The sequence below is a fragment of the Herpailurus yagouaroundi genome, unplaced genomic scaffold (assembly GCF_014898765.1).
Source record: "Herpailurus yagouaroundi ecotype Mexico unplaced genomic scaffold, PumYag 29, whole genome shotgun sequence".
Classification (NCBI taxonomy): Eukaryota; Metazoa; Chordata; class Mammalia; order Carnivora; family Felidae; genus Herpailurus; species Herpailurus yagouaroundi.
This window is the reverse complement of record NW_024412377.1, coordinates 80,579,604-80,651,692: the sequence shown is the minus strand read 5'-3', so window position 1 is coordinate 80,651,692 and position 72,089 is coordinate 80,579,604.

Genomic DNA, 72,089 nt, shown 5'->3' with positions numbered 1-72,089 from the left:
AAACAAGTAATGCATTGTTTTTAGTAGTTATTCTTATAGTAATGTATAAATGAAGGTATTATTTAGATTTCACAAATTTGGATTAAATATAAGTTTCTTTTTAAAAGTAGGCACAGATGGAGCCTGCTTCAGATTCTGTCTCCATGTCTCTCTGCCCCTACCCCCTCTCAAAAGTAAATAAACATTATAAAAAAAGAGTCTCTTAAAAGTAGGCACAGAAATAATAAAACATGTCCATTTTAATCAACATTTTGACTCTAAAAATAAATCTAAATAGACATACTAATGCTGGAAAAGCCAGTTTAGTTCTTCTAAGATCTTTTTATTAAGTATTTGAATTTTCTTGAAAAACACCTCCATTTAAATGCCTGTTCTGGACCTCCTTAACTGTATGGCCCAAATTCTCTGATTTAAATTCTATGAATTAAATCTCTGAGCATGCTTTTTCTGTAAAATGATTCTTAAAATAGCTTCCTTTTAGTGCTATGAAGATTAAATAAAGTGGAAATTTTATAGTGATTAATGTGTTGGTGGCCTTCAGGCAATGTTAGCGTAGCTAGCCATTAAGGAACAACTTGGTAATAATGAAAGGAACATAAACTCTCATTCTGTGTTTATTGCATACCATGCCACAGAGACAATAGGATTGTAGATTTCGGCTTTCTGAGCATTTGGCAAGGACCTCAACTTCTAACTACTAGTGTCTGTGTTTCTTTGGCTGAGAATTTTTTTTTTTCCAAAAGGGAAAGCCACTATACTACTAAAGCTGGCCAAAAGCACAGAGGAATTAACACTTCCAGGCACACCCTTTAGGCATTGCCTTTGGGTGCTAGGGAAACTTAGCTGCCCCATGGTTTGGGACAATGCAGTCTAAATTCTAGTTCCTCCAGCGTTATCTGGCTCCATAATGTAAACTTTCTTTGCTGTTTTCTTTTTCTTTCCTTGTTTCACTTCTCCACTATGTATTGATTATTTCTGCATTTTTCAAATGAGCTATTTGCACACAAACTCTCCTCTCAGGAATGCTTCTGAGGAAATCCAAACTAAGAGCAAATTAATGTAAATTGAACAATCACTTCTGCCATTCAGCTAAGCTCAATATGTATTATACTAATTTGATAAATGCTGTAAGAAAGTTAGACATAAAATTTAATCAGGACACAGATGAGAGTAAAATTAATTATTAAATGTGCCTGAGGCTCAAAGAGGTCTTTAATATCTGTGCGGACATTTGAACGGTGTTGGGAGGATGAGAAAGAGCTCATAAGCATGAGAAGTGGAGAAAGACATCCCAGGTAAGAAGAAATAGCCAGAGAAAAGTGTAAGAAGGGAAAAGGCATGCATATTCTGAGAATGATGAGGAGCCCAGTGTGATCAAAAAGAAAGGCAAGATGGGACCAGGAAGGAATGGCTGCTGATAAGGCTGAGGCCATATTGAAAAACAAAAAAACAAAAAACAAAAAACCCCAAAACTGAAAAATGCTAACTAAATTCATGTGTTAGCTTTATTCTTTCAGCATTGTGCAGGCATGAAAGCTTTTAAAGATAACAATGATGACTATAATTGTGTTTTAAAAAGAGCAGGAAGGGGCATCTGGGTGGCTCAGTTGATTAAGCATCCAGCTTTGGCTCAGGTCATGATCTCAAGGTTCATGGGTTCAAGCCCTATGTTGGTCTCTGTGCTGACAGCTTAGAGCCTGGAGCCTGCTTGGGATTCTGTGTCTCCCTCTCTCTCTGCTCATGCTTTGTCTCTCGGACTCTGTATCTGTTTCTGTCTCAAAACTAAATAAAACATTAAAAAAAAAAAAAGAAAGAGCAAGGGATGAATTGGGCTAAGACATGATATAGGCAGGAAAACCATTTAAGAGGCTATTGCTATAATGCAGAAAAACAATGAAGTTTTAAATCTGGTACAATGGCAATTTAAATGGAAAAGAGCTTATTGATGCTAAAGGTGTTTTAGCTAGAAAACAGACGATTGGAACAGGGTGGTTAAAGAAGAGTTTAAGATGACCCTAAAGTTTCTAGTTTAAACAAATATTTATATTGTAATACTTTTATTGTCATGTTAGGGAATTCAGAGGAAAGTGAATATGTAGTCATGATTTAATAATGAATGCAATTTTGCATATGACACTTAAAAGTAGAGTGAATTAAATGTGGCAATGGGCAGGAAAATCCAATATCACTGATAGACCAGGGCAAAGAGGTTCTCTACCCTGGGTCCTGTGCTTGTGGGGTGCCCCCCTTGGATTGTCCTCCACCTGTGATCCATCCATTGGACAAAGGGTAGGGTCCACCTACAGCCTATATAACCTTGCCCCTGGGTGCCTGGAATCCCAAATTCTCTGTTCAGATGGCCCTGAGCACATTTTAAGGTCTGTAAAGGCCTTTAAGTCATGTCTTTCTTTACAAGCGTGGACCATATTGCTTTGTTCACATACTTATGCCTAAGGGGTGACCAATAGATAGCTATTGCTGTAGACATGAGGGGCCCGAACTAGGACATATAGACTGAACTGTCTACACAGGGCACCTTATGTTGCAGGTTGGAGCTGCTGGTGGGAGGAAAAGGAGGGTAGGCTGCAGGGTGAGGCTGTGTGCCAGAGACCAGGGGTTAAGAACAGGCTCTTACTGTGCTATCAAGTTCTGGTGCAGAACTTTGAGGAATCCAAGAATTCTAAATTCAAACTTGGCTTATCTGATCATAATGAAATATATTTTTCAAGGTAGCAGGAAAGTACACATCTTATTTAATAGTCTGTTTAGATTGATGTATGACTATTAAATATTTAGACTAATGGTATATGGGTTTCTATTTGTATTCTTGGTTCAGGCTTCACAAATGTTAGCAACAAACCTAATAAAATCAACAGATTTGTGTGATGATATAAGCCCAAGTTGGATTGTAGCATTAAAATGGAAAAGAAAAGAACCTAAAAGGTACTTTTTTAGGATGCCTTTAACTATCAGTCTCAGATTTATTTAAAGATGACCTTGGGCTTCAAAAGTATTCTTTGTTCATGGCCAGCAACAACATCAACAGAAAAACCAATGGTCATGAAGTTTAAAGCAATTCATTAAATTCAATTTACTTTTCTGGCTTAAATCACATATTGTATGTTTTCTGTTTTAAGTTTTCTTTTTACTAATCAATATGAAACAGGAATGAGCACTCTGGTTAATATGATAAAGGTACTATGTTATTCACTTTGGGCTTATTTCTCTGGATACCAAGTAATCTTTCAAAGCTTCTATTATAGAATTGATGGGAAGAGCCTTTCTCAAGCTGGATTCATAAATTTTATCTAGGAATATAGGATAAAATTATTACCTTTTACTTTTAGAGGATAGTGCAAAAAAACTGGAAAATTAGATGTTTTCACATTTGGTTAAGTACAAGTGAGAACCTACTTTGCTACTCAATAACAGTATGTTTCATCTCTGGTATACATTTAGCTCATGGAAGAAAATGTCCAGCAACAGCATAAGAGTATCTGTAAACAGTGAAGTTTTTCTCTTTAAAGATTAAAAGTCATTTATCAACATTAGGATCTATATTGCTTGGAAAAAAAATTTTTGGTATCCCATGGAATTCATTTTCATCATAGTGTACATCTAGTTTTTCCAGATTTACACATTTACACATTAAGTTTGTTTTCTTGGATTTGACTTCATAAAAAGTACCACCAGATCTTCACAATAATCTCTCATTCTGAGTAAATTAAAGCAGGCTGCCCAGCATAGTGTGTGTCCAGCTGGCTAAAGGTTTAAACAGGAAAGAGACTTGAGGAGATTCTGTGGTAGGTATAAGATAAACATGCTCTTGTTTATGTTTTGCTGATACTCTGGTTGTTTAGATGTTGGGGAATTTTTTTCCTTGCTTTGGGCTGTTCTTTTAAAAAACCAAACAGTCATCCAGTGCGCCTTGTGGCTTTGATCTTTGTTTTTATATTTTGTTATACAAGGCTCAAAGTCTTACAGTTTGTTGTGTTTCATACTTTGCCAGATCATCCCCTTTCTCTGTATATATATTGCCCGCAGATGGCTGGAAGTAAAAAATAAAGGAAAGGTAGAGTGTCTTAAAAACTGACATCTCCCATAAATCCTAGGAGAATGTTGTATAAATATTGGCATACTTTTGCAGGTGCTAAAATAGAATTCTGTGGCCTTTCACCTGGCATAATTAACTTCCTTTTATTACCCGGTGTTTACCATATCTTTTCCTAACCTTTGTTTTTCACAGGAGTGCCCTTAGGACCAAACCTAGTAAGTTGTAGAGACACCTGCATGCCACAAGGCAAACACCAAACCTCATTCTAGCCCCAGAACAAAGGTCCTACAAGCCGACTCCACAGATTCCCTCATATACTAGCAAGATGAATTATGTGAGGATATGTAATTAGTCTCAAAAGGAACGTTACAGTAATTTGATAATTTTGACATTCACAGAAACATTAGTACCTTCGGTGACTTAATGCAAGCTTCTGCTTTTAAATTCAGGTAGGAAACACTGTGTGTATGTGTTTGTCTATAGCACATATTTTAGTTGTCTCTGGAATCTGGTAGCTCTTTAACAGAATATGAGATGACATGAATTATGACAAATCTTTTGAAGTTTTCTATCAGGAAGACAAATAATGTTTATAGTCAAAGTATGGAAAACCAGTGATACTGGTTTATTCCTTGAACACACACTTATGCACAGCATAACAGCATAAAATATCTGGGTTTAGAATATTTAATATTACATTTTAATTTACTATCTTCTCATTATGAAATATTATAAATTGTTTTCTGGTTTATAATATTTTATTATAGTATGCTCTTGGGGCCATTGATGAAGGAGTAACATTGAATCCAAACTTTGAATTAAAATTTCACTCAAAAGTATTTTTCCATCCTAAATGACATTATATAAATGTATGAACTTAAGACTCAGTATTTTCCTCCTACAGCCTCCTATTGAGATAACTTAATAGGAAACCTGCTGACAAAGAAATCTGGGAAACATAGTTTGCAGAGTCATAGCTCAAGTATCACACAGTTGGAATAAGAGAGGGTCAGATTCTTTTCCTGTCTTCAGAAAGGGAGCTACATGGCACAAAAACAGACGCATAGACCAATGGAATAGAATAGAAACCCCAGAACTAGACCCACAAACGTATGGCCAACTCATCTTTGACAAAGCAGGAAAGAACATCCAATGGAAAAAGGACAGTCTCTTTAACAAATGGTGCTGGGAGAACTGGACAGCAACATGCAGAAGGTTGAAACTAGACCACTTTCTCACACCATTCACAAAAATAAACTCAAAATGGATAAAGGACCTGAATGTGAGACAGGAAACCATCCAAACCTTAGAGGAGAAAGCAGGAAAAGACCTCTCTGACCTCAGCCGTAGCAATCTCTTACTCGACACATCCCCAAAGGCAAGGGAATTAAAAGCAAAAGTGAATTACTGGGACCTTATGAAGATAAAAAGCTTCTGCACAGCAAAGGAAACAACCAACAAAACTAAAAGGCAACCAACAGAATGGGAAAAGATATTTGCAAATGACATATCGGACAAAGGGCTAGTATCCAAAATCTATAAAGAGCTCACCAAACTCCACACCCGAAAAGCAAATAACCCAGTGAAGAAATGGGCAGAAAACATGAATAGACACTTCTCTAAAGAAGACATCCGGATGGCCAACAGGCACATGAAAAGATGTTCAGCGTCGCTCCTTATCAGGGAAATACAAATCACAACCACACTCAGATATCACCTCACGCCAGTCAGAGTGGCCAAAATGAACAAATCAGGAGACTATAGATGCTGGAGAGGATGTGGAGAAATGGGAACCCTCTTGCACTGTTGGTGGGAATGCAAATTGGTGCAGCCGCTCTGGAAAGCAGTGTGGAGGTTCCTCAGAAAATTAAAAATAGACCTACCCTATGACCCAGCAATAGCACTGCTAGGAATTTATCCAGGGGACACAGGAGTGCTGATGCATAGGGGCACGTGTACCCCAATGTTCATAGCAGCACTCTCAACAATAGCCAAATTATGGAAAGAGCCTAAATGTCCATCAACTGATGAATGGATAAAGAAATTGTGGTTTATATACACTATGGAATACTATGTGGCAATGAGAAAAAATGAAATATGGCCTTTTGTAGCAACGTGGATGGAACTGGAGAGTGTGATGCTAAGTGAAATAAGCCATACAGAGAAAGACAGATACCATATGGTTTCACTCTTATGTGGATCCTGAGAAACTTAACAGGAACCCATGGGGGAGGGGAAGGAAAAAAAAAAAAAAAAAGAGGTTAGAGTGGGAGAGAGCCAAAGCATAAGAGACTGTTGAGAACTGAGAGCAAACTGAGGGTTGATGGGGGGTGGGAGGGAGGAGAGGGTGGGTGATGGGTATTGAGGAGGGCACCTTTTGGGATGAGCACTGGGTGTTGTATGGAAACCAATTTGACAATAAATTTCATATATAAAAAATATGTAAAAAGATATCTAGGAAAAAAAAAAGAAAGTGAGCTACAGATTCCTACTGATTACATGATCTATCTCAGGAAAACAGTCATAAAATTCATCTCAAACGAGGAGGAGTCATGTACAGAAAAGGATATAGGTTTGCTCTAAAAATCTTGGTTCTTTTCAGGCTTGTCAGAATCTCTATACAGTATCTTTATTTGCCACTCCCAAGTACATTAAATCTTCTGAGTCGTAGGGCCCAAGTGGCAGAGCATCTTGTACAGGGGCCTAGATCTTCTATAGAATCTTCCCTTTCTCTGAACCTCATTTCAGTTTGACAGCCTTATGGGTTATGTGGCATGTGGATTGGAGCAGCATACTCTGTTACTTGATTCTAAAATCAAATGAGTACTGTAGATAGTGGTTGACTCTGTTGTAGCAATAATCAGCACAAGGTGCAACAATTGGTCTTTTACTTGACTTCTAGGTATGCTTCAGACCAGTAGACCCAACTTTATGGGCTTATTTTACATCTTATGCCATATACTTGTCTTACAACAATACTTGCTGCTTTTTGCTTATCTGTTCCAATTAGCATGATATCTTCAATATAATGGACCAAATTTTCGGTGAGATGTCAATATGATTAAGATCTCCGAAGACTAAATTAGTTCAGAGAGAATGAGAATTGAGATAGCCCTGAGATGAGACAACGCAGGTGTATTTATTATTTTTTAACTCTTTTTTTTTAACATTTATTCATTTTTGAGAGACAGAGAGAGACAGAGTGAGCAGGGGAGTGGCAGAGAGAGAGAGGGAGACACAGAATCCGAAGCAGGCTCCAGGCTCTGAGCTGTTCGCACAGAGCCTGATGCAGCGCTCAAACTCATGAACTGTGAGATCATAACCTGAGCTGAAATTGGATGCTCAACCAACTGAGCCACCCAGGCATCTCAATGCAGGTGTATTTAAAACAATTTTTTTTAATTGAAGTATAGTTGACAGATAGTGTTAACATTAGTCTCAGGTGTACAACATAGGGATTCAACAAGTCTATACCTTAAGCTATGCTCACCACAGTGTGGCTACCATCAATTACCGTGCAATGCTATTATAATACCATTGGCTGTATTCCCTCTGGTATGCCTCATGACTTAACTTATTCCATAACTGGAAGCCCGAACCTCCCACTCCCTTTCATCCATTTTGCCTGTGTCCCCACCCCCACCTCTCTGGCAGCCATGAGTTTGTTCTCTGTTTTCATGGGTCTGTTTCAGTGAAATTGTATTTTTGCCCATTTTGGAAGAATGAACTGTGTCTAATCATGCTTTAAAATTAGTATGGGAAGAAAATCGTCAAATCAATAGCTGTGTACCAGGTCCCAGGATTTGTTTTGATTTGCTGCAGTAAGAAATCCCACTAGTATCTTACAGCTGCAACTGGAGTCACCACCTGATCAGGTTTTATTCTACAAGATCTGTTCACCATCTGCACAGACAAAATAGCAAGTTAAGTGTGGATGTAATAAAAATAACCACTGTCCATTTTTCAAGTCTTTTATGGTGGCACTAATATAATCAGCTTACTCAGGTATGGGGTGTTGTGTTTAGTTCTCACACCTGATGGAGAGAAGAAGTTCCAGGAACTTCCATTTCACTTTTTCTACCATAAATAACTCTCTTTCCAATATGTATGATTATGGTGATTTTAGCCAGAGTATGTATATTTCAATGATATATTCAGGAACAGAAAAAAGCTATATTATGCTAGGAATATCTGGCATCTTGACTTAATTAGGCCATGATTAATTTTTAATTATCTTCATCAGCTAACCAAGAAAATTGTTAAAGCCATTTCTCAGCTATTTGAGCTAACACATTAAAATCCAGAATCTCTGGTAAGTGGATCCATATCAATAAATTGAACCCATTCCAATTTTTTAAAAATAACTTTATTGAGTTATAATTTACAAAAAAAAATTCACTTGTTTTAACCTACAGATGAATGACCTTTGACAAAAAATCTATGGTTGTGCAACTGGCCTAGTCAGGAGATTTCCCTTGTTCCCTTTGTTGTTAATCTCCCCAACTCCCTGCCCTAGGCAGCTACTGCAATTACTATTACTACAGGTGAGATTTCCTGTTCTAGGATTTGATTTAAATGGGATTACATAGTATGGTGGTGGTTTTGGTTTTGGCTTTATTGTTGTTGGTTTTTTTTTTGTTTTTTTTTTTTTTTTTTTTTTTTTTTTTTTTGGTTAGGCTTCTCTTACAGCATAATTTTATGTTTTTAATTTGTTCTTTCTTATGGTTGAGTAGTATTCCACTGCATGATACCACTCAACCATAAGAAGGAACAAATTAAAAACATAAAATTATCCTAAGTGAGAGAAGCCTAACCAAATCAAAACAAAACAAAACAAAAAAACAAAAACAAAATCAACAGCAAAACAACCAGAGCTAGTGTAGCCGTTCACTATTTGGTGGACATTTAGGTTATTTCCAGCTTTTGGATTTTCTAAATAATGTTGTAAACATTCATTTATAAGTGTTCCAAGACATATGCTTTTATTTCTTTTGACTAAATACCTAGATGTGGAACTGCTAGGTTATGTTCATGCTATGTTCATTGCGTGTTTAAAAATATAAGACACTAAATTTAATCCAGTGTTCTATTCTATTCACCTTAGTCTAAAACATTTAGAATGCATATTCAAACATATTCTTTGGGTTTTCACCCAAATATACTAGCAAAATCTTGCAAGTCGTTTGGAATATATGCAACCTTCTCCTGGATCAGACTTTTTCTGAAGTTTGCTGGAACCCACTCTAATTATAAGTATAAATAGTAAGAGATTATAATAATTAATAAGAGAATGGATATCTTCGTAGAAGGCAACTTCCCAATGTGAGGGAATTTATTGTGGAGTATTTAACAACCAAAAACTGGTCTCCTCAGATTCAGGAGGTGCTGGTAAGAGAGATTTAGGGAGACTAAGCTCAATCCATGCCCATAGCTGGGCCACTATGACACCCTTCAGTAGGTAATCAACCCTGTAGACTCTCTCATGACAAATTCTACTACATAACTTGAATTGTTTCTTTTATGATTTTCATTTTATTTTTAAAGTTTATTTACATAATTCAACATTAGACAATAAAACAAAGTCAGTGAATTCCTTTTAATGCTTGTGTCAAGTGGTGTCCCAGGGGATAAAGCAGTGAATAGATCTAGTCCTTGACCCTCCCTAAAGAATTTATAATCTAGTGAGGAAGTTGGTCATAAAACACATGAACATCCAAATAAATGCACAGATATGAATCATGGTAAGTCCCATAAAGGAAAATTAAAACATATCAGGAGAGATTATTACTGGGGAAATTTACATTGAAGAGTAAATTGGGGCAGAGCCAGTTCTTTTGAAGAAGTGGTGATTAATCCTGAGTGGTAAATTAAGGTTAGATGAAGAATGGAGAGGAACATCCAGGCAAGATAAAGGGCAAGTGAGAAGGTGCTGAGGCAGAAGAGACCTTGTCTTTTCAAAGGAACTGAGAGAAGTCCTGTTTTGCTAGAATAAAGGAAAAAAGTAAAGGGAATATACCTGAAGAGGTAGGCGGGGGGTCAAATCATGCATGGCTCATAGGCTTTGTTAAAGCATTTGGATTTTATCCCAAGTGCAGTGAAGAGTTATTAAAGGGTTTGATGCAAAGGAATTATTTTATTTTTATTTTTTATTAAAAAATTTTTTTACGTTTATTTATTTATTTTGAGAGAGACAAGAGAGTGTGAACAGGGAAGGGGCAGAGATAAATGGAAAGAGAGAGAATCCCAAGCAGTCTCCACACCATCAGTGCAGAGCCTGACATGGGACTCAAACCCATGAAACTTTGAGATCATGACCTGAGCTGAAACTGAGAGACAGTGGCTTAACCGACTGAGCAAACCAGGTGCCCCCAGAGGAATAATTTTAAATTCAATACTTTAAAATATCATCTGACTGTGGTGTAGAAAAAGGACTGAAGAGAGCCCAGGAGGGAAGTGGATAATGTGGTAAGTAGTTCAGGGTAAGTTAGAGAGTGACAGAGATGGGATGGAGATGGGTGGATTTGAGTTACACCTTGGAGGTAGAATTCATTGGAATTGATAATCGATTGGGTGGGGGGGGTGATGGAAGGGCAGTTTTGAGTATCACTCTGGGTTTCTGGTGTGAAAAGTTAGAAGGATGGGGATACCAGTTACTGCCATGGAGAGGGCTGGAAAGAAAGCAGTTCTGAAAGGAAGGTCAAAATTTAGTTTATGAGTTTTCTTCTAGAACAGATGTATAGGTTGGAAATGGAAATTTGTGAGTGGATGAAAATCACCTAGGTCACAAAGAAAAGCACAGAGGGAATAGATGACCAAGGACTGAGTATATGAACCATGAAATGCTGCTATAGATGCATCAACAATAGACCCCATCTAGTTTGCACCTATCAACTCAACTCTCAAAGATGACTTAGTCTTCTACTTCCCCAAGGAATGATCTTATATCACATCTTCTCAGTCTTCACCCTAATCCATTTAGACTCAAAAGACTCTCGATGTTTTCCCCCCAAATCTCTCTCCACTCTTTTTTTTTTAATTTTTTAACTTTTTTCTTTTGTCATTTATTTTTGAGAGACAGAGAGACAGAGCATGAGTGGGAGAGGGACAGAGAGAGAGGGAAACACAAAATCCAAAGCAGGCTCCAGCTCCAAGCTGTCAGTACAGAGCCTGATGTGGGGCTTGAAACCACGAAACCGTGAGATCATGACCTGAGCCAAAGTTGGGCGCTTAACTGACTGAGCCACCCAGGTGCCCCAATCTCTCTCCCTTCTTCATTTTCATGGAATGAATCCCTCCTGTTCCTTTTACCTTTGACTACTTTCTTTTGCCATTTGATCCTGAAATGTTGATTTCCTGCAGAGTTGCATCCTGTAACTTCTTATTTCTTACTTTTTGTGCATTTATGCCCAGCCTTCATAAGCATGTAAACAGGATACAGGTTATTAAAATAAAATTTCTCCTGTCTCATTTTTTACTGAGGTTACAGATTTCAAGAGAAAAACAAGCTGCCAAATTTTTAAATAATTCAAATGAAGTGCTAGACTGCCTATTCTGGATATATTAAAAAATATGAATTTTTTTCCTGTTTTTAGTGATCACATTTTTTCCAGCCTCCAAGAGAGTAAAGTTTGAGGCATTCAAAGAGAATTTTCTGAAAGATGGTTGAAGAATCACCATTGTGGTGCTAAGAAGTGGTATTTTCTCTTCTTTACACCTCAAACCGAATGAGGTGTCTTGCCATGTGCCCAATAGACTGGAATCTTACAATATAATATATTTAAAAACAATAGATAGAATATTTTTTACAGTAATATAACATTAAAAGTAGGAAAGTATTGTAAATGCAGGAAGTTGCTGTGTCAGGGAGTGAGTGAAATGGTTTTTCTGTGTCATAAACACCCTTTTTGTTTACAGGTTAGAGGCTAAAATAGCTTGCCCCCCCCCCCCCACGCTTTTTTTTAGAGCAAGGCCTTTTCTCTGGTGATATGTGAAATGGTTGGTATAATTCAATAGATTGGTATCTAAAATTGACAGACACATGTGCCATTTTCAGTAACTCATAGGTTACAGATTTTCTCTTGACTCTTATTTAGTATGTGAAATAACATTAAAGTTAAGGGATGGTTTTTGTATTTTCCTATTTGTCACTCCCTTTGAATGAAGATCTGTAGCTTCATTTCACCACTGTAAATGGCGCTATTAACATTTCCTCTCTGGAAATAGTTTTTTGTTTTTTTTTAAATGTTTGTGTGTGTGTGTTTGCTTGTTTATTAATTTATTTAAGATAACTGTGCTGTCAGCACAGAGGCTGATGTGGGGCTTGATCTCACAAACCGCATGATCATGACCTGAGCTGAAATCAGGAGCTGGACACTTAACTGACTGAGCCACCCAGGTGCCCCTCTCTGGAAATACTTTCTACAACAATTAAGATTTTTAGAAAAGTATAGTTGTTTAAACACAGAGACATGTGTGGTAAGCCCCAAAGTCTCCTTTCCTCTAAGAATCTATGAACATTTTTTTGAGGTGCCACATTTTCAAAATAGTGACATAAAGTTTCTTCTCTTTTTTTGTGACTTGGAAATCATTTTAGTGTTTTATATCACTCAGTATTTTAGATTGATTGATATGGGATCACATTAACCTACAATCACATAGTGATTATAGTGAAGGTAACATTTGTTGTTTAGGGATCAAACTTAATGTTCAGGAAAGCATTAGAAGCCAAGGTTTGTCTTGAACACTACTCAATTAGAAAAATTAAATGTTCAACGAAATCGATGGAACTAGAGTGTGTTATGGCAAGTGAAATAAGTCAGTCAGAGAAAAACAAAGGTCATGTGATTTCACTCATATGTAGAATTTAAGCAAAAAAAAGATTGACATAAAGGAAGATAAGGAAAAATATATAGAAACAGAGAGGGAGACAAACCTTAGGAGACTCTTAAATACAGAGAACAAACTGAAGGTTGCTGGATGGGTTGTTGAATGGGGGGGGATGAGCTAAATGGGTGATGGGAATTAAGGAGGGCACTTGTCACGGTTAGCACTAGGTGTTATATGTAAGTGATCAATTACTAGATTCTACTGAAACCATTAATACACTATATGTTAACTAACTTGGATTTAAAATAAAAAAAAAGCAAAAGGAACACCATATAACACTTCCTATAAGACTAAAAACAAAAAAGAAAAATTAACTGCCAACTTTTAATAATCAGGTGATTTCACAGACCATTAAATTTTTTCTCTTTCTTAATGTGGCAGATCCTACAACACTGAGTCTGCTTTATCATATATAGGCAAGTTGGTAGAAGCTGCTTGTTTTGTTCAAAGTCTGCTCTCTTTGGGTTGCTATAGTCCTCACATGGTGCAGCCTTTTCTTTAGCATCTGCCTAGAACCTGTAGGCATTTGATATTTTGGTGCCTATAATGCCTAACCCTGAATATGACATATATGTGTCTTAAACAAAAGACCTAGTGGTAGTAGGAGTTTTTTAGAGCCATTTTTCCCCTTAGCAATTTGCATATCTGTTTGCTTCTAATGGAAAGTTCATTTAGACTTTAATTGAAAGTTTAGTGTAATTCATTTATGGATTCAAAGTGTTTAGTTCTGAAAAATAATATATGAAATTCCAGAGATGGTTAATTTTTCTCAGTTAAAGTATTTTAATTATAATGAGTGAGAAAGGCATGCATTTTTAATTAGTGCAAAACGAATGCAAAGAAAAATGGCAAGAACCATGGAGGGCATATATTCAAGATACATGCTATTTGCAATGATACCTGTTTGGGGTTGATCTTACAATTCTAAGTCTTTTGAAGAATATTATTTGGATAAACCTGATTCTTATTCAAAATATTTGTATATATAATTTAAATGTTATGAATATATATTGGATTTGTAATGTCATAGCAGGATTGAATTGTGTTAGCATGTGTTATATGCATAGTAATTGTTTCAAATATTTAAATCTAAAATTGGATAGATTGATTTTTAAAATCTTACTGAAAATGCAGATGGTTTTCTACTCATACTCAAGCCTCAGTGAATTTTTCCCTGATTTAAAAAAAATACCATTTTGTTCCTTTAATATTTATGATGCTTAAACTACTCCTTTCCTTTCTGGAAGCAATGATGATTTGTTTAAGTATGACATCTATGCCAGTTTTTAAACAAGTACACTATATCATAAAATTATTTTTAAGCATATGCATTTTCTGGGAGAGGAAATCATATCTCTCTAAATCATACAAATTGATTCATTGAATAGTGTCAGACAGAAAGCATTAAATCATGTTTGGTTTCTTTCTTTCAGAGTATAATGTGAGGACGTTTCCTTTAGATAGAGTGAGTGAAGAGGAGACAGAGCTGTGCCCTGCAGTCCAAAGGAGAAAATTCCACTGAATAGCCTGTTGTTTGGTCATATCTTCTTTTATTGTAAACTCTCACCTCATTTCTTACCCATAACTTTTTAGCGTAAAGGCTGAAAACAACTAAATTTATTTAGTAATGTTATAGTGAATTTCAGCCACTGTATATATAATAGAATACTCAATACCTAATAACCTTTGGAAGAGACTGCAGAGTAACTGGATGTTGCCTCACGAAAAATGAGAGAAATTTAATTTTTGTCTTTGGCATTCTCTTCTTCCTTATCTCTTTCTTTATTCCAGATCCATTTTCTGTTCTTGGAAATTTTTCTCCTTGCTTTTATGTGTAAACATTTTAGGTTCTGGAGCTAGGCTCTGCACTGACTACTCACTGACTAGAAGATAAAGTCAGCACTGGGGCGCCTGGGTGGCGCAGTCGGTTAAGCGTCTGACTTCAGCCAGGTCACGATCTCGCGATCCGTGAGTTCGAGCCCCGCGTCGGGCTCTGGGCTGATGGCTCAGAGCCTGGAGCCTGTTTCCGATTCTGTGTCTCCCTCTCTCTCTGCCCCTCCCCTGTTCATGCTCTGTCTCTCTCTGTCCCAAAAATAAATAAACACGTTGAAAAAAAATATTTAAAGATAAAGTCAGCACTATGATTAACTGCTATAGAAAGTCACTGGGAGGTGTGGATTCAGAAAACTCCCTGAATTCGGTGATTACTTACACAGAACCAGAGTGTCAGTGTTGTAAGGAAAATTATGATAACCCAATACAAAGACTAGAGAATTTCAAAGGATTTGGTCTATCCCCACTCCCTTTCATCCCTCATTTGTACTCCAAAGCTTTTATTTCTCACTGAATAAATTTTATTTAAATTAAATTATGTGCTTCTATATTGATGAAGTTTTTGGGAGTGACAGTGGGGTTTGTGGGAGCCGATGGCCACGAAAGAATTCTTGAAGATGTCTTTGGTGAAAAAGGTGATTTTATTGAAGCACTAGGGCAGGACCCATGGGCTGGAAGAGCTGCCATGGGACCCTGAGGAGAGACTGGTTTTATATTATAGAGTTGGGGGAGGTAAAGTCCAGGGAAAGTTTCCAGTGAGCTTTTTATATGCTGAAGACTTACAGGATATTGGAGGCCTAGCTATTGTCAAGCTAAGGTTGTTTTTCCCTGTAGCAAAGCATTAACATTAAGACTGTAAGGAGTTCCTGGAGAAACATTTTACTCTGCCAGCCTCAAGTATTTGTCAGTGGGCTGTAGGTTATAAGCAAATTTAGTTCTATCTGCCATTTCCTTCTGCCTTTGTTTCCCATATCACTATGGAGGGGAGATGGAGACTTCTGTCCTGCAGAACTATGATCTCTAACAGTTAACCATTTGTTTTCCCCCTTTCCTTTGTTCTTGGGCAGCCAGGAGTGCCTGAGGAATATCATACATATCCCATCTGGGGGTGGAGGGGGGTTGTTTGTGGCCTGTCAGCTTGCCTTATGTTCCCTCATCACATATTATGGACTCTAAGCTTTTCTTAGAACAGGAACCAGGTTTGAATAGGCAACATAGTATAGTAGTCGAGAGCCTGTCCAGAGACAGACTGCTTGGGTTTGAATGCTAGTCTTTACTACCTCACTTGGTGACCTTAGACAAATTACTTAATCACTCTGTCTCTCAATCTCAAAGTGTGGTTGTGAAAACCATATGGATTAGTATGTGTAGGATTCTTATAGGAGTTCCTAGCTAATAGTAAATGTGTGAATATTTACAATAGTATCATTAGTCTTTGTCACCTCTGAGTCCAGCATGGTCCCTAGCATTGAGTAGGTGCTATAAAAAGATTATTGAAACAAATGGAAGAATTGAACCCAGATCTCCTATGTGAGAAGCAAGAATTGTACCACCAAGTCAAGAGACTCCAAAAGTGAGAGCCTTCCATTTCTCTTGTTTCCATTTCTGGCTCTGATAGGGAAAAATCTGTTATAAAATGGCTGACAGGACTGATAAGGGAATTCCAGTCCCTTCCCCAAGACTCCCCTTCCAGGTTTTCCTTCCTACCCCGCTTGCTGTACTCAAACAGATTATAAATGGTCCCTGCTGGTGATGCTCTGGGCTCAGACCTCTGGAGAATGATCTCCTCTGAGCCCACTGGTGTAAAATAAACCTCCTGCCTCCCGAAATCTCTGAGTGCCGTTTGGTTCTTCTGCCGGGTGATCCAGGCCAGTTTCTGTAACAGCTCCTCAGTCTTGTTTTTGTCTTATAGTCACTTTTCAAAGCCAGGCCTTGGCGCCTCACAAAATTTCATTGTATAACCTCTTCCCTGGAAATGTTATCCTTCCCATGACATTCCCTGAAGCAGAGGATACTGAAATTGGAACCAATTGTTTTGGGCTGAAATATTTGCCTTCATATCAGTTTCAAAAGCTAAAATAGAGGTGATGAAAGGTACTAGCTAATTTCTAATTGTAAAACTTCTTTGAATTTTTATATCTTCTGATATGCAGACCCATATTCTCTACAGCCTATTGAGAATTTTATATACCACATCTAATTGGAATCCATCATTTCACCACTCAGATGAACGTCTTTGCTGTTTCCTCTTTCCTTCTATTATTGCTTTACTTCAGCCCATATTATCCTCATATGGACACTTGTAATGGCCTCCTGACTGATTTACCTGCCACATTTCCATCCCTAGGTCTTTGTCTTCCACAGCAGGCATTGTCAGATGTTCACTGCCAGAATTACTCTGGAAACAGAAATGATCATGTCAAAATTTTAATCAGTTCCCAATGCTCAAAAGTATAAACTTTAAATCCTATTCTTTCCTTATATATTGTACTATATACCATTTATTTATTCATTTAATCAGAAAATGTATATTAATATCTAGACTATATCATAAATTGCACTAAGGATAAAAAATAAGTGAATGGGATGGGGTGTCTGGATGGCTCAGTCGGTTAAGCGTCGGACTCTTGACTTTGGCTCAGGTCATGGTCTCACATATGTGAGATCAAGCCCTGCACCAGGCTCTGTGCTAACAGCACTGAGCCTGCTTGGGATTCTCTCTCTCCCTCTCCCTCTGCCCCTTCTCTGCTTGCACTCTATCTCTTTCTCAAAATAAATAAATAAACATTAAAAAAATGATGAATGAAAGGAAGACACGGTTCTATTCTTTAAAGAGCACACAATCCAGTGAAGGACCCCAGTAATCCCCTGAGTACAGTACTGTGATGAGCCCTGTGCAAGAGTGAGCTAAGAGTGCATCAGAGGCATCTGCAGGGACACAGAGAATCAGACATAAGCCGAAGGATGTCTGGATTGCACAAGCAGTGGTTAACTTGAATGTATGCATGTTCTAGGTAAATAACTTAAAGGGTATGAAAAGGCATACCAAGAAGCATGGAATACTTAGGGGCACAGATCTGCTTGGGTACTGATTCTTGCCATCTCACGTTTGAAAAAGAGTAGACATATGGTTGGATTAAAATTTTGATTTCAAAGTGCAGGCAAAATAGAAAACTTAGTGTGAGATTCTTTGAGAGAGGGGGCCTGAAGTGATGCCTTGATGTTTGTGCCAGTGAGGAAGTGAAACTGAAGGGAATGGCTCAGAGAACTGGAATGAAGAACATGGTCAAGAGGTTGGAAATGTCCTTATCCTTTTCTATGTATAACCTCGATTCTTTCCATGTCCCATGCTCCAGCCATCTATTTCCCAAATGTAACACCTGACTTTTCTAAAGTTTTGGTCGAGATGTTCCCTTTCCTGGAAAATGTTCTCCTTTGGAAACTTTGTTAAAAGTCAAGCCCTATCCCAGATGAAAAAAATTCCACCTACTCAAATAAACCTTTGGCTTTGTCATTATTTACTTTTTCCCTTCCTTCACATGATGTATGCATTTTTTTTACTCATTTTTATCCAATTCCGTCATCTTAAAGGCTTATTTACTCAAGTAGTTGTTTCTCCCATTACAAATTGGGTTCATGATGGGTAGAAATTCGTTTTTGTGGCTCATTTTTCTTTGTTTTTGCCATTCCTGATTCTATTCCACATAGCGTGGTAAAGAGAACAATTATGGTCTTTGCCTCATAGAACTTATATTCTAGTGGAGAAAAGAGACAATAACTGAGTAAACAAATAAGTAAATAAGATAACTTTCTATTGTAATAACTGTATGCTAGGAGGGAGAGAGGGGGGCACTTTTAATTAGGCTGGTCTGGCAAGGTGTCTCTGAGGAGAAATAACTAAACTGAGAAGGAGCCTTAGAAAGAGCCCAGAGCAGGAACAAGAATGGGGGAGCTAAGGCCCAAACTGAAAAAGAATGTGGCAGGTTGCATCTTCCAGCTGGGTGTGGGCAGAACACTGCCCCAGAAAGAATTTACTTGGTTAAGGATTCCAGCATAGTGACAGTGAGTCAAGATAACACTGGACAGGAACTTTGGTGACCTCAGACACATTGCTTTTCACTTTTCAGCTTAAATATTCGTCCCTACTATGAAACAGTTAGTCTTTATGTCTAACAGTAAGGCCCTTTGGTATCTGATTCCTCTTTGTTTTGGTAGGTAGAGTAAATTTAGGATTTCTGAGAAGGGTGTGGGCTGGACAGGAGATTAGATTTTTCTTATTTCCTGTTCATAGTAACTTTGAATCCTTGATGTTTGAATATGTTGGCACCTGTGTGTCTACAGAGTACAGCTAGGGACAGAGGGAAGGGGAAGCCACAAGTACTTTCCTTTGTGTCAAATACAGCTTCCTTTTGGCCCATAGAGAAGAGTCTGGCTGCCATAAAAAGGTACAGATTTATTGAGAAAAACAGAGAAACTTCACTTCAAAGAATTTGAGGGTAAAGAAGAAAGAGAATGCATGATCTTCACCTCCATGTTACTGTAGACACGTTGGTGTCTGAGACGATCAAGTGGGAGGAGAAAATAAGGAGTTACTTGTTTAAATTTTCAAGTCTCCCATATTATTTTTTTCCCTGACAGAGCAGACCGGGCATTCCTCATAAATACAATTACCATTGCATTGGCGAAATGCTACCATAGCCTTACCTCTAATGAAAGAAGCCTGATAGATAAATAGTCCCAGGACAGATAATAACATATTTAGTTGCTTCTCACAGGTTTCCAGAGAATTAGATCTGGAATGGTGCATTTGCTCAAGAGGATAAAGATGAGTGATTGCAATGGTGTGTGTTTTTGAAGTCAGTGTTGGATATTTTTTATCTTAACTTCTTAAATTCGAATTGCAAGGTGCCAGAAAGGCTAAGTTCTGATTAAAGATTAATATAAATTCTACCATAGACTGAATTTGGACTTTTTTTTTTTCAGAAAATGGTACTTTGCTCAGCTAGTATTTTAACTGTTGTTTGTACTAAAGATGAATAAATGATGATATATATTGTGTGAAAATGATTTATGAGATGTGAATGCAAATTGGCTTTATTTTCAGACATAAAGAAAAACACTTTGTGTTTGGAGTAAGATGATAAATTGGAATTTTTATACTGTTCTATTTATCAGAATGTTCCTTTGATAATTAAAAAGATGAGTTATAAAATGATTTTATTTAAAATAGCTTTAATTTTCATAATGAGCCTAATGCTCGAGATTATAAATTATCATAGTAATTATAGATCTTTTATTTGTGCATCATTTTCATGCAAACTGGTTAGCTATGGGATAACAAGAGGGTGCCTTGAATATAATTCAATTTTAAGGAAGGTATGTTTCAGGAGAAATTTTTTTCATTCATTTGTGCACTATTCTTGTGAGAAGTCAGATATTGAAACATTTTTATCATTTTTGTTCAACAAATAAATTTTTTCCCTCACCCTTTTATCTTAAGATACTAGAAATTCAAATATATTGCACTAAATTCTTTATATGGTTATTACTACATTTTTTGGAAAAGTGATTTACAAGGAGATTTAAAATTTCCACCACTCCAACCCTAATACATTAGTTATCCAGCATGTTCATGTTGTTAACTGATTTTTTTAAATTTTCTAATTTAAGCATTGAAATTGCTCAGATATTATAACCTTTTTGGCTTATGTCTCCAATGGGTAATTTTCAGAAAGAGATGTGAGTCAGAACTAAACAAGCAATGATGGTGTCAGTGTACTTTTACAAAGACTTCCTAGACACACATGATATGAGCTAAACAAACAAACAAACAAAATCTATAAAGAAAGAATGTCATTCCTCAAATACTGAACCCTGAACGCTTGACCACACTATAAAAAAACACATTTAAAAAATTTAAAGACAAACATAATACTTAAAATCAAAGAAAAAATAAAAACTTCTGAATAATGCAAAGGTCTCTGTATTACTCAGGAAGTAGAATAACATTTATTTTCACTCTGAAATAGAAAGTTGACAGGCCACGGAATTAAATAAAATGCGTGGCTACCTTACTCTGAACAGTCAGAAATGAATGATTTTAGTAAATTTGCCTACCCTCCAATAGTTTCCACTTCTGTGTCACCTTCCCTTATGACTCTTTAACACATATAACCTCTGTCAAAAGTGGTATATCTAAGGTTTCAGAAAAGCAACTTGAGAAGATAGAATTATCCTTTCTGTATCTAGAATGAACTGGGTTCAGCAACAATGGTTGCATTATGACACCATTTAATTAGCTTGTTATGGAACTTGTAACCTAATATAAAAGTCAAACATGGCACTATTGCATCATGTACTGATTTTCAAAGCTTTTTTCTAATGTTTATTATTTATATTTGAGAGGCACAGAGAGAGAGTGCGCGTGTGCGAGAGAGAGCGAGAGCGAGAGTGAGAACATTAGCAGGGAAGGTTTAGAGAGAGAGGGAAACACAGAATCTAAAGCAGGCTCCAGGTTCCGAGCTGTCAGTACAAAGCCCAATGTGGGGCTTGATTGAACTCACGAACTGTGAGATCGTGACCTGAGCCAAAGTTGAACACTTAACTTACTGAGCCACCCAGACACCCCTCATCTTCTACTCATTTTTAATTGAGGCTAATATTGATGAGGGATGCCTCTATTTATTTTAAAAAATCTGTTTTAGGGACACCTGGTGGCTCTGTTGGTCAACTGTCCAACTCTTGATTTCAGCTCAGGTTATGATTTCAATGTTTGTGAGATGGAACCCTCTGTCAGACTCCGTGCTAACAGCAAGGAGCCTACTTGGGATTCTCTCTTCCTGTGTCTCTGCCCCTCGTTTCTTTGTGTGTGTGCCTGTGCACGTGCTCTCTCTCTCAAAATAAATGTTGAAAGAAATCTGTTTAGGTTGTATGATTTCCTAGATTGTTATATTAAATATTTAATGAGTTTGGAAATTTGGTTCTACTAAACCGAATTTATTAAATATATATTTTTTCATTTTAATAATACGGTTATTAGAGCTTTGTATAATTTGACTCTTTAAACATTGTTTCTCTTGGAGCTCTCATTCATATTTATGATGGCAAATAGGATCTCTGTCTCAACTTTTAGATCAGCATATTTGGCTAACTCTCAAATATCCTGTCACCTAAACTAAAATGTCTAAAATCTAATTTGTCATTTATTTTTCAAATTCACTTTAATAATTTTGTCACAAATTTTTTAAGCCCTTGATCAGAAACCTATACACATCTTAAATTTTTCTTTGTACTTCCTATGTATGACCATAACTATACCTAATTAGCAATAAAGCTGTATTATTCTGTCCCTTGTTACATATTTTGCATCTTCATTTCTTTTCATTACTGTCTTCGAAGCTCTTACTACCTACACCTACCACAGCCTGGTTCCCATGGCTTCACTTTCTCTCCTTTCCAAACCTCTGGATATTTTGTTGCCTAATTAAACTCCTTGAAGCACCACAATTAATTGATTTTCTGCTCTTTCTTTTACCCTTTAGTGAACAATCATGGGACTCCCTCAATAAACTGTTTAGGTAAACTCACTGCTTCCCCCATGCAAAGAAAAACAAACTTAGACTGAACCACATTCCTAATATCATCTTCCAAAATTATCTCAGGAGTTTCTGCACTTCACTGCTACAAGAGGATGTTCGTACTTAGCCTGGTATTCAAATCTGCCTGCTGTTTCATTTTTTTTTCTAGCTTTACAGAGATATAATTTGGTTTCATCATTAAACATAGAGACTTGCACATAGAAGACATTCAATGAATATTTATTAATTTTGTTTGGCATGTGGAAGTTAATATGTGTCAATTTGGGATTCCATTTTTATTAGGTTGACACAGAAATTTCTAATCTCTGTGTTTGAGAATTTATTATGGATAGACCAATGCACTTGTTTCCTCAGCCCTGGGGCAGCCTACAGTGATTGCAATTGTGGAGTCAATTATCTCATTGGGTTACCTCCCTCTGCTGTATAAATAGCATCATTTTCTCTGTGTGCCATGATGTGACAAAAATTGAGCAGCACTGGGTAGCAAAGTTCTGATGTGTTCAGTTTATAATAATTCAACTGTTAATTAATATTGTCTTCTGATTTGATTATTGAGGTAAAGCAGAATAGAATTGGTTTAATAAAGGTTGTCTTCTTGCTGTGAAATGTGCCAATTTTGATTCTTTTGCACTGCCCCCTGGAGGCATAATTTTGGCTACTTGTCACCTTGGTGATTGTTGCTGTCACTAGATTAGCATTTTCTCACTTTTCTGACAAAATATTTTGCATGATTTCATGCTTAGTGAGAGGATCTTGTGGAAAACGTGCTCATGGATTTTATAAATGAAATAATATCAGAAACAATTTTATATATTTTCATAAAAATATATTTTATATTTTTGTGAATTTTAGTAGTTCCATGTGCTCAAACATCTGAGATTTTTTTTTCTTTTGAGGGCATCTAAGAAGAAAGTGTACTTCTTGAGTATTGAAAAAATATGTTGATCTGTTTATACAGTATCATGTTTTCAATATTTTGTTGGTTTAAATCCATTTGTCTACAAATTATTATTTCTAAGAGACACTGACAGCATACAAAAAGAGCTGTCAGAATTCATTCTTCCAGTGCAGCCCTAGAAACTATTATTGGTTGATAAAAGAGATTGTGATATGAGGGAAAAGTTTCACTGATTTTTACAGGCTCAGTTTTCCTTGACCTGATTGCTACAGTTTTAGAAAGCATGTATTGAAATATGTTCATTTTAGAAATCCACATACAATTTGTTACAAAAAAAGCAAACACCAGGTATTTTAATCCTGTTCTTAGGTATATATAACTTGATATGTTTTAGGCTAGAATATAGTTTCCATACGATTTGAAGAAGATTTAAAATCTTCACTATTTGAGGAACTCAGAGTCTACAAATATTTCTTAATATAATGTTTTAAATTTTAGCTAAATAAACCTTAGTATAAAATGAAATAGTCACTTTAAGATGAAACAGAGTTTAATAAAACTATATTTTTTAAAGAACAAAGTTGTGTGAGAGATATATATATGCACATAAATCAATCCAGAGGAAAAGTTTTTTTTCTCCTCTTATGTTCACATATATATTCTTTATTCTTTGTCAATTTTAAACTTATATTGAGTGGTCTTTGTAAGGATCTTGGCCCAGATGGATGCATATATTAGTCATATGAATGAAACACTCTGCACACATTTTTCATGAAAATGAGCTGTAGGTGTCGTGTAAACCATTCTTCTCTGTTAAAATATGGTTAATAAGTCAGATGGCTCCTTGATAGGCAGGATGAACATTTGCATCTGAATCTCTCAAACTTCCAGGATTTATTTCTAAGCGAGTCCACATTTTATATGGGTACATATTTACAGCAGAGACCTTGGTTCAGTAACAAGACTTGTTCTTTTCTGTAAAATGCTTAGTGTCACAAAATCTCTATGTTATTTACAGAATTGTCCTTGCTTTTGATATTTTAATTTATATTAGTTTATCAAATGAAGGATAATATTTAAAATATATCCAATCATCATATGAAACATTTATCCATTTGTACATTTCTAATGCATGAAGTTCATACTCTTAGGAAATTGTTTTAGATAATTTCTGAAACATCTGAGGTAACAAGTATAAGGTGTTTGTTCATTGCCCTCAAACTGCTTATAATAAAGACATCGAGATGAAGTTGAATTTGATGGAATGTTAGTGGTAAAATTCAGCTACAAAGAATGTTTAGAGAAAGAGTGTTTTGGAACACTGTTTTCCAGGTAGACAAAAATTAACAAAATATTTCACTTTTAGCCTCTTGGATATTAAATCTTCTAAAATATCACCACTTCTTGCTTTTAATAGGATATTATTCTATTATTTATTTCTATTATTTATTATTCTATTATTTATTATTCTCTTCTATTCTGCTATATATTTTGCATCTTCCTTTCTTTTTCATTACTGTTTTCGAAGCTCTTACTACCTACACCTACCACAGCCTGGTTCCCATGGCTTCACTTTCTCTCCTTTCCAAACCTCTGGATATTTTGTTGCCTAATTAAACTCCTTGAAGCACCACAATTAATTGATTTTCTGCTCTTTCTTTTACCCTTTAGTGAACAATCATGGGACTCCCTCAATAAACTGTTTAGGTAAACTCACTGCTTCCCCCATGCAAAGAAAGACAAATTTAGACTGAACCACATTCCTAATATCATCTTCCAAAATTATCTTGGAAGTTTCTGCACTTCGCTCCTACAGGAGGACGTTCTTACTTAACCTGGTATTCAAATCTGCCTGCACACATTTTAATCTCTTTGAAGCGATCTCTTTGAAGATTAAAAGTCCTCATTATGAGAATTTGCTCTTTGGATAATACACTCAGATTCCACTGAAATATTTTTTTCTGTTTGATTATATCTAAATTACCCCAAACTATTATAATTTTGTGTTCTTAAATTCATGTGTGTGTATGTGCAAACTTGTCATTGATATCCACTTTGTAATGATGCCGTATCTTCCTACGTGCCTCCCTCCTATTTCCCTCTCTTGCATTTTGCTTCTTCTTCTAATTTGTCTGGACTTGGGAATTTTTCTTTCCTCTCTCTCTTTCTTTCTTTTTTCTCTTTCTCCTGTCTACCCTGCTCCCTTTATTTCTTTCATCCATTCACTTACTTGACCATTATTTATGTTTGTCTCCCGTGAGCAAGGTAGTATACTTATTAGGATTATCTATAAAGCAGAAAAAATGAGTTTCAGACAAGATTCTACAGAATTTTCCTATGAATATATGGGACTTGTGATTTCTCTTTGGTTTACTCATATATCTTTTATCCGTACCTAGTTTTGAGGTATGTTTCATTTGGGTGAGGTATTACAGTTATGTGATGAACTATTAGGAGTTAAGTGACAAAGGAGTTCAGTAAAAGGAGATCAATTAGGGTGGATTATAGTAATTGGAGAAAATCTCATGGAAGAAACGAGAGTTGACTGACTCAACCTGAGCTAATAAAATTACAATGATATAAAAATATTCATGATGAAAACTTACCATATTGGGAATTTTTTTTATTTGTGGCACCAGTAAATTTCTAGACAAGATGGTAAACACTTGTGATTAAATAAATGGTTGTACAGATTGTGTGTCATAAATAAAATGTAACAACCACATGTGATGGTATAAATGATTTCACTTTATAACATTAAGCTGTTTACTGTGCAGTGATTCATCATGGAAGCCTTATTGTACCAGTTACATGTGATTGGATTTTGCCCTTCTCAACTGCAATAGTCTGGGTTAGGGAATGCATATAACAAACTGTTGGCTGGTAAGGACTAGGACACAGTTTTCTCAAATGTTTATGATCATGACTTACTTTCACACACATGCACAAAAACAAACATAGACCCCACATATATAAAAGAAACAGAAGTTTCACAAGCTTCCTATTTGCAATGTGCTCTGATATTCCTGCTCCATTCAATTTTGCTTTTAAATAGATGGATAAGATCCACTAAACTGACTTCATGACTCATTAATGTGTTGCAGTCTTCAGTTTGAGAAAAGCTAGTCTTGGAGTTTCAGTATGAGGCAAGGGAAGAAGGCATGATAAGCACTAAATTCAGTCAAGTACAGTGAACATTTGCTATTTGTAGTTGCCCAACAGCTATTTGTATTTTTAATTGTGTCCTCATTTTCTTTTGGTGATTACCCCTCTTCTAATGTGGCTTCTAGGTGCCAGACTCTCATCCTGGTAGCCAAAGAGCAAACAGATGACCTAAGGTTGGCCCATAGGACACTGTCTCTCTAGGCTCTTTAAGTCTTGAGAGAGTGTTTGAGGAAATGGTCAGAAATGACTGATCTCAACAGCAATGTCTGCATCATCCTGGACCAGGGTGTTCCAGTATCCTCTCTTTTCCTGTTTCTTGTGGCTCCCTGGGTTCTGACCAGTCATATCTGGTCTTCAAGACTTAGCCCCCAGTGAGTGTCCTATTGATCAATGAAGTGGCCCTATCCATGAAATGCTTGTAGTAACATAGTTTTTGTTTCAGTGTAATAACATATATTTTGCTTAATTTAGCTAGAATTAAGTTCTGTTGCTGGTAAACAGGAACTTTAATTGGTTCATTAATTAAAAAGAAGAGCTATTAATTATCTTGGTATCTCCAACCACTAGACTGTCTTTTTGATGCATATGTTATGGAGAAATAAGGGTGTTCAAGAAGAAGTTGGAAACCAAACATTTGATATGACTGTGCTGCTTGACAGATGGCACCGATATATAGCACTGCTTCAGAATGCACCATGTTTTGACAGTAATCTAAATATAAATGCCAAATGGTGAGGAAGCCAGTTGAAATTGGCTCAGTTATTCAAAGGATAAAGGGCCAAGAGATATTTGTTTCACTTATATAAACACTCCTTTCCTTATTAAATCATTGTTTCAATTAATTCAGCTGTTTTTATTTTGTCTTGTTGAGGGGAGTTGGACCAGCTCCCCTGGATAAATTTTATATGTGGATAAATTTTGTACTTATGGGAAATCTGTACTCAGAAGCTGACAATTTGATCATAACAAACATTAAAACGAGTTGATGCCTTTAGGTGAATGCTATTTAATAATGCCAGGGTATGTACTCCTATTACTACTATGATTGCTGTAATTATTGCCAATATATTTTAACCTCTGATTTCATATGGTGGGGATATTTTCAATGAAATATTTTAAAAACTGGTAACAATCTTTGCAAACAAAAGTGCATAAAATACTAGTGGTTATTGTCAATAAATATCTGCGACATGTTCTTAATAGATAATTTAGAAGGGAAATAAGAACAAGATAAATAGGAGAGCAAAAAATCACTTGAATGTCTACCTAGAAACAATCATCATCAAAATGTGATAAACACTATTCAGATATCTTTCTTTCTTTTTTTATTCAGATATCTTTCTATACAAATACTGAAAAGATAGCTAAAGGTGATCTTATATGAGTAGTATATAACACATGTTACTTCTTAATAAAAGTAGTTTTACCTATGAGAATAATTTGACAGAATTATGAGTTGCCCAAGATTTATTTATTTATTTATTTATTTATTCATTTATTTATTTATTTTTTATTTATTTATTTTTTTATTTTTTTGCGGGGAGAGAGAGAGAGACAGAGGGAGGAGAGAGATAATTCAAAGTAGGCTCCGTGTTGTCAGTGCAGAGCCTGATGCAGGGCTCACTCTCACAAACCATGAGATCATGACCTGGGCAGAAATCAAGAGTCAGATGCTTAACCCACTGAGCCACCCAGTCACCTAAGATATTTTTAAAAAGTGACAATTTCCAGTATTTTTGAGTATGCAACCCTCTAACGTAGTTTGCCATAATATACTTAAAAGCCCCCCAAATTCATACCTTTTTGGTAGATTCAAGGTAGCAAAAATTATTTGGTAACATAAAATGACCAGAGATGTGTCCAAATAGTTATTATGAGGATATTTACTACTATGTATTCATAATAGTAAAAAGTGGGGAAAATTATATTACACATACCTAAGTTGTATTACAGTAAAATAAATTATCTTATTAGTCATAGTACTATGCAGCCTTGTCAAACAATGTTGAGTAAGAATCACTAAACAAAGGGGTGCCTAGGTGGCTTAGTCGGTTAAGCATCAGACCTCAGTTCAGGTCATGGTCTTGCAGTTTGTGACTTCGAGCCCCACACTGGCTTCACTGCTGTCAGTGAGGAGCCCAGTTCAGATCCTCTGTTTCCCTCTCTCTGCCCCTCCCCCACTCATGCTTTCTCTTTCTCTCTCTGTCTCTCAAAAATAAACATTAAAAAAAAAAAAGAATCACTAAAAACATGAAAAGTTATCATACAATACTAAGTGACAAAACACAGGTTGCAAACATACACAGTTGACACTTGAACAGCATGGATTTGAAATATGCAGCCCAACTTATCATAGACTTTTTTCAATAAATATTCTATACTGTATATAGCACTGTAAATGTATTTTCTCTTCCTTATGATTTTCTTATTTTCTTTTCTCTATCTCACTTTTTTGCAAGAATACAGCATGTAATAAACATAACTTACAAAATATGTTTTAATCACTGTGTATTTTATCGGTAAGGCTTCTGATTAATGGTAGGCTATTAGTAGTTAAGTTTTGGGGGATTCAGAAGCTGTATTTGGTTTTTGACTGTGCAGGGGTCAGTGCCCCCGACCCCCTCATTGTTCAAAAGTTAAATGGATGAAAGCCTTCAAAAGATACAAATTTCTAGTTTTAAAATAAATGTTATGGAGATATAATGTACAACATGGCAACTACAGTTAATGCATATTTGAAAATTGCTAACAGAATTGATCTTAAAAGTTCTCATTATAAGGAAAAAATGCTTTTAAACTGCAACGGTAAATATTAACTAGACTAATTGTGGTGATCATTTCACAATATATACGAGTATTGAATCATTATGTAGTACACCTGAAACTAATTGTTAATTAGTCAATGCCAATTATATCTCAATTCAAAAAATCCTGTGAAAGGAGACAGCGGAATTGGCTCTGCTACTCCAGTCATCACCCCCAGGAGATATCAGCAAAAGTTAAGGGCTTTAAGGATAGTCACTATGGTTTTGAGTTCTTGACCTAGCAAGGAGTGATGTGGCTTTTCTCTCCTCATAGCCAAGAAACTAAGAAACCTCCTCACAAACTAAGAAAAATGGGGTCAAAGAGAATACCTCACAGTGCCTGGAAGAGGATAACATTGGTATCTCAATCTTAAACTAGATGTCTGTTCCTATGGCAGATTTGCAGATCTACTCTTACAATTATGTAAGCAGTGGTGGGCAAGCTGAGGACATCTGCAAGGAGATAGGGAGCAGCTGGGGAGGAGCTCATGTTTGCACTGTTTAGGGCACGAGGAGGTGGGATTTTACATAAACCTACTGATGCAAAGGAAGCACACGTGCTTCATCAATAGTGATGACATTTGAGGCAGGATTGGAAGCCCTGAACAGAGTAGATGCTCCGCTTCAGAAGGCTGTGCAGTGGGGAGGTATCATCATAGAGATACACAATAGAATTCACCTGTGCTCTCCTTACTAAAACAGGAGTTTCAACATCCACTGTAGAGAGTACGTTCTGGTTGAGAGAGGAGTACTACTGCACAAGGTAGGTAACAATGTTTTTGGCGTTTTTCTCAGCTCTACATACTGCTTCAACAAAGAAAAAAAGCTAGAACTGGAAAAAGGAGGCAGGAAGGAGAGGTACAAGGAGTCTGAGTTAGGACAGGGGAGTGTATTCAGTGAAACTGAAGTCTTAAATTTGAGTAGAATCAGAACCTTACAGATTCTGGCTTAGGTTATTTTAAGGGGTGGGAAAGGGAGATTCAAAAGGGTGGTTATTTAAGACAATAAAGCCATTCCATAGTTGGATTTCACTGAATTAAGATTGTTCAACTTGCCTGTCAACACTTGTATGCCATGAAATGCTGCTATAGGCATTGTGTAGGCTATTGTTTTTATTTATCCTTTGGTATGACTGATAAATTTATGATTAGAAACCATAGGAGACTTTTTAATAGTTTTCAGTTAAATCTTAGAACAGATCACGGAGTACATAATTCTTATGACACCAGGAAGCATTTAACAACTTGAGTACTAATGATTATCTTTGAAATGGGGAATATAAATTTTACTCACACTTAAGAATTATATTTATGTTAAGTCAGATGAACTCAGATATTAAGCGCTCATTTTTCAAAGATATGAGAAAGTAAATACTTATTGTTTTGGCATTTTTGTCTACATACCCAGAATTTTCAAAAATCCTTTATGGTGTGCCATTATTCCCTCAGAAGCACTGCCCTGTCCCCAGCGCAGAGGTAGGTTGAGCCTCAGAGTACTTTTGGGTCCTGGTTTTGTTTAAGTAAGGAAAGACTGCTAAAATGTTGACACAATATTTGCTTCTTATGCAACAGGACTGGGGCCGGTTTATGCACTGTTAGGCCTGGCCATTTTTTCCTGGCTTTCCCCATTCTCCTTAGCTCCGCTGGGAGAATTGCAGAGTCTTGGTAAAAGTGAAGGGGCTGATCCATGCACCCAGTGTCTTTCTGCCTCCTGCTCTGAGACTTAACTGTATCCTCCCTTTTGGTGAAAATTCTACATGTTCCCTCTTATAGGCCTTTTTTCTTTCTTTTTTTTTTTTTTTGGTAGTGAAAAGGATGTTGACACTATCCACTTATTCTTATTAATTTACCATGTGACACAAGCCATACTTCTGGAGTCCTTGACAAAGTGAATAGTGAAGAGGGAGAAAAAGTGGAGGAAAATGTCTGACGATGAAAGTAAAATGAAAAAAAAAAAAGTAAAGTAAAAACAAAATAAGGGGTAGAAGAGTGTCATCGGAAGTTGCTTTCAATTTCCTCTTGTGGAATCTTTATTTCTCAGCCACCCTGCTCTGTGGTTTTCTGGTTTGCATAATTAAGTGGGTGGAATTCAAAGGATGTATGAATGGCATTACTATGATTATGTAACAGTCAAAACAGTTCACTGTTGTGTGAAAGTGAATGAGGTCTACATTTCTGTAAACTGTTATCCTGCTTTGGCAGCTGTTACACTGTGATAAATGACCACAGAATTAATTGAAGAGGTTATTATACTATCAAAATATATTTCCATGGAATAATAATACCTCATTGTTAGTCAATGAGTGTCCACCATTAGCCAATGGGAAATTTCTCGTGAAACATCTATGTTAGAGCACATATTAGAACTTGATTTATTTGAAGAGGTGCCAGCTTTTTCACTTACCATTGTGGGACTAGATTGTCATGAAGGACTTAAGATTTGTCCATTTCAAGCTTGGTTTCCTTTCCTTTGAGTGCTCTCATATTATCCCATTTCCTCCCTGTAGGGTGTCAATTGAGTCATTGAGAGCTGAGTTGAATGTCCCAATTAATTGCAATTAAGTGTCTTCACATATGTACAACAATTTTTTTGTAATAAAGTCAGAAACTAATTACTATGGATAAGAAAGCCTTACCTTTCTTTCCTGTAGTTGTTGTGAAAGGAGCATTCCTATTAAATGCTGTTCCATCAGTGTGTTTTAAACATTCACATGAGCTCAACTCTATTTCAGAATATCTGGAAATTATAGTGAGAAAACTTGATAATGTTCTTTCACATTTTAATAAGGGAGATTATGATAAGGGGAATTTTTAAGCAATGACACTGTGAACTCTGTTTGGGTAGTTTGGACAGTGATCCATGCAACAGGAGAAGCTACGCCTAAACTTACTATCCCATAGGACTGGTGGTTTCCTTTGCTTGGTCAGTAGAGGCTGTAATTCTACTGACAGGTCTACAGGTGGTGGGCAGCTTGGTTTCCTTAGTCAACTTCTGTAAACAGCTGGCACTCCAAAAGATTTTTCAAGTGCTCCCTCTATAGGGAAAGAGAGATAATGTGTAGGGTTCCTTCCCCTGGAAAGTGAATGCATGTTGCACATGCAGTAAAACACTCTGGTCCTTGTTCAATTCTGTGTGGGATGATGGTAGGATTGGAGACAGGGGCCTTTGCTTTTCTGATCCTTGCTTTGTAAATTTCTGTGGCAAAACTTGTGTGTGGTGCTGTAGAATCAAGGGATCTTCCTTCCAGGACATAATTCCCTTTGTATTGATTATTGTGAATTGAGCACTACTTTGTTGGTTTCTCCAGGAAGGAATTTTCCCTAAGTATGCTTGGTCTTTAACTGTACTCCTCCTTCTTTCCCATTGGGATTGTTTGAATTATCTGGCTGGCAGGAAACCATACTGATCAACATTTATCAGTTGTCAGAAGCTAACCTATCAATAATCTTAAATGAATTTGGATTTTTGTTTGTTTTTTAAACTTTCTCTATTCTGGAAGAGCAGAGACAATGACTTGTGCAAATGTTTTGCTTTGTAGACTCCAACTTGGCTTTGTGTAGTCTGTCCCTGGAGGGCTGGGGGTTTTTAGGCTTGGTCAATTTTGCACATGAAGTCAAACTTTTCCAACTCAGCCTTTACCAGTGACAAGGATGGTATTGTAGGCAGTTTGCCTTGTACATTTGTCTTATTTCTCAATTGGTTCAGAACTCAGGGGAAAGGGATGGCACTGATTGGGCCTCTTTGGATCCCAACTTCTCCAACATCTTTTCCAGAAGGGAGCTATTAAAGGATTGAAGTGATGTGTAGATTGCTGCTCTGTTGCCCAGGTGCTCTTTCTACTGATTGTTTCATTTACTCCTAATGAAAAGGTGGTACTGTAGGGGAAGAGAGAATTTAAAATTCCAAATGTTTGAGTTTAATCTGGTGAATTTGAAGATGGCACCCCATTGGAGAACTTTTCCTTCCAGGTTCAGTAAAAAGCCAATTAGATATTTTACAGCCAAAATGCTTTGCTCAGGCCCATTCTCATGGGAGGAAAAGGCATCCAGCTGGAAATGGAATAATACTGTGAAGTTGGGGCACCTGGGTGCCTCAGTTGGTTAAATATTTGACTCTTGATCTCAGCTCAGGTCTTGATCTCAGGGTCATAAGTTCAAGCTTTGTGTGCTAGGCTCTGCGTGTTGGGCTCAAAGCCTACTTAAAAAAAATAATAATTTGAGATACCTGGTCACAAGTATTTGAAAGTCAGCTTAACTCTGCTGGCTGTTGAGCACTTAAATAGCTTTATAAACCTCTATGGAGATAGAGCATATTTTAAAGAAGTAATAGAATGTGAAAATTGTAGCATTTTAAATTCTAAGTTAAAATTGTATGACCTTATAGACAGGATATAAATAAATGGTTTAAGTACTAAATTGGGGTTTTGGGCATAGAGAGTTTCAGTAGAAGAATTTTATAATTCCCTGGAAGAGTGAATTTTGGAGAATTTTATAACTCCCTGGAAGAGTTAAGATAGCTTGATACTGGAAATGCAGTTGAGGCTCAAACTACAAGGATTTAACTGCATGAGTCCATCTATATGGTTAAAATAGGTTACAGTACTGTAAATGTACTCTCTCTTTTGATTTTAACATTTTCTTTAGCTTACTTGTAAGAATATAACACATGTAGTATATAAAACATACCTCCTACAAAACACATGCTATTTAAATATTATTGATAGGCTTCCAGTCAACAATAGGCCATTAATAATTCTTAGGGAGTTTTGGCTGGGTAGGGGGTTTGTGTGCAGAGGGTTTAAAATACCTTTTTCAAAGGTAAGCTGTATATGCATGTATTTTTCTATACACATGTGTGTATATATGTCTATATACTTACATACACACATATCTATACAAGTATGTATTAGAGGGTAGGAATTAAGGTGTTTAATGTGATTTCAATTTTCTTTAATTAGTTGGAGAATTTTGCAGTATGTTACTTTCAAATTCAGAAAAAGAATTGTTAGATATATTCTTTTTATATCCTGCTATGCCCAAGATATAAAGATTATTTACATTAATTCTATTTCAAATATGCCAATTTTTTCATATGGAAACTTTTAATGAAAGCCCATCTGGAATTTTTAATACCTATATTCTTCCTAAGACAATATAAACCAAGACAAAATTTATCCAGTAGTCCTTCATTTTCTAAAGCATAGAAATGAATAGGGATAGAATACCTTCTGTGTGTGTTTTTAAAATACTGTATGAAATATCATATGTAACCTATCCATCCTGAGATAAACACTATTATAATTTTGGTGATTATATTCTTTAGGCATCTCTCTCTCTTTATCTCATTTTCTCTCTCTCTCTCTCTCATAAATGGAATCTCCTTCATAAATGGAATCCTTTCCTACATCAAGTTTTTATCAGTAGACACTTTTCTTCCTCATTACATTTCCTAAAGCCTCTACAACCCATATCCACTTTAGTCATGCTAATAACCTTGGGTATGTCCTTCCATTTTTTCCAAGTCCATATATTGATAGTCCACTAAATGATTTGTTTTTAAAGCATTTGTACCACATTGAAATGACTTCTGTAACTCTGTGGTCTATATCTTACAAACAATTCATTCTTGACTCTTGGTTTTCATGTTTGTCTCAGCAATTGTTGGATATTTTCCCTGTATGAATTAGAAGGTTTATCTAAATTATTCCTGATAAGATTTTACTCATTGCACTGAATTTTTAAATGATAGTGTGGTACCTTTTAATATCTTCATCATCGTTTAGCCATCAAGAATTTCTTCAGTTTTTTTACTAGACTATCTTCAAGAAGTTACATGAGGACTAAGATGAGAAGAGCATTTTTACTATAGCTGATTCAAAAACTTTGACCTGTGTACACTATAATTGGCTTACTTGTAACCTAAGCACTAAGGGAAATAATTTCTAATGTCCTTTTTAGCTGTAAGTTTCTAAAATTGATACAGAAGAATGTTAAATATAGTCTGATGCAGATACCATGAAAATTTCTATTTGTTCTGGGTGTTTCAGGGTAGGGGATTTAAAGTGCTAAATCCAGGAGGGTTCTAGGCAATCCAAGATGGCTATTCATTATATCTGGTCCGCTGGTTTCTTTAAAATACTTTAATTGTTTTCAATGTTTATTCATTTTTGAGAGATAGCACAAGTTGGGAAGGGGCACAGGGAGAAAGGGGGAGACAGAATCTGAAGCAGGTTCCAGGCTCTGAGCTGTCAACACAGAGACCAACACAGGGCTTGAAACCACAAACTGTGAGATCATGACCTGAGCTGAAGTCAGCCACCCAACTGATGGAGCCATGCAGGCACCCCTCTTTAAAGTACTTTAAAAATATCCATACTCTTATGTATAAAGAAATTGACATTTCTGCAATAGTCTTTAAGTAGACTTTAAAAATTACTTCTTTCCTTAGAAATTTTATAAAGATCTTTGGCTCAGATATATTTTGTTTAAAACATTTTATTAGTCTAGAAATAACTATGAAAAAATGTTTCTAACATTTCACCATATGAAAATAAAATGTATAGATAATCTTAAAATTTTTAACTGTTAACAAGTGTGAATGAACATGAGGAGAAGCCAATAATTAATAATTTTAATGGTACTCCTATATATTCTAGAGAAGTTTGAATAACTTTTTGGGTTTTCTCTTTTCTTTCTGGAGAGAGAAATCAACTACATGCTCTTTGGTATCTCTTCTGTAGGGGCACAAATCACATTACGAGGACCCTACCTCCGTGATCATAACTAAACCCAATTACCTTCCAAAGGCCCACCTCCCAATACCTTCACATTTAAAGGTAAGACCTCAACATAGGGGTGCCTGGGTGGCTCAGTCGGTTAAACATCTGACTTCAGCTCAGGTCACGATCTCGTGGTTTGTGAGTTCGAGCCCCGCGTCGGGCTCTGTGCTGACAGCTCAGAGCCTGGAGCCTGCTTCAGATTCTGTGTCTCCCTCTCTCTCTGCCCCTCCCCCACTTGTGCTCTGTCTCTGTCTCTCAAAAATGAATAAATGTTAAAAAAAAAAAAAAGTTAAGGCTTCAACATAAGAATTTTGGGCAGCACACAATTTGGTTCATAGCAGGTCTCATGGAAGCACACAAACCATGAGAAATTGATGATTTATTGCAGTTGGTTTGACTTAGTTAATAAAACGCTTAAGGGTCTCAATTCTGAGTAATCACTAAAAAATTATTTACTGAAATATATTTTAGTATGTTACTGTATAAGCCTATTGAGGAATCCGTTTTGACAGAATAAAATGCAAAGATGACTATATGTAAAAACCGTAAAACTATCAGAAAATGAAAGGCTTTCTAGTAATCAGAATTCAAGTAACTGAATTTGCATTTCCATTGCCTTATGAAAATCTTTAATGGACTTCAGTATATATATTAAGCAGATGAATATTTGCCCTTTATAAAGTCATTTATTTTATGTAAATTTTTCTTGCTCTTCTCAAACCACCAGTACATTGTTGTCCCCTTTGTAATAAGGTGAGGTTGCTAGACAGTGTCACAGATTCTGGCACCAAGCCACTGATGGGTGACAATGCCAACCTCTGTACTGCATAGCCATTCTTCTTAAAGATGACTTTAAGGCCGGTAACGCATTTTAAGCATACAGGGAGCCTTGAAGCCTAAATGGTGCCTTTGGGTGAAGAAAAAACTTAAACCCGATTCAGATAAATATTGGCAAATACAAATAAAAGAATCTTGCTTTCCTGAGATCACACAGTCTAGATCCTTGCATTTAGGTTTTCACTATTTTGAACTTGCTTAAGTTTGTCAGCCTACTTTTCGTAGTCTGTTTTAATTGCTTACTTTGTATAGATCTACACTGGAGGCCTTTAAAATTGTTTGGGTAATGATGGATCTAGTTGTTTATTTGTAGAAATAAAGTGATTGAATCAAGAAAGGGATTTTTAGGACTTAGAATGTTTTTATAATTTGAATTATTTCTCCATGTCTGTGTGTCAACTATTTTTGGTATACCTAAGACAGATATTTGAATGGTAGAGATCTGAGGATGGAACTAATTAGGGGTGGAGGGAGGGGGTTATTATGGAGAGAGAGAGAATCACTAAATCGTGTGGGTAATTCTGTGAAATACAAGACTACATTAGTATGCAGATTGCATCTGATACTCTCATAAATAATATGTTTATAGAAAAACAGCCATTTGCTCTAAGTAAATGGTAGTGCCTGCAACACTTTTGTAGATGATTTGTTGAGCATGTAGTGGTAATCTTACTGCTCCTACTGAGCATATATTCCCTTAACTATGTATTCAGAAGAATGTATAAATCACAAATGCAAAGTAAGCAAAATACAGCAACTCACATTTATTTTAATTACGTGGTATTGAAATGTTTGCTCTTTAATATTTTTCATGACTCGGGGCTTGTAGAAGTACCACAGAAAATAAAATTAAGCATTAAATATTACATAATTGTAAGACTTCAGCCTTGCCTGAACTTGTAAAGGAATAATGCTATATTTGTATTACATTTTGGTCTTATTTTATTTCATTAGTAATTGTTAGCTTTTCTTCTGAAAATTGTTCTAAATTGAGTTTAGGCTGCATTCAGCAATGTCAAGAAAATTGATAATGTTTATATCTTACCACCATGCAGTTTATGATCTTACTAACTCTGTATTAATATTCCCACAGAAGGGTAAAAAAGGGGCTTTTAGCATTCACCCTTTGTTCAATAAATCAAACATAAACATGATCTGCACATGCCTTTTCAGCGAACTCTGCCGTTTTATTGGTCTTTTATCTTGAAGGTTTATTGCTTTACATGGCTTAACATGATTTAGGGTCTCAACTGTTTCATCTAGGATGTTGAGGTTATGATGTCTCAGCTGGAGTGTATGGGAAAGTCGGAGCCTAAAACTCCCTGAGCATGTACAGTAGGTGCAGTGGATATGTTGGCATGATTCATTCCTTGGCACATGCACTTTGTTTTGCCCTCTAGTTTTTGAAATGCATTGCATTTCTGAATAATTAGCTAAAAATATTGGCTCTTTTCTGTGGATTATTTTGTCTTCCTCAGCCTAAAAACTTTGAACGACATACTAGCTCTTTTTTTCAGCCTTTCCAATAGCAACTCGCAGGAAAGAACTGAAGTGATAGTTAAGAATTTATTAAAATCTAGTGATTTCAAGATGATTATGCAACAGAAAATTTTATTTTTATTTTTAGAGTTTCTTTGTCATTTACTTCTGTCCCTTTTAACATGACTGTCAAATTTTGTTGTTTAAATGAGTATATAACTCTGTGAATAATGACTAAGTGCCTCCTTTTTGTTTTTCCTGCTAGAGAAAGTGCTTAGGGAAGGGAAAAACACAATGCAAGCATAAGTAGGGGGCTGGACCCCAAAGATTAAGATGGCACTTAAGATGTGGTTGAAGATCTATGATCATGGTTTTATTTTTTTTTTTTTAATTTTTTTTTCAACGTTTATTTTTGGGACAGAGAGAGACAGAGCATGAACGGGGGAGGGGCAGAGAGAGAGGGAGACACAGAATCGGAAATAGGCTCCAGGCTCCGAGCCATCAGCCCAGAGCCTGACGCGGGGCTCAAACTCACGGACCGCGAGATCGTGACCTGGCTGAAGTCGGACGCTTAACCGACTGCGCCACCCAGGCGCCCCTGATCATGCTTTTAAATTATCATGTATTATACACATACTATTCTGATAAAATTATATATATTAAAAAAAAGACTAAAATGATTTGTTATGGCCATGAAACAACACAGGAGTCCCTGGGAAAGAGTAGTCAGTATGAGGCTGGTCTGGGCAGCCTGAACTAAATTTGTACCTAAATCACCCAGTGATGCACCACCTTGCTCTGCTCCCAAGGCAAGCATGATTTCTCTCACCTTCCAGCCCCATCCTGCTACTCTGGTTTAAACATTTTGATGGCTTTCTACCACACTTTAAATAAAATCTAAACTATCATTTTCACCTCCCCAGTAGTAGCCTAGTTAGGTTCTTCTCTAATGAATGCAGGGTTTTGTATGAGCTGTTCATACTGGATGTTACTGATTTACAGTGTAGCTTCCGTTCACCTTTTAGCCTTTCCACCATAGCTTCACTTTTTTGTTCAAGCGGCCACCTTTGCCTGATTACATTGTAGCCACATAATTTCTGGGATTGACTCCTGCCCTTGGGGTAATTCTCAGTAGTCAAACCCAATACTGATCCTGTCAATTTTTTGTTAGGCATTGATCTAGGTGCCCATGCTCAAGCCAGGCAATATAAATAATCCCTCAGTCATAGGGATTGAGCCAGGAATGGGCAAGTAACTTTATTCAGGTCAGTGACACACAGGAAAAGCTTTCTAGAGGTTTCTGGGAATTGTTTCCTTCCAACAAGAGACCATCTCTTCATTGTATATTCCAGGCAAAGCCTAGGATTTTGTCAACTCTGTTGCCTCAAGCTGAGAGTTGAGGTAGTCCCATAGATGGGACTCAGCCAATATCTTACCTTCTTTTGTTTAAACTAGTTTTTGTTTTGTTTTGTTAGGGTAAAAGGTTCTTCCGCTTGGAATTCTTTCCTGAAGTTGTTAAATGTTTACTTCCTGCATGGTGTTGATCTCAGTTCAACTGCTGGTTTTTCAGACAGCCTTTCCTTGATACAGTCTAAGACACCCCTATCAGTCACTCTATCTAGATACTGTTTTGTTTTCTTAATAGCACTTAGTACTATTTTCTTATTCATTAGTGTATTTAATGTTTGATTTCTCAAATGTAAGCTCCATGAGAACAGCGAGTTTGTCCTCTCAATCACTGCTACATCTTTAGCAATTTGAAAAGTGCATTCATCCATAGTAGATTCTCATTATTTGTTGAATCGATGGTTAAGTGGACCTATCAGATCCCAAACTCTTAGTTCAAATTCTGTGCTATATCCACTGTACTTTTTTGCCTGACGAGGAGAATGATAACCACATGAGAAACAAAGAGATTCAACTGATCTTGTTGTTGACTGAAGGGGAAAAAATTAAATACTAAACCAATATCCAATATGTCAGTTAAAGTGTAAGAGTTTTTAATCTAAATCAAATGTATTTAAAATGTAGGACAGTAAGAATAAGGTATAGCATACACATGAAAAGAACGCAAGTGACTACACAGAGTGGGCATTGAATTCATATGTTTGTTCCATGATTGTAAATTACTTCTATCGTGAAACTTTGTCAGCAATGAGTGGCTTATTACATGGCTGAGTTATAGAATCTAGGATTCTAAATATTCCAGTAGTAGATTTTAAGCCCAGAGATGGGCTTAGGAGAGGCAGTTTATCTATCATGTGATTAAAGGCATGTCTTGGTACCAGAATGCCTGGGATTGAATTTCTAAAGTTAACCTACTAACTTCCTAACTTTGCTTAACTTCTCTGTGCCTTAGTATGTTCATCTGAAGATGTGGCTAATAGCTACTTGATACAGATACTGTAAGAATTATGTTAATCATACAGAAAGGAATGTTCTTTATTCTTGTAGTCTCTTTTTTAAAAATTGTCAATCTATTATTGACACTTAAGTAAAACAATACAATGAATTACTAAATAAAAAGGTACGTAATGGTCTCCATTCCGAAAAATGGATTGTGGGGCACCTGGGTGGCTTAGTTGGTTCAGTGTCTGACTCTTGATTTCAACTCCGGTCATGATCCCAGGATCATGGGATTAAGCCCCAAGTCATGCCCTATGCTGGATATGGAGCCTGCTTGAAATTCTCTCTCCACTTTCCCTCTGCCTTTGCCCTGCACACATGCAAGGCACATTTGCAAGGCACATGTACAAGGCATATATCCATATCTGCAATTCATACTGAACTGCTAATGACCACCCTTTAACCCTAGTGTGAAAAGAAAACAGTAAGTGGCATATTATGTTTTGCATAATATTGTCCAGTATTGCAGGGCACACTTCATTTGAGAGGGTGGACCTAGAAAGATTGGTCTACTACCTACAGACAAATAGTAAAGGCACACGTGAGTGACTGAGAATGGGGAGAGGACTCCCTCATAGTTGGTATGTTTCCTTGTTACAACTCACTGGGTCAACAGTATTTTTAAAATACTGTAAATATATTAAACAGTAAACAACTAAAATTTTACGGTAGGGAGATGTTTCTCAAGGGTATTTTTCAGGCATTATCTTCTTTCCTGATGGCAATAGGTATAACTTACATTCAGGGCAAGGTGTACCCACCTTTCAGACTTAAATGAAAGACAACTGGCATCAACCCCTTTCTAACTATGGGACCAAGACACCTCTTTGTACCTCATTTCTGATACCGTTATAATAATAATGTTAACTCATTTGTGTTACAGTTATAATAATAATGCTTTTCCCATAAGGTTGTAATCAATGTTAAGCTAACATATCGTAGCTAATATCTATCAGAACTATGCCTGCAATAAAATAAACAGTTGGAGGATACTCTATCCATGAACAATAAAATTTCAAACAAAGGCCATTTATGATTAATCACTTCTTTATTGATTTTTAAAAAGCAGTATATCCAAGTCTCAAGCTAATCTCACATTGTTAAACACCATCAGAAATTGTGAAATCCTTACAACAAGTAAAATGGCATCATCTTGCAATGGAGAAATTACCCTGAATGATGTGGTAGTGTGAAGTCGCAGGATTCTGGAAGCAGAATAAACCAGACATACTGCAGAAAGTTAACAAACAGAGCTTAGATGCTCTGAGCACCCAGTTCTTCACAGAAATCTGTGCAGGAGACTGTGGCAGTCATTTAAAAATTGCAGGGGAGAAATAGGGCTTAACTTGAAAGAACATAGAAGGTGATGGGGGGGGCAGAACACAATAAATTAACACTGTTGAACTAGATTTGAGTAGCAATTCAGAGACAACCATATAGATCGTAAACAGTTACTTACCTTTAAATAGAATACTGTTTGGAAGATGGATAATTTCAGGCTATGGTAATTGGGATAGCTGCTGTATTCTGCTTAAACAGCCATATGTTTTTATTGTGAATAAAATCCTCCACACACACACACACGTACTTTTACTTGAGTCTGTCTTTTTACATATCCCTAGAACTGAGCTAAAATCAAAAGTCAGATGTTTAACCAACTGAGCCATCCAGGCACCCCTAAACCATGGTATCTTTTTAAACCTAGAAGCTCCATAAGAAGAATCACAGTATAATTGTCAAGCAATTTTTTAAATGCCTTTTGATGTAGAATTTGAGGCAAGTTTACTTGAACTACATGTACAATATTGAAAGGCAGTATAATTTTTCTGGGAATGTTGAACATAGTCCAATCTTAAAGTGGCTGAGTGTCAATTTAGGTGTGCAACATAACTTTATACACAGTGAAATCTTTTAAAAGTTTAAGGTTAAAAATTAACACCTTTCAGATTTGAAGCCCATCAGGATGTCAACATTTTATAGTTGCCAATTCTCTTAAACATAGTGTTGGAGGAGCGTGGCATTAATTAAAGCTTTGTTATTTCATCTATGGACTTTGCAAGTTTGAGGCTAATTAGTCAGATTTCATGGTGGTTCTGTGAGGAGGATTAAGACCATGTTACTCAATTCAACTTGTGACTTGTTAGCACCATGTGATTAGAATGCTAGTCAGTCAGTTTATGTTACCATTTGGGGAGAAAAATGTCCTGAGCCATTTATATAAAATGTTGTTTTAAGAACTTAATTGAAAAATCTGTGGCATTTTCAAGCCAGTATTCTGAAGTAGCACATTCTGTCTTTGAGAATGATTTCTCAGTGGGACCTGATTTCCAGTGCAGCTACATAAGGATGTTAGCCAAGTCTTCTGGCAGTAACAGATGAGATTAAACACATTTTTCATGAAGTGTATTTATCTACAGGACCAAACATACTGTGAGCAAATATATTCTTTACTCCCTTAAACTTGAGCCCAGTGGAGTGCTCAAAACCTTATTCTCTGTGTCCTTTGAAGAATGTGCTAATTAAAGAGGATAGAGTCAGTATAGTCTTTTGTTTTTTAATAATAACCACTAACAATGTAAATGATAAAAAGTAATCCTAAATTATTTCAATTTATTTTTGGTAAGATGGATAATTATTAGTTCTGAACCAGAAGTATTTACACCTTCGCAAATGAGTTAGCAGTAAAGAATATTAAGATCTGTTGCACCCGTATGAGATGTTTCCTTTCTATTTGAAGATTAATCAGAGGATTGCATATATCTATCTATATATCTATATATCTATATATCTATATATCTATATATCTATATATCTATATATCTATATATCTATATATCTATATATCTATATATCTATATATCTATATATCTATATATATCTGGAAGTCAGTAATACCTAGATATTTTAGCCATAATTCATAACTTGTAAATTTTTTCTTCAATGACTTATCCATTATATTTTGGAGTATAACTATTCAAGTCAGTCCAGTAATATCATTCAACACACATAAACTGATGGGAGCTCCTTTACCAGGCTGGTGAAACAGAAGTAAAAAACAAAACAGACAAAAACATGGGTCTATATTCAGAAAACAGAAAGTACCACCTGTATACACTTAATTAGTTCAAATATAGGCCTAGCTTCCAAAGTAGAGAGTAGTCAGCCTCTTAATTTTCTGGCTGTTTGTGTACTGCTTGGTAATAATCTATATGTATAGTTGAGATAACAAATAGCTTGACAAGTAGATACTGGAAATAGCCTTATACAGCAACTCTCAACGGTGGCACTATTGATACTTTCAGATGGATAATTCTTTGTTGTTGGGTGTTCTATGCATCATAGGATATTAAGCAGCTCTCTACCCACTGGATACCAGTAGTGCCCTCCCAGTTGTGACAATTACACATTCCTCCCAGGAATGCTGTAATTATAGTGTGTGTTTGTGTGTGCGCGCGTGTGTATTTTCTGCATTGATACACTGGTATTCTGCCATATCAAAATGCCATTCTTAGATTCATGTTTGTTAAAAGTAAAAATTGTTACTAAGGCGGGAATGATCATACACATAATGTAGCTGTCAGGGTAAACTTTCAGGCTACCCTATTAGTGGTGAATAAAACAGTTATTCAAGAGCGACTATGGTTTTTCTTGACAGTAAATTCTATAACAGGTTTTTTCATCTGAGGCCTTCTTCTCCCCATTGGGACATGGAGAGATGCAAGCAAAGTTAAAAAGTAAAATTACCTAGTTTATATCACCTGACAATTCACTTAAGCAATCTTAGCTGAAACCTGAGAGTATATGGATGATACAAAACTGAATTCATGTGTTCCCTTGAGGTTTTAACTATGGTCAATTATCTCATTTATTTCAGACCGGCTTTTGGTTAGCAGTAAAAAGTTGGCTAAAAGTTAAACTCTCTGAAGAAGATTGAGTGTTTATTGTTTATTTTACTAACTGAGAAACCATAAGTTGGGATCTATATAAGCAGGGTCAATGCAAGTAAAATCATATCTGAGGGCATTGTTGCAAACTGCTGAATACCAAGTAAAAAGAGAAAAATCCTCCCTCCCAGCTTTATTGAGATAAAATTGACATAGAAAACCGTATAAGTTTAAAGTGTATAATGTGATGATTTGATACATGGGAACAGTATTAAAAGCACCCATAGGAGAAGATGTGTGAATCACACACAGGATTACAATGAAAAGAATGACACCTGAACAAGAACAATGGAAGACAGAACACATTTAACATCTTTAAAGTGTTGAGAGGAAAGTAAAGGGTGGTCACCTTAGAATCCTGTATCTACCAAAAATACCCTCCAAAAAGGATAGCCAATAGTTCCATTGTTAGATGAAAAGCTTAGACAATTCATTACCAGCAGACCTGTAAAAGAAGAAATGCTGAAAATAACTTTTCAGTATGAAAAGGAATTAGACTAGATTGAAAATTTAATGTATAAGAAAAATGAGAACTAGAAATGAAAACTATATGGGTAATTACACAAGACTTTGTATTGAAAAACATTTTCTTAATAATTATTTTTGAAGAAATGAAGCACAAATGAAGGCAATTAAATGGAAATACACTATTTTTTAAGGTTTTTATTTTACATAAAGTGATAATATTTTTAATTTTTTTTAAGTTTATTTATTTCGAGCAAGGGGAGGGGCAGAGAGAGAGGAGAGAGCACCTGTGCTTCAGGCCTATGTGGGGTCAATCTCATGAGCTGCGAAATCATGACCTGGGCTGAAATCAAGAGTCTCAGGCTTAACCACCTGGGCCACCTGGGTGAACTAACACTGCAACTAAAATCAGATTGTCAAAATGGATAAAAAAGGAACTTTATGTTGTCTTTTTAAACACAAAGATTGAGACAAATGAAAAAATAAAAGAATGGAAAATACGTTCTGTGTAAATAGTGTTATGTGGTTCGATTAAACCACATAGAGTAAATTAATCCAGGAGTACTGCCAGAGATATAGGGAGGCACATAATACATGGGTTTTAAAATTACTGAAATAACTTAAGGGACAAATACAGGCCATATAATAAAAAGATAATCAGGAAACCTAACTGTAAATGTATGTGTACTTAACAGAGTTTCAAAGTAATGAACTTACACACACACACACACACACACACACACACACACACACACACACACACACACACAAACTGACAGAAATAAAAATAGAGACTTTAATACCCTTCTCCCAGTCATTAAAAATAAAAAGCAGTCTATAAAATAATGGAACAGCACTGTCAATGACCTTGACCTAATTCTCACAGAACATAACCATCAACAACTACAGAATACATATTATTCTTACAAGCTCATTGGATATTCAATAATATAGACCATATATTGAACCATAATAGTGCCAATACATTCCAAAAGACTGAAATCATGCAGAGTATGTTCTTTGACTATAACAAAATGAGAAATAGAAAAACCCCAATTTTTTTGTCAAACAAAACACTGCTAATCAGCACATGGGTCAAAGAAGACATCACAAAGGAAACTTAGAATAAATGAAACTAACTTATAATAAAGAGACAAAATATCAAAAATTGTAGAATGCTGCTTATAACAGTGTTTATAGTGAAACACTATATAGCTTTAAAAGCTCAGATTCAAATAGGAAAGGTTTAAAAGCAATGGTGTAAATCTATACCTTAAGAAACTGGAGAATGAAAGTAATTAAAACCCAAAGTGAGGAAAAGAAAGAAAATAAAGGTAAGAGCATAAAGCAATGAAATAAAAAAAAAAAAACAACTGAGAAAATTAACAAAACCCATCTAGAATTTTCATAGCATGCTTTGTGCATTCACGTCTTCAGAATGAATTGATCCATGTGCAATATATTGTGAAGTTACATATGTACCCAGAATAACATGAATGATTCATTCATGCTACTTTTGAAAGATAACAGCATTATTTGATACGATGTTAACTTGACAGTTTATTGAGCCCTTATAATGTGCTGACATATTCAAACACACTTACTCTTTTTTTTTCTTTTTAATGTTTTTATTTATTTTGAAGGACCAGGCAGAGGGAGGGAGAGGGATAAGCCTAAGCAGGCTCCACACGGTCAGTGCACAGCCTGATGCAGGGCTCTATCTCATGAATCATGAGATTATGACCTGAGCCCAAATCAAGAGGTGGATGCTTAGCCAACTGAGCCATCCGTGTGCCCCAAACACATTATTCTTAATAGCAGTGCTGTAAAGCTTGTGTCCTTTTCATTTGATGTGTGAGGAAGCCAAATCTTGAAGGACTGAAGTAGTTTTGCCAAAACCACAGAGTAAGTGGTAGAAACAGGATTTAAAATAAGGACTGATCTGACCTCCACACCTGCACCCCTTTTTCCACATAGCTGTCTTGATAGTTATGTAAGTTATTTATATATTTGTTGGTCTTTCTCTTTTTATTACAGCTCTTCTTACAGCTCTTTTGTTATCAGTAGGTTTAGACTCTATTGGACACATTATTTTTACCATATAGTTTAGTTCTTCATTTAATTTGTTTTAAATCTGAAGTTAAATATACTTAATCTGGAGTACTTTAGAACTTTATTATTGTACATTTAATATTTAATTTGTTATCTGTGTACTTTCCTAATGTCAAAATTGATGGTAACTTTCCTGAGTCACTACAAATAAGATTTTAAATCTTTAAAAAAGAGGACTGTGTGTTAAATGATAAAAATAGTCAATTGGAGAAAAACGATATTCTACAAATGAAAACATTTTGCATGTTTTTATTTTAGTAATTTAATTATATGACTAAAGTGTCTGAACCTTGACGTTACTTGTTTTTCTACACTGAAAAAGCACCCAGGCTTACATGTCTTCCAGTTTTCTATAACAAGTCATCTCACCCTCTAAAATACATTGTCTGCCTTTGTTGATGGTTTCAAAATATTTGAATGTTTACATAGTATTTGCTGTGATCAGTGCTTTATACTCATTGTCTCCTTTTTTTTTTTAATTTTTTTTTCAACGTTTATTTATTTTTGGGACAGAGAGAGACAGAGCATGAATGGGGGAGGGGCAGAGAGAGAGGGAGACACAGAATCGGAAACAAGCTCCAGGCTCTGAGCCATCAGCCCAGAGCCCGACGTGGGGCTCGAACTCACGGACCGCGAGATCGTGACCTGGCTGAAGTCGGACGCTTAACCGACTGCGCCACCCAGGCGCCCCTCATTGTCTCCTTTTAATTCTTATTATGGTCTTTAAATACGTAGAATTATCCCTATTTTATACATCAGAAACAGGCCCAGGTTATACAAATGGAAACTCAAGAACCAGTGTTTAGTTAGTTGAGATCCTCTTGATGCAAATCTTGTCCTCTTAATTTGTGTAGGTACATTATTCAATTTTGTAAAAGATTTTTTTTGGAGCTTCGCTTCATCTCCTGCCCCAAAACATAACATAGTCTCCCCCATTATCAACATTCTCCGCTAGAGATGTAGATTTGTTACAATTGGTGGACCTACACACTGGCTTATCATAACCACCCAAAGTCCCTAGTTTATATTATGGTTCACTGTTGGTGTTCTATGTTCTGTTGGTTTGGAAAAATACATAATGATGTATATTCATCCTTATAATATTCAGGGTAGTAAAACCCTGAAAATACTGTGTTCTGCCTAGTCATCCACCTCCTTACACCCTTGCTCACTGGCAATGACTGATCATTTTATTTTCATAGTTTTGCCTTTTCCAAAATGTCACATATTTGGAATCATAAAGTATATTGCCTTTTCAGGTTGCCTTTTCCCTTAATAATAGTTATTAAAGTTTCTTCCATGTCTTCATAGCTTGATAGCTCATTTCTTTTCAGTGATGAATAATCTTCTATTTCTAGATATTCAGAGTTTATCCATTTACCTACTGAAGGACATCTTGGACACTTCCAATTTTTGGCAATTATGAATAGTGTTGCTATAACTCATGAGCAGGTTTTTGTGTGAATTAAATTTTTCAGGTCCTTTAGGTAAATCCCAAGGAGCATGATTGTTGGATCATATGAAAAGTAAGGTTAGTTTTACAAGAAATAGTTTTCTACATTATTGGATTTTGATATACTGCACACAAAGAATGATTGACAACTTGAGGCTATTTAGATGCATCATTTTATTTTCTGGAAGTATTTAGAGGAATGAAAAGCAAGTTGCTACCCTGGTAAACACCCCAGTTAACACCTCAGTTAACACCCTGGAGAAAACTAAAGCAGTTTTTAAAATTAAATCCTCATGATGAGCGTTTGTGATAGTATCTTATTACTATGATTGTGACTCAAAATGTAGCTTAAGTGTAAAATACCAATAGTATTTTTCAAACACTTGAAAATAATTCAATAGTGCATAGTTTGTCACTTAGCTTACTGACTCTGAGGGACAAGGCAGCTTCATAAGGGAATTAGTAGTTGGCTGAAAGTTTTCACAACCACAGTCCTGGAAGCTTGAAATTCAGAAGTATAATTTTGCTGTAGTTGAATTTTGAACTTTGCTAAAAATCACACTATTTTCTTTACATCTTTGCAAAATACTGTACTGATTGAAGGTAAAACAGATAAGTTTTTATTTTAAATAAGTTAGTTTTCTAGTTACATGTGAATGTGTTGTGGTCAAATGGCCAATTATCTTGCATTTATTAAGTAACTGAAATACCTTAAAATATTTTTCTTTCTTCATACTAAATTTATCAGTGTACAATTAATCATGCAGTTATAAATGATTGGGTTGAATTCTTGACTTTCTTTTTAAATTATAAAATAGATAAAAGAGATCATATAAAATTAATGCATACCTTAGTGAATTATCAAAAGTGTTCCAGGGGCACCTGGGTGGCTCAGTCGCTTGAGCCTCTGACTTCAGCTCAGGTCACGATCTCATGGTTCGTGAGTTTGAGCTCCATGTAGGGCTCTGTGCTGACAGCTCAGAGCCCAGAGCCTGCTTTGGATTCTGTATTTCCCTCTCGGTCTGGTCCTCCCCCACTCATGCCTGTCTCTGTCTCTCTTTCTCACTTTCGCTCTCTCTCTTTCTCTCTCTCTCTCTCAAAATAAACATCATTTTTTTTTAAAGTATTCTAGTAACCACAATTCACATTAAGGAATCAATTCTTGTTCAGACAACCTATGTCTTGCATGTGCCTTATCCCATTCATATCTGCCTGTTTCCCAGTTTCCCATCAAAATTAACTTATATTCTGACTTTTTAGAAATCATTCCTTTGCACTTAGTTTTTTGTTTTTTTTTTTTTTTTTTTTTTTTTTTTTAGTGCGAATGGGTTTTTCTTTAGGTAGGTCCTCTTCCTTAGTCTTGCTCAAAAAAAAAAAAAAAAAAAAAAAAAAAAAAAAAAAAAACAACTCAATACACCCTTGAAGTAATCCAAAGATTGCCCTTCTATCACTTTCTTTTCAATTTATCTTAGGAAATCCTAGCCTGTTTGATTTGTACAGTTTCTCACATTTGATACATGTTCCTGATTGCATACTTACAGTATAGTTCAATTTGTTTCTCTATTTTGTTTTCTTTTTCTCCTCTGTATTACCATATGGGGACCTGATCCTCAGGTTTGATCAGACACAGGTTGAGTCCCTTTGGCAAGGTTTTGTTTTAAATCAAGAGGCACAAATTGATTGGCTGTCTATGATGGTAGTGATCATTGATGCTCAATTTAGATTTAATGTTGCAAAATGCTGATAGTCCAATTTTATCATTTCTTTTAAATTGAATATAATACCTTAATATAAAGCTAAACAGCTTCACCTGTTTGGTTATCTAGTGGTATAGTTCATTAAAAAAAAAAAGGTAGGATAATGCTTTTTTTTCCTTCTAACCGTTTTTAAGATAATGACTTTTATTTTATTATTTTTTAATATTTTTAAAAAAATGTTTATTCATTTTTAAGACCCAGAGAGAGAGGGAGACACAGAATCTGAAGCAAGCTCCAGGCTCTAAGCTGTCAGCACAGAGCCCAGTGTGGGTCTGGAACTCACAAACTGTGAGATCATGACTTGAGCTGAAGTCTGACGCTCAACCAACTGAGCCACCCAGGCACCCTTATAGTGACTTTTAAAACGATACATTGGTTTCCTATTGTCCTCTTAAAGTGATAGTTTATTAAGAGTGTCATTATGAATTGTAATACATTTTACTAGTTTAAATCTTATCCTTATTGAAACTAAAATTTTGTGCAATGGAAGTCTCTTTAAGTTGTTTGTTGAGTTCTTTGCACATGGTTTTGACTGTTGCTACAGGACTGAACAAGATGTTCCAGGACTATCTTGGACATTTCTTACCCCAGACCTGGAAAGATTGTGATTCAAGGCTATATTCTGGGCACTAGGAATTCTCATTCCTCCTGGGTTGGTCATTGTGCTATACCTTTTTAGGGAAAAGAGGTTATCCAGTAAAAATAAAATAATTGAGAAGGTTCATATCAAATACTCTCAGTTTAAATTCAAGTGTTTGTACTTCAATTTTTCTGTTGCTTCTGTATTTTTCACTGAGAATACTGGTTCTCAAGGACAAGAATAAAGATACAATATCTCTAAATAACGCATTTGCTTTATCCCATATTACACATAAAGCATACTCAGAAAAATATTAATATAACTACTATCAATTGTATTTTTGCATTTGTTCTCCCCATATTCTTTCCTCCTTTTATTTTATATATATGTGTGTGTATATATATATATGTGTGTGTGTATGTATATATATATATATATATACATACACACACACTCACACACATACAGAGAGAGAGAGAGAGAGAGAGAGAGCGAGAACCAAGTGGGGGAGGGGTAAAGAAAGCGAGAGAGGGAATCTCAAGCAGCCTCTGTGCCATCAGAGCAGAGCCTGACATGGGACTCGAACTCATGAACTGTGAGATCATGACCTGGGCCAAAATCAAGAGTTGGATGCTTAACCAACTGACCTACCCAGGTGCCCCCTTCCCTCCTTAAAAAAAAAAAAAGTTTTTAAAGAGTCATTATTATTATTCCCTCCCTCTTAAACCCCAGTGAGCATTAGTTCTATAGGTAACCATGAGAATTTATTTTGAGAGCTATTGAATCACTTTGGCTGACTGAGTTTTATTCTGTAAGAGTCCTCAGAAAAAGTTCATGGGAGCAATAGTATCTGAATCTTTGGCTCGTTCATAAGATTTTTTTCTATGTTCTTTGTAATTGCAATTCAGTTTCTCTGATTATCAAATCTTTGTATATTCCTTATTTATCTTAAATATGTTACTCTATTTTCTTAGGAGATGGAAACATTGATATTGAAAGATGATGATTATTTTTCTTTCCCTTATAAATTACTTTGCATTTTTAGTCTTTTTTTGTATTTTACTGTAGCTTTCCTCTTTATAAACTCTTGTTTATATATTGCCTATTTTTTATCTATCTTTAATGTTTGTCACTTTTTTCATATCCTTTATCTCCTTTCTCTCTTTGGTTGAAAATTTTTCTTCCTTTTCACCTTCTATTTATCTTAAGACTATATATGTTGTGTTCATTTTTGTCTCTCTAGTTTAAACCACATTTCTTTAATAAAAAAAATTTTTTTTTTAAATGTCTTTCTGTCTCTCTCTCAAAAACAGAGTGTGAGCAGGGGAGGGGCAGAGAGAGAGAGGGAAACACAGAGTCTGAAGCAGGCTCCAGGCTCTGAGCTGTCAGCACAGAGCCCAATGTGGGGCTCGGAACCACAAACTGTGAGATCATGACCTGAACCAATTCTAATTTATGTTGTTGTTTCATGTCTTACTTCATTTACTTGATCCTTTTAGCTTGTTTTGAAATAGAGGTTTGATTGTTTTGTGTACTTTTATTTCTGACATGTTTTTGTTCTCTGGAAGGATGTCTTTTGCTCCTTACTTAATCATTGTTTTAATTTTTACAGGATTTGACATGAGCTTGTTCAATTGCTCATGTCTATGCAAAATTGATTCCCATGAACTTGAAGAAAGTGTATGTAATTCAAGATAGTTTTTATAACTTCACTGAGCTCTACCTCTGTTGTGTTTGTGTAATGTTTTAAAATATGGTGATTTGCTTTCTGACATTTCCTGGCTGTTTCTCTTCACTACCTTACTCTTTTTCTTTTTTTGTTCTTATCTAATTAATTTCTCAATATACTCCCTATTCTTACTCCTGCAGGATCTTGTTTGGAAGAGAGTTCGTGGCTGGTTAGTGGTGAGAGTTCAGAAGTGCTTCTACTGCTTTAGCCATTTATAGACTGAACTTTGGCTCTTGTGTTCATCTGTTACTGGTTTGGAGATAATTACCCCCCTTTTCAGCTGTTCTTACATTAACCACTGAGGTTTCCAGCAGATTCCAACCTGGTGGACATTATGGTGTCCTCCTGTTAATAGGTCATTCCCAGGCTCTTTTATTTGACTTTTTTTTTCCATCCCATATAGCCAATGATACCGTGTAGGTCTTGGTTAGTTAGTAGTTTCTTCTATTTTGGAGGTAGAGATACTTTGTTACCAACTGTAAATTTATCCACGAGTTTGAGTTTTGCTATTTTGTTGTGTGTCTATTTTTTAAAATCTATTTTCAGGGATTTTTCAGAGATTAAAAAAAAATATGCTGCTACCGCCACAATAGATTTGGGTTAAAATATTTACAGACATCCATGAAGCTTGAAATGACTTGATATTTTTCCAAGTGCATGTGGTAAAAAATTCCCTTTACATAATTTTCATTTTTAAAGATTGGAATTGGGTGTGTGGACCATGCTCAACTGCATAACAGAGAAATACTCTTCCTTTGAGTACTTTAAGAACGATGAGGACTATACTCAGTGCCTTCTTCCTATATATTCCCTGTGATAGCACATGCTATTCTTAGGCTATGGTTCAACCAGAAATGGAAACACCTTCTGTATTTTTTATTTGTTCAGATACAAGTGTAGAACATTTATAATAATATCTTAGATTTCTAAAGTATTTAAGGCTTTGCAAACTGCTTTATCATCCATGCTCCTATGGGAACTTCATAACAAAGCTATGAAGAAGTTGATGCCAGTGCTATATGTATTTTCATTATTTTATAGCTGAAGAAGCTAACCCTCAGAGATCAAGGACTTTACCAATATCACACATCTGGCATGTAGCAAAAATATAACTAGAACTAATATTACCTAATTCTCAAAACAGCAGTTTTTCCACAAGGAGTTCTGGGGCCTCCAACATTGTAGCAGATACTTATTTGCAACATGGTATCTGGATACATTTGCCATGAAAGCCATTTATCCAGAGGTGCCTGGGTAGCTTAGTCTGTTGAGCCTCAGTCAGACTCTTGATTTCAGTTCAGGCCATCATCGCATGGTTATTAGATCGAACCCACATAGATTCCTCTTTCTCTAAATAAATAAAACATTAAAAAATTTTTTTAATCCAATTATTACATATGCTGATTAAGCACCAAAACCATGTAATAGCAAACGGATTAAATTTGCCAATATAATTTCACACCTCATTGTCTGATTTTTTTCTTTTCTCAATTTAAAGCCAGTAATCAGCTTAACTCTGGAAGTAATTTATAAGACAATGCTATGAAAACAACAATAAAAATAGAGTAATCTACATTCTTTGTTTCCTTACCACCATGGCTAAGGTAGAAGTGTATTTGTGTATTTGGTTAGGAGGAGGACTTCACATGGATGAAGAATGTTGATTGCTATGTTTGAAAATTTGATTTGACATGTCTGTGAAGGGCTCATTCAGTAATCAGGTTCTTGTCCTTATAGGGATATTTCTGCTTCATAGATTGGTTTTATTGCCATATTTTACTGATTCTTGGATTCACAGTGTCAGAGCTGATAGTGTTCCTAGAGATCATTGACTCAAACTCCCACTGTCTGCTCACCATATAAGTGAGGTGATGGAGCTCCAGAGGGTGTGGTTTTCTGACGTATCTTACCTCTGTTGAAGGCTTTTTCTACTCTTTTCTTTCCTTATTAGATACTGAACCTCAACAGACACAAGGTCCTCAGGACCTGGCCCTACTTACCTTTACATGGTTCCACTTTCATTTTTAGTTCTACCAACTCTCTAAAATCTAGGCTCTGTTCTGGCTAAAACTACCATGTTCTTATATCCTAGGACCTTGACATGCTCTGTTTCCTCAGCCTCAAAAACCATCCTTAATTGCTTTTTGCCTGATTTCTATGTGAACTTTAGTGATGAGTTCCACTGAACTTCCCCAAGAAGTTTTACTTGGGCATCCCAAGCCCAGTTTTGTTGCCTTTCCCAATTGCTGCCATAGGATCCAAACACAGCACATCATAGAACCTATCAGGTGATGCTGAAGTAATTTTTTTTTTTTTTTTTTTGTCTGTATTCCCCATTGGACTGAAAGCTTCAAAGAAGTCAGGAAACTTGTCTGTTACATTACGTGTTCCACAGCTGGTACTTATCTAGCATAGTGTGTACTATGAAAAGAGGGTTCCACTAAATGATTATTAGATGAATGACTGAATTGGGGGCACTTGGGTTGCTCAGTCAGTTAAGCATCTGACTCCTGGTTTCAGCTCAAGTCATGATCTCAGTTTCTTGTGGTTTCTGCCTGAATCTGTTTCTGAGCTGATAGCATGGAACCTGCCTGGGATTCTGTCTCTCAATCTCTGTCTCACCCTTCCCCACTCATTCTGTCTGTCTGTCTGTGTGTGTCTCTCTCTCCCTCTCTAAATAAGTAAATATACTCTAAAACTTTTTCATTTTTTTTTTAATTTCTAAAACCATTTTTAATGGTTATTTACTTTTGAGGGAGAGACAGCGTGAGTGGGGGAGGGGCAGAGACAGAAGGAGATGCAGAATCTGAAGCAGGTTCCAGGCTCTGACCTGTCAGCACAGAGCCGGACACGGGGGCTTGAACTCATGGACTGTGAGTTCATGACTTGATCTGAAGTCAGATGCTTAACCAACTGAGCCACTCAGGTGCCCCCAGTTAAAAAAAAAAAAAAATGAATGACTAATTGGCTGTTCATATCTTTATTACCTTATACCTAGAAGTATGTGTATTTCTAGGTACATACATGTACACAGTACAAGTCTCTAACTTTAAGTATTTTCTAGGACTCTTTACCTTTATACACAATATCTTTAATTTCTGAATCAAATATTTTTTTTCTATTATTCAAGATCCTGTACTAAAGGACCCCTCTCTACTTCACCATCCTAATTCCTCAGTAAGCAATGTTGCTTGACAAATCATTTATTAGATTATTAAAACTATGGCTATTCACTTTCTGGAAATAATTTTAATGTCCAGATGCATAAGGGATTTCAAATATCAGAAATAATAGCAGTTATTCTAAAAATAGTATATTTGTTTGACATTTCCTTTCAAGTGCATTTAATTCTTGGGTTAGTTTAATTCAAGAGGACAGCAAAGATCTGAAGTGGGTTTCTGTGGTGAAAGCTATTGGTTATAGAAAGGTTATGATATTATTACAATAACACATACTAGCATATATTTTTTGAGGGAGAGTATACTCTGAATTAGCAATTCATAAAATTAATGTAGAACTCAAGGTCCTGTGAAGGTCTGCCCTCCATTATTCTGATCTTAGAATCTTAAAAGCACTTAGCTGAAAGGCTTGTGATAGACAGTAAATCAATAGCATTATTGAAAATTGTTCATATTTCTCTGTCCAGATAACTTTAGGTGTCAACATCCAAAGGGCAAAATAGGGAAACATTGAGTCTTAGTGCTTATCTTCTTGTTTTCTGCTCAAATGTGTGGAAGGAATAACAAAAGAAAGAGGATGATTTTCTGAGGAGAATTTGTGATTCATTTTATTGATCCTCTGTAGTATAAACTTATTGTTATAATTCATTTTAGTCACCAGAATTCTATTTCATTTGCTTTTTTACTTTTTTCTTAAAGTGAGATTGAAACTAAAATATTTTCATATGTCATCCTCCTTGTAATGAGCAAGACTAGATATGATTTACAGGCTATTTCTGAGAACTGGACAGTGGCTTCCTTAAATTAATTGCATTTTGAGAAAATGGAACAGATTATTGATTATATTATTTTAACCTATAAAGTACTCAAGCCATATGATTTATGTCTTCATATGGAGCTTTATTTAACGTTTGTTTTATTTACATTTTTTGTAAATATTTTATTACTGAATATAACTAAAGATGTACATGAGTATGTTAAACTTTTTAAAAACTTTTTAATGTGTATTTATTTTTGAGAGAAAGAGAGAAAGAATGTTCATGGGGGAGGGGCAGAGAAGGAGAGGGAGAGGGAGAGGGAGAGAGAGAGAAACAAAGTCTGAAGCAGGTCCCAGGCTCTGAGCTGTCAGCAGAGCCCAGCACAGGGCTCAAACTTAAGAAATGTGAGATCATGACCTGAGCCGAAGTTGGATGCTTAACCAACTGAGCCAGTCAGGTGCCCCTAGATTAAACATTTTTTAATGATTAATTTGTTTTGTTGCTGTTATATTGTTATAAGCTAACAAACATCATTAAAATGTGTAAATTTTAATCTCTTAAATTTTATGTATATGTGATGTTTATGGAAATATAAATCAAATTTTAATGTTTTCTTGTGCCTTCCTATTAGTAAATTAATTAGTAAATTTGTGTTACATCAGTGTCTTTTCTGGTCTTTTTTCTCAGTTTTTCTAGTTGGTGATTGATAATTTTGTTAGGGAATACTGTAACTGTTCAAACAGAAACAATGTTTAGAATTAAGCTAAAGTATTCTGTTGGTACAGAAATGGGTGCTATAAATTGGATGTATATGAATTCGTGTAGGCAGATAACATAGTAAATTCAAGTGGATTTTAAAAATTTGGTGATGGAATGATTTATCCATTAATTTGTTACAAAAGTTGCTACATTGTACATTATTTGTCTTCTTTTAGACAATAAGTTATGGAAGAAGGGACCCCATCTCATTCATCTTTGTAACACTGATAGTATTTTTTCTTTTAGGCATTAGTCAAGAAATAGTTGAAAATGGGTGACATTAATTGGGATGAGTTAAGAATTATTACAGTATATTTATATGGAAGAACAGTTATGTGTGTTGTTGTCATAAATTTCATTGGGAATTTTTTTTTCATTGTGCTATACTGGATGTCTTTTTGCTCCACTAATCTACTCTCTACCCTTCATCCTACTCCTCTAGAAGGTTGAACTGAAGGGATGCATCATCAGGGCATTTAACTCTCTGTCTTCTGGTTGAATTTGTTTGATGGGGTGGCAGGAGATCAAATTGAGGTGAATAGTGAGGTAGGGGTATTTATTTATTCCCTTGGCTTCTTATTAGAATTTCCCTAGGAACTTGCCTTGTCATGGATCTGCAAGTTACTGTTTTTTTGCCAAATGTAATGTTCTATGTGACTCTGAAAACCTCTCTCTCCCCTCTGGTCATCCCTTCTGGCCTAGAGGTGGTTGACATCTTGGTTGCTTGGCCCTGCGTTTTTCCTCTGTTCCCTTAGGGAATATAGTCCTTTTGAAATAAACTCTCCTTGAGTTATACTAATTTGATTAATTTGATTGTGCCATCTGGTTGCCATTGCAACATAGAATGATGTATGCATCTTACTGTGATTCTGTTTTAAAATTATATTCTCTTGCTAAATACTCTATTAGCAGAACTTAATTTCCATAAGAGCTATCACAATCTATAAAGTTGGTATAAATGAAGGGCTTTTTGAAGGCATAAGGCAAATTGATCAATCCTTTGAAGATAATTGTATCTTTAATGTGTGTACTCCACCATGAAGGGGATGTTAAACCACTTAAAATTAATGCATTTATTAATTGAACAAATAACTGAGTACACAGTGTGCCAGGAACTATAGATACTTTGTTGTGATGGAGTTTTAGTAGATCAGGTGCTTCTTCTGAGAGTATGGGCTGAGATTATTCCCCTGTACCAGTAATATAACTAATACAGGGGAAGCAAGCCTGCTGTTGTTGTTGACCTAAACGACTTGTCTAGAATCAATTTTATCAGGAATAAGTGTATTTGTTCACTTTTCTGGATATTGTATCTATCTCTCAAATGATTTCCCAATTAAGACAGAGGAATAAGATAGGTGGTGAATTTACCTTCTCAAACCTCTATAGCTGACAAGTTAGAAAGGGCATTCTAGGCACAGGTTTGAAATGTCTTGGCACACTTGTACGTTAAGCCAGATTTTGGTCTGTTTATTCCTTAGCAGTGACGACAGGTTGAGGATCCAACTGAGATGGAATTTGTATTTTTAATCTCAGTCTTGTATTTTGCAATAGTTATTATTATTTTTGTAATACTTATTTTATAAACTCAATCTGTAGGGCGTCACTGGTAGGAGATTTTAGGAGAAAATATTAGAGAAGAAATTTTTGAAAAATAAGTGGGATATAATATTAAATGTAGAAGAGGAGTCAAATAAGAAAGTGAGTCGGGGCGCCTGGGTGGCGCAGTCGGTTAAGCGTCCGACTTCAACCAGGTCACGATCTCACGGTCTGTGAGTTCGAGCCCCGCGTCGGGCTCTGGGCTGATGGCTCAGAGCCTGGAGCCTGTTTCCGATTCTGTGTCTCCCTGTCTCTCTGCCCCTCGCCCGTTCATGCTCTGTCTCTCTCTGTCCCAAAAATAAATAAACGTTGAAAAAAAATTAAAAAAAAAAAAGTGAGTCAAATGCGTTAGTTGGTACTGGCAGTAGGGAGATACTTGTACTCTTAAACACTGTTTCAGGGATGGAAACCTAAATGTAATAGTTTGAGCAGTAAAGAAGAGGCAAGAGAGAACAGATGGAGGGTAGACTTCTTTCAGGAGATTTAGAAGTGAAGGAAAGGAGAGAAAAATTTAAGGAGCTACAGCGATACACAGTAACTAGGGATGTTTGTTTGTTTGTTTGTTTGTTTTTTTAAGATGAAAGATACTTGAAAATAATTTAATCTGTAAAGAAAGCCAGCAGCAGCCTTAAATGTTAAGAAAGGAAAAAGAAGAACTGCACATCGGATTAGCTGAGGAGGTTGAGTCTTGGGCTGGGGAGGACCTTTTACCCTGTGGTCTTGGGAGAGCACATGCCGATACATGCCTGCTGCCATTACTCAGTCATTAACTTGCCAGACTCTTCCAGCAGGGCTCACCAGTCGAAAACACTACATGCTTTTAAATTTTGGGAGGGAATATGGGGACCTGGGTGGCTCAGTCAGTTGAGCAGCTGACTCCAGCTCAGGTCATGATCTCACGGTTTGTGAGTTCGAGCCCCATTTTGGGCTCTGCTGACAGCTCAGAGCATGAAGCCTACTTCAGATTCTGTGTCCCACTCTCCACCCCACCCCACTTGTGCTCTCTCTCTGTATTTCAAAAATGAATAAACATAAAAATAAAAAATATATATATTATAAAATAAATGTTGGGAGGGAATTTGAATCCCTGCTCAAAGAATATGTACTAAGTAGTATTCCTCACATTGTTGTGAATCTGTACTTGTTCACTGACCAGGATTTTTTAAGTGGCTTTTTTTTTCTCGATGTTTTCTTCCCCCTCTTATTATAATTGTTTTGGATAATAGCTCTGAAAGTGAACATGAAAAGGTAGGCAAACGGGGAGAGGGATCATCAGTGTGTGCCCTTTGAAACTTCTTCCCAATGGCTTACAGAATGGAGAACTTTGATTTAGAGCTTGCCAAAATTAAGATATCTTTATTCTCCACAGTAGGTCTAATTGTATTGTATTTCCTATCCAAAGCAATGTTAAGCACCATTTGGATATTAAACATGATGCTTTCAACTCTGTCAAAGTGAAGTTCCTTGGAAGGCTCTTGCATGATTCATTTGATTTTTATGGGTAGATGAAAGGACTTCCTATATCCCACTGCAAAGCCTTGAGGCAACTGCTTTTTAGGGTACCATGCTAGAACCACATTTTTAGAACTTCTGAATTGGTGAGGCAGTGGTGACATCATGAAACTCACTGAGTCTGGTTTCATATGAAATGGAGTCATTATCTTTTTGCCTCAGTTACAGCCTAAGTGGCATGGTATTATCTCATGGAAACATAGAGAGCCAGTAGTTAGAATATCCCAACAATGAGACTCTGATCAAAGGATTTTTTTTTTTTTTTAGGAGTTTCATTTTCTCTTAACTCTGTATATGTTATCTTTGATGAAAGAGACACACATGGTTATGCAGCTTAAGCACAGTAGAAAATAGTTGGAGACTGTTAATTCCATCTGCTTCCCAGAAGGGTTACCTAGTGATATTGAAGAGGCCCAAGGGGCTTTCACATCACCTGGTTCTTAAATGTGTTCACAGACCTTTACTGAACAGTTTTTCTTGCTGCTCCATTTAGCATACCATTTCTTGGTCACACCCTTTGAGCTTGCCCATATGTATGTTACATACAAACACATATAATAGGAAAATCTGGTCCATACCGCCTGGCCCCAGTCCAAGAGGAGGGGCTCTGTGTCTAACTGGTCTCCTTTCCTGAACATTTACTACTTTGTCATTTGTCTTTACTCTTGTGTTTTGTTTCTGTTGAAGAAGCAGTTTTTTGACCAAAATACTGTTGACTTATTTTAACACTAGGTTTGTTTCTTCATCTCAAAATCAGTGTGGCTAAGTCCCCTATTTTCTTAAACTTTCTTGCCTCTGACTGACTTTTTCTTCTATAATTTCCATCCAAGCTGCCAGTATCCCAGAGGCAAAGATGGTAGGTAGATATATTACACCTGGTTTACTTTTTACATGTATCTTTGTTTTAGTCATGTTATTACGTGATTTCTGTTACGTCAGGCTTCAGTCTTAAGAATTTGATCTTGAGTTCTTTTACAATCTTCTAAAATGGGACTGGAATATCAGTTCTCTCCAGAGAGTTCTAATTCTTCAGTGATGGAAGTATGTGATGATACTATATTTGAACAATTAGGACTTAAAAAAAAAACAAAACTGGCACATCTGAGGACCATATTTAAATTGAGAGAAAATAAATAAAATCCACATAATTTTTATGGTAACATATTTTCTTGAATTTTGAAGACTTAGTGCTTATTGTATACAGACATTTTACTTAGAATTGCCAAATTAAGATATTCAAATATCAAATTAAATATTGGTAGTATATTAATTTAGAAAACAGTAATTAATATTTCCCAGACAAAGGCGTGCCTCATTACTTATATACAGAGACATTGCAAACTCATTTACATATGAGCTCTCTTAAAGTCTCACAAAAAAGCTAAAAATTTTCTATCTTTGGTAGTGCTCTACTGTCAGTCACAGTCTTGTTCTCCAGAGAATTAATGTTCTTCTCTGCCTCCTGCAGATGTTCTTTTCTCATATATAAACCTTAAAGTGCCACCTTCAGATGGTCCTTGTAAGAATATTTTTATTGTTTTAAAAATCAATGTTGTACACATTGAAGATGCGTTTGACACTTGGGCTCCACCAGAGAATCAACAGCACAAGGGTACCAATTTACTTGTTTAAATTTTTTTTTTCAACGTTTTATTTATTTTTGAGACCGAGAGAGACCGAGCATGAACGGGGGAGGGGCAGAGAGAGAGGGAGACACAGAATCTGAAACAGGCTCCAGGCTCTGGGCCGTCAGCCCAGAGCCCAACGCGGGGCTCGAACTCACGGACGGTGAGATCGTGATCCGAGCTGAAGTCGGACGCCCAACGGACTGAGCCACCCAGGTGCCCCCAATTTACTTGTTTAATCCAAAATGCTGCAACATGAAAAATTGCCTTTCTAGCTCCTCTGATTCTTTGAACATGAAGTACCCATCAGAAGAGGAAAACTTCCTCACAAACTGTTGTTTCAGGAATATATGAATATGTGTTTTTGCTAGAAATCAATTTTCAAATTATCTCTGTAGTAGGAAGTCAGAGAAACTGTGCTTTATTATCCTTTCTCCTTAGTTAAAAGAAGAAATACTTAATGATTTCACCATACCAAGAGCCCATGAATAAAATGATTATAGACACATTTTCTTAAATTTTGTTTACTTTAGCAGTAACGTATTTAAGAATTTCCATTCTTTTCCATTTTTGTTCATAGACCACTCTTTGCTAAGTACACATTTCTACTCCTTGTTTCCAAATCATGCTGCCTGAATCTTGAAATGATACAAAGGGATAAGAAATCTACAAAAGCCCTTCCAGCTCCATAATTTGGGTTTTGTGAATGCCATAATGAAAAATTCTTAAAACAAGTATTTAGCATTCCCTCACTTGGTATCAAAATCGCTAACTTTCATAGCTTGAACATTTTGCACTTATTTATTGAAGAGAATAAAAATGTCTTTTCCTAATCAAGAAGCAATGTTTCGTTGTTATTCTGCTAACATTTCAATGATTATTTTAGTTTTAGTGGCTTGCAAATACTGTTTTTTTGTGGTTGTTGTCGATTTTGTGATATTAAATAAGTTAATATGTTAAATAAGTTAAACACATTATTCAGTGTGATAATGAAAGATTGCAAACAACCTAATTGTTCATAAGCTATAGACTGCTTTAAATAATATCTGATACTGCCATATCATGTAGAATATTGTACAAAGTAAAAGAAAAAGGTAAAAAGTACTAAAGTAAAAACAATTTTTATGTACTATTATGGAAAGATCACCAAGATACATTACTTAAAAAGAGCAAAGTGAAGAATGGTACTGTAGTATATAAACACTGTGATAATAAATCTGTGTGTTTATTATGTGCATGCATGCCTAAATATGCATACAATTTCTGGAATAATTTCACTAGTTGGAACCTAAATAGGTAGTTGCATGTAATAATGGGAGCTGAGTAGACTGAAAGTCAAGAAAAGAAAGGAAAAAAATTTGAATTGTAAATATACACACAAACCCACACCCAGATGCACATTCCCAGAAATAGACAAACTCATGAATTCATTTCTCAAAACTCTTCTGTATAATTCTAGTTCTATGTTTGTAACAGAAGAGTCTTGATTTTAAGACAACTATGAAGTTCACAAAATCCTGTGAAGATAGTTAATCATTCATCAAAAATAAACAGACTGTACTGGAAAAAGTCTTTGTATGTTCTTACATATGCTCAAACACTTGTAATAAGTATTGTTGCATTCACTTAAGAGAAAGTTTTAAGCTAGACTCTTCTCAGTGAAACAAAGCTAAGGTGGATTTTAGAAAGGCTTATGAACAAGGAGCTAGATATTAGGGTCTAAAATGGCATTTGGAGAAGGGTTATATGTTCAGGTGTATCCCAGGCTTCAGATGAGTGAGACATAATAGGATTGGGAAAAAAAAAGAAATTCATTGTTGGCTTTGTCTTTAATTAACCATCTTACCTTGGATATTTCATATCACCTTTTGGACCTCAGTGAAGGACAGGATTATGGGAGATGATCTTGAAGATGTTCTCAAGAATTTGATATTCTGTTACTCTGACATAAATGATAGTTTTATCACTGTATACAATGTGTTAGGATTCCAGGAAGCATGTTTATATTGTGATGAATTGGACAAGGTACAGTAAACACCATAAAAATTAATCGAGCTTTATTTCAGTCATCTTAATGGTGTATGTAATTAACTCTAATGACAGCCTAATGATAATACTTTTTTTTTCCAATTGAAATACAAGACTGCTATATTTAGCATATAAATGCTATATGTGATCTAGTGTTTAGCACATATAGGAAGTTTTTTGGATTATAAAGGCCATAAATACTGTTTCAATTTTTTGGAAGTCCCTTCAATCTTCCAGGATTTGCTAAAGAGAGTATCAGAGAAATTGTGACACATTTATGGACTTTGAAGCATCTATAGAAACATTCAAAAGTAGTTTTCCAGGAAGAATTATGGCCAAGTATTGGGTAGGCATGGCTAACAATGTTAAGAGGCATGAAAAGATGATCAAATATGTGGAGACTTAGGAAATTTTAACTACAACCAAGGAATGGTAGGAAATGAAGCTAGAGAAGTTAAGGAAGGGAAGATCGTGAAAAACATGGCATTGCATGGAAAAGCCTTGGACTTATTTTGGCAGTGAAAATTCATTTAAGTTTTTAAAGTAAATGAGTAGTAAGCATTTTAGATCATCTGAGTATTACAATGTATGGACTGGGAAAATGGGAGATGGGAGGCAGCTAGACCGATTAGGAAACTTTTTAATAGTAGGTAGACCAACAATGATACACGCATGAACTAAGATAAGATCATACTCTTAAAATTGCATGATAGCGTGAGTTTATTTTAACTAGATCTTGGGGATTAGAGAGAAGCCAAAGATATCTCAGAACAGCAGCATTTTCTTTATTTCTTGGTTTCTTTCTGGCTGTGCCAAAATTGAAACAATGTATGCATGTATTTCTTTCAAGTTTTGTGATATCCCTTCAAATTTTTTGTCAATGTGTTTGTCCATATTATTTGGTTATTCTTATTTTCTGCCAGTTATTTGATAGAAAAAATATAACATTTCATATTATAGTCTGTAAAACTAGGTGTAGACTGTGTTCTCCCTAACTTCATATGGTTGGAAAAAAAAAACATGGACAGGAGAGTCAAGCTGAAAATGGAGCTGTTGAGACTGGGGATCCCAGTTAAGTAATAAATTCAGTCAGCCTTGATAAGTCCCCCCTTGCCTAGACACCAGTATTGCTCTTCTAGCTTTCTCTTGCCCATCCTGAATGACATACATGAGCAAAGCTGCTCCAAAAGAAGCAAAAGGAGTACTTTTAATCCAAATTAAAGGATACATTTTAGGTGATACTTTGAATTCTTAGAACTTTATTGGGTAGCCTTTATTTTTTTCAGTAAAGTCCCCATTTAAACAAGTCCCCAGCAAAAAGAGTATTGAACAAGTTACTCTCCTGGACCTGATAAGACCTGTTGAATTATGTTGAAAATATTTCTTCAATTAGAAGGTGGTTCTTTAGCTTGATTTCAGGTGCAAGCAACATTCCTACAAGTGGAACCATAAAAATAGTTGAAGCATTCAAAATTCTTACCATCAGTTGTATTTTAGGGTACATATTCATCACATTATTTCTTTTTAAGGGACTTAATGAATGAGGTTGTGAATTTGAACTTTATTTAAAAAAACTTTTGGGCATCAAGTGCCAAAAAAAGTGTTCTGGAATCTTTTTCCTTCGTGTTCATTCCAGCTACTCGTGAAGGGTCACTGTGTTTGTTGAACATTTGCTTCTCAACATTGATGCTTCCCTGAGTAAGAAGGAACAACGATATTTGAATACCAGAGACCGTTTTGCTTCCTGTTTCCCACCCTCTCTCTCCTTCTGTGCAATGATACTAAAACATACACATGTGTGAGTGCAGAATTAAAGATCTTTCTCTGGGGGCGCCTGGGTGGCGCAGTCGGGTAAGCGTCCGACTTCAGCCAGGTCACGATCTCGCAGTCCGTGAGTTCGAGCCCCGCGTCGGGCTCTGGGCTGATGGCTCAGAGCCTGGAGCCTGTTTCCGATTCTGTGTTTCCCTCTCTCTCTGCCCCTCGCTCGTTCATGCTCTGTCTCTCTCTGTCCCAAAAATAAATAAACGTTGAAAAAAAAAATTAAAAAAAAAAAAGATCTTTCTCTGTTGCTTTAATATTTTAGCTAGGAGCAAATGAATGATTCAGTAGTGGCCTGTCCCTCCTAAACTAAGGTAGCTTTTTGCCCCTGAAGATCACTAACCCACTGACACCATCAGAGCTAAACATTTGTTTAGAATATTAAGCATTATTTTCTTTTAATACCAAGTATTATTTCAAAGTTAAATTTTAGAACCTACCAGTTAAAAAATAGAATCCAATGAAATTACACTCTGCAAAAAAATGAATTTGTCTTGATTATTTCAGAATTTGTTACATATCAGTGTCACTGAATATCATTGGTTACACTGTGACTAGGTGATTGAGTGGAGACAGCACTAGATCCTTTTGATAGCCTGTAAGAACACCATTATTGCTCCTTCTAGACCCTATTGTTTGTTGATCATTCGTATATTTGAGGTTGAAAGTAAGTAAAAACTGCAGCTCAAAGTGGTTAAAAATAAGGACTTTTTTCCCATTTAACTGAAAGTCCAGGAGTTGGGAAGGCTCCACACATGATGTGACTAATAGTTAAAATAAATCATTTCAAGTATCCAGGTTAATCCTTTCTCTTTACTCTGTCATCCTCAGGGTCAACTTCCTATTAGGATGGGTACTCCTTTTGGTTGCAAGATGGCTACCAGTGGCTATTGTGTCTAGATGCTTCCTTATTAGTGTCCAGCAAGAGAGAGAGAGACAGAGTAGCTTTTCTTTCCCAGAAGGTCTGTTAAATCCTCTTCATGCATGCCACTCACGGAAATTGATTTAAAACTGATCATTTTTGAGTCAGCAGAATGGATGCTGGTAAGTCCCATTGTTTACCACAGTGGGACAGTCTTCATGTAAGAAGAGTAGCAAGAACATTTAAATTGGAGTTCACTAAAGGTCTAGGAATAACAGGGGAAATAAATAAAGCCAATCAGATATTCTGGTTGTAAAATTGGCTTTAATTAGCTTGGCATGCCTGTGAACATTGTTCCCTGAATATATCCCACTTCTGTCATTACATACAAGGAAATCTGTACCTTTTGAGTGAAATCAAACTCCTACCCTTTAGGATTATAAGTAATCTCAGCAGACAAAAGTTTTAACTATAAACTCTTGGTATTCCTCTTTATGTGGTATTGGACTTGATTTCATTAAGGGAGCCAACAAATATTCTAAGTCCAGGAATATCTAGATACTGGTATATATGAGTAACCATGTATAACTGTGTGTGTGTGTGTGTGTGTGTGTGTGTGTGTGTGTGTGTACACAGAGAAAGAATTGAGAGAGAGAAAGGAAAATCATTGACATCCTGTAATTTGTCATTAGTCAAACTGACTTTGAAATTTATATTTTGGGCATTACATGGTCTCATTTCACAACTCTGAAAAACGTCAGGGTATATTAGAGACATAATAACTATGGTTCCAAAACATTTTATCATAATAAATATCCCAGAGTAAATTGATTACATATAATGTTTTTCAACCAGGTAGAAATCTGAGATTGAATCATAGCCATGAAACACTGCATTTGTTTATACAAATAAACATACAGTACTTTAGGTCCAATGAAAAAGTCCTATAAGAAAAAAAAATATTTAAAACGACTCCATGGTAAAGCCACATAAGAACTTCCCAAAATAGTTTTAGCCCTTGCAGAACTTTAATGTAGGAATGTACTTAAAATGAGGTTGTGAACTAGTCCCAACTGAACAATTGCTATTATCCAAATAAAAGTAAAATGTTTTATCAATAGTATTTGCTTTTAGAAATATAAAGATATCTAGTCACAAAATTAACCAGTGGTTGTCATAGATCATTCACACATTCAAAATCTTAAAATATATTAAAAATGTTTTGACTCATTTCTCTTATCTTCATTGCTTTTAGTCCGTTTGGCCCACTGTAACAAAGTATCATAGATGGGATGGCTTTATAAACAACAAAAATTTATTTCTCACAGTTCTGGAGGCTGGGAGATCCAAGATCTAAGTGCCAACATACTCAGTGTCTGGTGAGGACCTGTTTCCTGGTTCATGTAAGACACTCGGTGAAATTTCTTTCAGAAAGAACACCAATCCCATTCATGAGGGAACAAACATTCAGATTATAGCAGTATGTTACCTTTTTATAGAATTCCCCAGAACTGGTGTATTTGAGTAGTATTATCAGAAGGAATTCAGGAAAACAAAACAAAAGCTTAGGAATATTCTCCTGGAGAAATATGTATAACATATGAAAGAAAATCATTAAAATAATCTTGGTAATTATGATTACAAGTACATTTTTTCTCAAAGAGACGACAAGTTTTATTCACTCAATAAAAATAACTTAAATATTTTTAAGGTACCACTCACTATTACCTATCAAAGAGATGAGATAAGGTCTTCTCCTGGAAGTGAAATTGTGGTGTAGAAGGTGGACACAGATTAAAAAAAAATGCTTGTTAGTGGTCAAGGTGATTTCACACAGTGATAAATGCAATGAAAGAAATAAAACAATGTAACCAAAGAGGGTGATAAGGAGTGGTTGGCCAGTTAGACCAGTAGCAGGGCTTTTTCACCCCATAGTGTTACTCCTGTGTTTATATTATGTTACATGGCAAAAGAGGTTTTGAAGATATGGTAGAGGTTATGAATCAGATGATTTTAAAATTGGGAAATCAATCCTGGATTCTCCATCTGGATCCAATATCCATTAAAATGTTTTAAAATCCATGATCATTAAAAGTAGAAGAGGAAGGCAGAAAGGTTCAAAGCATGAGAAGGACTCCACATACTGTTGATGGCTTTAAAGATGGAAGGGGCCACAAACTGGAGAATGGGGTAGACTGTAGAAGCTGAGAACAACTCTCAGCTGACATGCTAACAAGGAAACATGGACCTCTGTCATAAAATTGTGTGGAATTGAATTTTGCCAACAACGTGAATGAATATGGAAGCTTCTTGTACCCCAAAGTCTCCAGATAAAAGCCCAGTCTGGCCACATCCTTGACTTGGGCCTTGGGAGACTCTAAGCAGAGAACCCAGTAGAGGTACGTTGGGTCCAGACTTCTCACCCAAGGAAACCATGAGACAATAAATGGTTATTTTTTATGTTGGTGGGTTTGTGATAATTTGTCATGACAGTGATAGAGTCTCTCCTTCAATGCCCAACAAATATGGATGCTTTCTACCTCCTGGGTCACCCTGATATAGGCAGGAGACTCTGCCTTGGTCTTTATTTAATGTGATAATCTATATATATCTAAGTTATCCAATTATTATCTATATTGCTGCAGCCACAATATTGATTAGTGTCACTTTACAAAAATTACAACTGATAAACCAAGCACTTGAAAACTTAACCACCTCTCTCCTCAAAACACTAGCTAGTATCTAGCACTAGCTAGCACCAGACCATCTATTCTTTCTGTCTGCTAATATGATATGAATGTAGGGCAAATTGATTGCCCAGTAAAATGGAAAATATTACAAAAGACATAAGGTGTCATAAAAGTGGTAAAAATAGCACTTACCAAATGATAATCTTGCAGAATTATACCATTTAACAATTGAGGAAGGAAGAAATCAAGGCTGATGATACGACAGTAGGTTGACTCGAAGTGAACTTTTTTCACTGGTACTAATGACTAATTAGAAGTGCATTTAACCAGCACTTTCTGTAGCAAACCCAGTTCCCCTGGATTAAATTTTGTCTTGTTCCCCATTCGGTCATCATCCTGCCTTTCTCGGGATATCCTAGTCCTTTGGATTTCTACTACCATTTTGACTTCCAGGAGTGTCTACCACTATGTTCTAGTAACTACTGTGCTCCAGCTGCAAAATTGGACCTCCACATAGTAATGATCACCTGAATGAGGCATGATTTTGCCATACCTGTTAATACTGGTGCAGACCCCACTGGCTCTTCTTTTCAGGCCAGCTTCTGCTGGTTGAATAAAGGCGCACACACACCCTCCCTAGTGAGATCTGGGAAGCAGATCTCTGAACATTTCCAGATTCCTCTCTTCTTTCCAACTATCCCTAAGTTACTAAGATCCTAGAATTTCTCATCCAAGACACATTTGTCAGTGTGGTATTTAAAATTTTTTTTTTTTTTAGTTTGTCCTGTCCTACATTTTCTTGTAGATAATTTTTGCTTTGAGGTACTTACGGTGACTTCTGAAGATAAAAATAATTCTTTTGTGGTAAAGACTGTTCTCTTCCTATCTTTATGAAATAGAGCTATCCCATCTTCAATGGTAGCTGGCCACATGGCTACCATGAAGACAGATGGCTAACTTCCCTTAGAACATGGTGGGTCCAGACTAAAGTCTGGCCAAGGGGAAATAATCTTGCAGAAAGTGTCCTTAATGGGATAGGTCACCTTTCTCTCTGTCCTTTTCATTGTATTGAGTGGAATATGGACATGATGACTAACCTAGATCAACCATCCTGGACCACAAGATAGAAGCGATAGGATAGAAGGAACCTGGAGTTCCCTGTGATTTTGGAACAGCTAATTGAGCTCTGGACTACCTAAGTTTTCATGAGACTGAAATAAATTTTCCATCTTCTTTATCATGTGGATATTTTGGTTTTTTTGTCACTCATAGTGAAATCTAATCCCAAACTGATACACTCTATATTACTAATTTGCTTAGTGTCTAAATGACTCTGAATTAACAACTAAGGTATATTAACATTTCTATTTTACAAGGAAAAACCTCCTAAGAATCTTACTTTTTCTGACATCTCTATTTTCTAATAGTGTTAATGTTGTGTTAAGGATGTATTTTTTTGAGTTTAAGTTAAAAAATATTCTAGTTTTGTAATTACAGTGGCTATTTTTCATTGTTCTATAACTTATTTTGAGCTTCTAAATTCTAATACCTTTTTAACTTACCTACAGATTTAGTATTCTCTTCCATTCTGCTGCTGGTGCTTCTCTCCTTTTTGTCTTCACTTATTCCTTCTCCTTCTCCATTTACTTAGGAAAATTTTTTGTCAATTTTAAGAGAATCCCTTTTAAAACAGGTAAATAAAACAGTCTGGGGAAATACCTGGGGTGCTACCATTTCAGCATTTTCATATACACCTTTGAGGACTCCCATTTTGCCCTGGCAGTGATCATGGTGACAAGCATACAGAGCGGGCTCTTTTTAATTGAAGAGTGGCTGTTACCCATTCACTCTATTCCTAAGGATTAAGTCCTGAGTACTTTAATGGATACTCCCTTTGGGTACAATTATTTATTAAACACTTTGATGTGTTTTAGCAATACTAGATGCGCCTTGAACAAAGACTTGTGCCCTCTGTGTTTTTGAACACCTCAAAAAACAGTTCATTTGTTATTCAAGAAGAACAGAAAGGCAGAGAAAAGTAGTCTCTGAGCCTGAGCCAAACTCTGCCCTGTTGTATTTCCTCATCTTTTAACTTCAAAGGCCTAGGGAAGGGTGGTTCCACATGGTGGACATTGTGCTTGGGTCAGTTTTAGTGCCATGTCTGAGACTTACTAGGGAAAGCCAAGAGCAGAATAAATAGTACTTCTCTTGGGAACAGCTATTACTCAGTATGTCATGTGTGTGACCTTATATGAAAAACACCAGTCAGAACAATGGACAGTGTTTTCCAACAACAATTGTAGAAATTACAAAATGTTGTTTTTTTTGGATGAGTACTGCTAATAGCAGCATTTGATTAAAAAAATGAAGACAATGAGGTTTAAAGTATTACTGAAAGAATGTTTAAACTACCTTTGTGAAAAACATGCTTATAACTTTCTGGTCATCTACCTTGATCCAGGAAGGACATTTTAGAATATC